Raw genomic sequence first — 72,089 nt, forward strand, 5'->3', positions numbered from 1 at the left:
CTACCTCTCATCCTTATCCTCTACCTATCCCACCCACAGCACCTGAGTCGTAGCCTAAGGCATCGACTGCATAGATAGAGTCTGAAGAAGGGTCTCAGCCCGCAACGTCACCCAATGCTTCCCTCCGGAGATGCTGCCTGAGTTACTCCAGCATTTTGTGTCTATCTTAGATAGACTGAAGTTGGAGAAAGGAAGTGGTGACATTTTTATTTTGTGCTTAATATGTGTCACAAAACCATGGAGATAACATCAATGGAGACATTTGCAGTCAGTTCGGATGAACGAAAAATAGTCCTCCTAATGCGAAGCTGAAATAACAGTAATTAATTGTGGTTGAAGTTGGTGACACCTTTGTTAATCTAGCAGGTACACCTTCCACAATGCACATCTGTTGAGCCTGACAATATATATCTGCTCTCGATGCGGTAGCATATTACTAAAAACCAGACAGTTTCTGCAGTTCACACCGAGGCAGTATCTCTGCTTCTCACTGACACTGGGAGCTGAAGAATGCTGGCAGACAGAATCCTTTCAATTTGACTTGTAAAAGTTGTCATCGCTCAGTTTCCTTTCATTAATACATAGTAACGTGGCAATGATCTTATGACTGTGAGGCAGAGGAGAGTGTTATCTGTATTGGGATCAGAAGGTCTCTGTGCTTACAATATGTTCAGAGTGCAGCTCTTCTCACCTCACTGACCTACTGGTAAGAAGACTAACATGCCGCCACCATTATGGCACAGGACTTGCTCTGAGCCTGTCTTCATCACTGCTACATTTAAAACATCAGTTGCAACAATAATGATCAATTTCACATCGTAACAGAATCCACACCAAACTCAGAGCAATGTTAGACAATAGACAATAGACAATAGGTGCAGGAGTAGGCCATGCGGCCCTTCGAGCCAGCACTGCCATTCAATGTGATCATGGCTGATCATTCACAATCAGTACCCCGTTCCTGCTTTCTCCCCATACCCCCTGACTCCGCTATCCTTAAGAGCTCTATCTAGCTCTCTCTTGAATGCATTCGGAGAACTGGCCCCCACTGCCTTCTGAGGCAGAGAATGTTTTCAGAATATAGGCATCACTGACAAGACGAGTCTTCATTGTCCATCTTTAGCAACCCTTGAGAAGGTGATGGCGTTGCCCCTTGTTCAACCACTGCAATCCTTTTGGTCAAGGTACTCCCACCATGTTTATGGGCTGGGAAATCCCTGCAATAATGCAAGAACACCAGAACCACTGCTGCTTTGACTCCCCGCCTGTTGGTGCTTGGAGCAGGGTCGGCACAGTGACGCAGCAGTAGAGTTGCTGCCTCACAGCGCCAGAGAAGCCAGGTACGATCCCGACTACCCAAACCACCCCACCCCCGGGTACGTTCCCCTGCAACCGCACCAGATGCAACACCTGTCCCTTTACCTCCCCCTCAACTCCATCCAAGGACCCAGACAGTCTTTCCAGGTGAGACAAAGGTTCACCTGCACCTCCTCCAACCTCATCTATTGCATCCGCTGCACGAGATGTCAACTTATTTACATCGTCGAAACCAAGCGCAGGCTCAGCGATCGCTTCACTCAACACCTGCGCTCGGTCCGCATTGACCAAACTGATCTCCCGGTGGCCGAGCACTTCAACTCCCCCTCCCATTCCCAGTCTGACCTTTCTGTCATGGGCCTCCTCCAGTGCCATAGCGAGGCCCACCGGAAATTGGAGGAACAGCACCTCATATTTCCTCATATACCTCATATAAGGGGGCGTGGCTGTGTTCTGCAGCTGCGGCTCACCGGCAGTCTCTCTGTTTTTTTTTGTTGTTTTTTGTCATTGTCGTCGTTAAATGTACGTTTTATTTTATTTTTAACTCTGTGTATGTGGGGGGGGGGGGGGGGGGGGGGGTGGTGGGGGGGTTGGGGGAAACCTTTTTTCAAATCTCCTCCTCAACGGAGATGCGACCTTTACCGTGTCGTATCTCCGTTCGCGCTACGGCCTAACATCGTGGAGTCGGCGGCCTCCAGCTGGGATCGACCTCAAAGACTCCGGTCGCAGGGCCTGGACTTACCATCTCGGAGGCTTCGGCCGTGGGCCCTGCAGACCGCAACATCGGGAGTTCGCAGGTCCCTGGCTGGCGACCGGCTTTTGGGAGCTCCAGCCGTAGCAGCTTCAACCGCCCCGAAGCGCGAGGTACGATCGACCCGCCCGCAGGCCCTTCATCGCCCTGCGTGGCTCGGCCGCAGCACTTTCCATCGCCCGGTGGGGGCTCAGGACCTTCATCGGCCTGCTCGGCTCGGCCCTGGGACTTTCCATCGCCCGGTGGGGGCTTCAAAAAGTTGGGAGCCTCGATCACCTCATGGCACCACGGGAAAAGAATGAGGAGGAGATTAGACTTTGCCTTCCATCACAGTGAGGGTATGCCTAGAGCAATCACTGTGATGGCTGTTTGTGTACAAAATTATATCTGTGTATCTTGTGCTTTTTAATGTCTACTGCCGGACCCTGACGTGAGAGGACGCTGGCGTTGTGTATTCGCCGCTTTTCCGCCAGGATAGTTTGTCTGTTTGTTTCTATGTTAATTGTTTTTGTAAAGCGCTTTGAGCATGCGATAAGGCGCTATATAAAATAAATGAATTATTATTATTATTATTTCGCCTGGGCAGCTTGCAGCCCAGTGGTACGAACATCAACTTCTCCAACTTTAGATAGTCCCTCTGTCCCTCTCTTCCCCTCCTCCTTCCCAGATCTCCCTCTATCTTCCAGTCTCCACCTATATCCTTCCTTTGTCCCGCCCCCCTGACATCAGTCTGAATAAGGGTCTCGACCCGAAACGTCACCCATTCCTTCTCTCCCGAGATGCTGCCTGACCTGCTGAGTTACTCCAGCATTTTGTGAATAAATACCTTCGATTTGTACCAGCATCTGCAGTTATTTTCTTATAATATCTGACTACAGGTGCTGTCTGTGTGGAGCTTGCACGTTGTCCCTGTGACCGCATGGGTTTTCTCCGTAGTCAGGATCGAACCCGGGCCTCTGGCGCTTAGTTGTTTTACAAAAAGAAAGAGATTAACTGGAACCCTCCGGTATTAATGTCTCGTTGTGGTGAAGAAAGTATATTAAAAATTTAGCGCAGAATCATTATTTTAGCTATGAGATTTGGATATATATAAAACATGATTCTGAAATATATGTGAATATTTAGGAAAAAATAATGTTAAATACTGAATGATATGAATTGTGGTGACAATACAAGCAGTCCTGTAGGATACATCGTCCAATGTGTGAATTTAAATTCAGGCCAAATGTACCGAAATGGACTACAATAATGAGAAATTGACAAGAATGATACTTTTACCAAGAGAACAGGGTGAGAGCAACATTGTTGGCACATGCTGTTGAAAAATAGGTCACACTTTATTTTAGATTAGGGCTGCCACAAAGTACTGTTTGTTCTACTTGTAATCTGATAAGTTTAAATAGTAGAATTAAATTGGGGAACCATTTAATTGCTATTGAGGGCGTGCAGCGTAGGTTTACTAGGTTAATTCCCGGAATGGCGGGACTATCATATGTTGAAAAACTGGAGCGACTAGGCTTGTATACACTGGAATTTAGAAGGATGAGAGGGGATCTTATCGAAACGTATAAGATTATTAAGGGGTTGGACACGTTAGAGGCAGGAAACATGTTCCCAATGTTGGGGGAGTCCAGAACAGGGGGTCACAGTTTAAGAATAAGGGGTAGGCCATTTAGAACTGAGATGAGGAAAATCTTTTTCAGTCAGAGAGTTGTGAATCTGTGGAATTCTCTGCCTCAGAAGGCAGTGGAGGCCAATTCTCTGAATGCATTCAAGAGAGAGCTGGATAGAGCTCTTAAGGATAGTGGAGTCAGGGTGTATGCGGAGAAAGTAGGAACGGGGTACTGATTGAGAATGATCAGCCATGATCACATTGAATGGCGGTGCTGGCTCGAAGGGCCGAATGGCCTCCTCCTGCACCTATTGTCTATTGTCCATCTCCATTGGGCAAAATACCAAGCATTTCAAACAATCAAGCATGGGCAAGACTCTGGAAAAAAATAGGCAAAGGTCGCAAGTACAATCTCAAAGACCTGGCTGCAGGCCCTGCACATAAACCGCGCTGCGTATTTGTGCAGGCAAAGATAAAGGTTCATCTTGTGCATGGCCTGAATGAGAAAGCAGCTTGTCGTGTTTGCTGGTGTTAATACTTGGCCTTCAGCAAGTTAAGGTGCACTGTGTCACTTTTAAGTGACTGACAGACAGAATGCAGTGGTGCCAGAATCATGCTGGAACTTGAGATCTAATTGCACCCGTGGTCATTAGAAATCGTACAAGTATATCTGTGTACCTATGTTTTGGAAATTAGATTTTATACAGTCACTTGACCAAGTGGAGTCGTTGGGCCCAAACCTCTCCTGCAATTGGTGCAGCAACCTCTCCTCCCCCTCCCCCCTTCCCTCTCCCCCATCCCCTCTCTCCCCCCTTCTCCCCCTCCACCCTGTGCCCCCCTCCCCCTTCCCCTGCCCCCTTCCCTTCTCCCCCCTCCCTCCCCCCTCCCGTTCCCTCCCCTTCCTCCAACCCCCCTCCACTCCCCCCTCCCCCTCCCCCCCACTCCATCCCCCTCAACCCCCCTTATCCTTCCTCCCACCCCTCCCTCCCTAGGAGATAGATTTAAACTTTAAAATGTGAATAACTTAAAAAATATAACACCTATTTCAATGAAACCTCTTCCATTAGCACCAAAGGGACGACGGTGAGTAAGGTGGGCCTAAAATTATCGCGCTATCGTGTACCGTTTTGGCTGTAGTTCAGGAACGAACTAACAAACAAACGAGAGTTTTAGTATATAGATACCAGACAGAAAACCCCTGCAAGATTATCCTGATTTATTCACAAAATGCTGGAGTAACTCAGCAGGTCAGGCAGCATCTCGGGAGAGAAGGAATGGGTGACGTTTCGGGTCGAGACCCTTCTTACTGGCTCTGATTCTGCAATAGAAATGCATGTTCATCAAACGCACACATAAAATGTACTTAACCAGTCATACTTTTGACCTTTGCCCAAATCCAAGTGGTTCAGGATTCTTAAACTCGTCAAGCTTTTTTAGGGAGCAATGGGCAGTAATAAATGACCTTGGGTATCAACAATGCATTCCGGTTTCCATTACGGTTACTCTCATGGACATCTCTCGCCGTTTTTTCCCCCATGCATATTGGATATTTTCAAGAACTTTGAAGCCCTTACTTGCTGATGTAAGTGCTAGATCAAAGCAACAGACAAAGGGGAGAACAAGGTCGATGCGAGAGCCATGAATAATTCACTCCATTCTGTCAGAGCTGGTCATTGATAAAATTACCATCATTCAGTTTGCTTATTTTGTACATTTCTTTGTCAAGTTTACTGACATATTTCTGTTCAAATTTGTCCGACTTTGGTATGCCAGATCTGGGTTTTTTTCACCTTTTTACACAAGGTGATAACAACCTGTCCCTAAATACCACCAAGACCAAGGAGCTGATCATCAACTTCCGTAGGTCACATAATGGGGACTACGCCCCGATCTTTATCAATGGGGACAGTGTGGAGAGAGTGTCCAGCTTCAAGTTTCTGTGCACTCACATTTCTGAGGACCTAACATGGTCCAATAACACTGCTGCGCTGGTCAAGAAGGCACAGCAACGACTGTTCTACCTAAGAACACTGAAAAAGTCTGGTCTACCCCAACAGCTGCTGACGACCTTCTACCGCTGCATCATGGAGAGCATCCTAACGCATGGCATCCCTTTGTGGTACCTCAGCTGCACGGAGGCAGAGAGGAAAGCTCTTCAGCGGGTAGTCCATAGAGCTCAGAGGACCCATCGGAACACAGCTACCAGCCTTGGAGGGCATCTACAACACACGATGCCTCAGGAAAGCCACCAGCATCCACAAAGACTCTTCACACCCCTGCAACAGTCTGTTCGAACTCCTTCCATCGGGCAGACGATACAAGGCCTTCTACGCCCGCACCTCCAGACTCAGGAACAGCTTCATCCCCAGGGCCATAGCTGCTATGAACCGGTCCTGCTGAGCCGGATGGTCACATCGCACAGTGATCCGGCACAGATCAACTTGTACTTTATTCTGTCTTAAAACTGTTACAATTTGTTTCGTTGGGTTGTTGTTGTTTAAATTAATACTGACTAGCTAATTAATTTATTACATCGTATGGGAGGCGCATTCCCAATCTTGTTGTACCCCTGTACAATGATAATAAAGATATATTGTATTGTATTGTATTGTAAGATATTTTTCTTGATGTGAACATCTCAAATCTCTCGCAGAATCTTACTCAACGTTGGAAGAATAAAATTATTTGCTACATCGTGAGCTGTAGCACTGAAAGCCAAATGACAAATGGCTGTGTTTGGATTAAAGTGGATCATGAATGGAGTCTGGCACAAGGACGCAGAATACTGTGTTGAGGTTCGCTGTTGGCTTCCTACAGAGCCTGTCTCACTGCTTACACTGCCCTGTTGTGTAGGAAAATAACTGCAGATGCTGGAACAAATCAAAGGTATCACAAAATGCTGGAGTAACTCAGCAGGTCAGGCAGCATCTCAGGAGAGAAGGAATGGGTGATGTTTCGGGTCGAGACCCTTCTTCAGACTGATGTCAGGAGAGGGGGCGGGACAAAGAAAGGATGTTGTTGGAGACAGGAAGACAGTGGGAGAACTGGGAAGGGGGAGGGGGAAAGAGAGGGACAGAGGAGCTATCTGAAGTTAGAGAAATCAATGTTCATACCGCTGGGGTGTAAGCTGCCCAAGCGAAATATGAGATGCTGTTCCTCCAATTTGCGGTAGGTCTCACTGTGACAATGGAGGAGGCCCATGACAGAAAGGTCAGACTGGGAGTGGGAGGGGGAGTTGAAGTGCTGAGCCACCGGGAGATCAGGTTGGTTAAGGCGGACTGAGCGAAGGTGTTGAGCGAAACAATTGCCGAGCCTGCGTTTGGTCTCGCCGATGTAGAGAAGTTGACATCTGGAACAGCGGATACAATAGATGAGGTTGGAGGAGGTGCAGGTGAACCTCTGCCTCACCTGGAAAGACTGTTTAGGTCAAACAGTCTCCATATACTGCCCTGATTATACTTATACTGCCCTGATGTTTCCAGTCGAGCCAGGGTCTTGTGGGCATAGAGTCATATGGCAGAGAAATAGACCCTTCTGGCCCAACTGGTCCATGCCAACCAAGATGCATTATCATCAGTCTGAAGAAGGGTCTCGTCCTGAAACGTCACCCATTCGTTTGCTCCAGAGATGCAGCCTGAGTCGCTGAGTTACTCCAGCTTTTTACGTCTATCTTTGGTTTGAACCAGCATCTGCAGTTTTTCCCTACACACACATTATCTAAGCTGGTCCCATTTGCCTGCGTTTGGCCCATATCCCTCTAAACCTTTTCGATCCACGTACTTGTTGTTATCAAGTGTTGTTATTGTACCTTCCTCAACTACTTCCACTGGCATGTGCAGCTGGTTCCATATACCCACCAGCGTCATCTGCAAACTCACTAATCGTACTTTGTACTTTCCCATCCAAATTGTTGATATAGATGACAAAGAGCAATGTGCCCAGCACCAAGGCCTGAGGCACACCACTAGATGCAGGGCTCCAGTCTGAAAACACTACCTACCACCACCAACCCCAGGCTAATTAATTGGAACAAAACTGCATGCGAAATATTTCACAAAATTTGTCTCTGATCAAAGAAAACGTAGATATGTGTCTCCTAAATTCAAGCAGAGCTGTCAATCTAATATATTAGTCTGAAGAAGGGTCTCGACCCGAAACGTCACCCAGTCCTCCTCTCCAGAGATGCTGCCTGTCCCGCTGAGTTACTCCAGCATTTTGTGTCTACCTTCGATTTAAACCAGCATCTGTAGTTCTTTCCTACACAAATTAATATATTACCGCGTTAAATAAATAACAGGACACAAAATGCTGGATTAGCTCAGCGGGTCAGGCAGTATCACTGGAGAGAAGGAACGGGTGACGTTTCGGGTCGAGACCCTTCTTCGTCTTTAGAGAACATGGATAAGATGCTTAGGAAAATAACTGCAGATGCTGGTACAAATCGAAGGTATCGCAAAATGCCGGAGTAACTCAGCGGGTCAGGCAGCATCTCAGGAGAGTGGGAATGGGGGACGTTTCGGGTCGAGACCCTTCTTCAGAGGATAAGATGCTTGTAATTATATGGAATAAGTTCAACTTTCCAATGTGGACGGGACAAAGTTTACCTTCTTCCTTCTCTCAGTTCACAACGATAAATACATTGGCGGACTCCTCCACACAGTTCCAGCAGAAGATCAGCTCTAGGCTTCGTTCTCGCAGAGACCAAGGGCATAATGACTGCAGTGGCCCACGATATCAGCTCCCCGTCACCTTCTGAAAAGCAAGAATGGATCAACGGGAAATACTGGCCTTGTTAGTGGTAACAGGCACAAAAGAATGTTGGATATGATAGACACATTTCTTGTCCAGTATCAGGTATGATAGGACATTCAGATTCAGATTAGTTTATGGTCATGTACGCCAGGGTTCCATGCAATTCTTTGTTGTGATCAAGCCCGCAGACTAGGATATACAGCATGCTTGCTGACGATACTGTAGATGCAACAATAACTACACCTATGGATGCACAACAGCAGGTGGGTGTAAAGATTACACTGCAAAGCAACTGCACTCAGTAAAGCAACATTTGGGAACGGGTCATTGGTAGTTTTTCAAGTTTTCAAGGTTTCAAGGTTTCAAGGTCAGTTTATTGTCGCATGTACCAATTAAGGTACAGTGAAATTTGAGTTACCATACTAAGTGAAAAGCAACAAGAATCACAGCCACATAAAATAAAAGTTAACATAAACATCCACCACAGCGGCTCCCCACATTCCTCACTGTGATGGAAGGTAATAAAGTCCAGTCTTCTTCCTCTTTATTCTCCCGTGGTTGGAGCTGTTGAACCATCCGCAGTCGGGGCGATCGAAGCTCCCGCAGCCGGCGATCCGAAGCCCTCGCCTCGGGGTGATCGAAACTCCCGCGTCGGGACAGTTGAAATTCGCCGCGCCTTGGAGCTCCCGAATCGGTCTCTCACCAGGGACCGCGGGCTCCACGATGTTACAGTCCACCGACCCACGGCTGGAGCTCTCCACAGTCGATCCCCGGCAAAGGGATCGCAAGCTCCACGATGGTAAGTCCGCGCCGCGCCCGCGGTTGAAGCGCCGGGCCGGCCTCCGTGAAAGGCCGCGCCACTCCACGATGTTAGCCGCAGTAGGGACGGAGATACAGTACAGAAAAATATTGCGTCTCCGTCGAAGTAACCGATGGAAAAAAGTTTCCCCAGCTCCCCTCCCCCCCCCCACCCCACCACCCCTCACTTAAAACAAACCAAGGAACACTAAAACATACTCTTTAACACATACTTAAAATAACAAAAACAGGACGGACTGTTGGCGAGGCAGCCACTTGCTGGCTCCACCCGGTAGTTTTACACAGTGACATAAGAAAAATGAAACTAGGAGCAGAAGTAGACAATAGACAATAGACAATAGGTGCAGGAGGAGGCCATTCGGCCCTTCGAGCCAGCACCACCATTCAATGTGATCATGGCTGATCATTCTCAATCAGTACCCTGTTCCTGCCTTCTCCCCGTACCCCCTGACTCCGCTATCCTTAAGAGCTCTATCTAGCTCTCTTTAATGCATTCAGAGAATTGGCCTCCACTGCCTTCTGAGGCAGAGAATTCCACAGATTCACAACTCTCTGACTGAAAAAGTTTTTCCTCATTTCAGTTCTAAATGGCCTACCCCTTATTCTTAAACTGTGGCCCTTGGTTCTGGACTCCCCCAACATTGGGAACATGTTTCCTGCCTCTAACGTGTCCAACCCCTTAATAATCTTATAAGTAAGGCTGTAAGTATCACGGAGTGAGACTTCCCGATCCACCACGGGCCCTCTCCACTATTGAAAGGATCTATCAGCCGGCATCATCATATGGACCCACAATAGCCTGCTCACGCTCTCATTCCCCTCCTGTCATCGGGAAGAAGGTATCGGAGTCTGAAAACTGCACACATTTCTCCCCCCTCCTCCCAACTCCATCACCTGATGCCTTCCCCTCTGCTGCCTCATCTACTTGCTCATCACCCACCTCTCCCTACTATGAGACCTGCATGTTTCCTGTCCAAGCCCCCACCATCCCTCCCCCTGGTTCGATATTTCACTCCCACCCTTTCCTTTCCATCAGATTCCACCATTTACACCCTTTTCCCTCCACTTATCACCTCCAGCCTTGATTACTGCCCCCACCCTTCTCTCCCCCATCTGACTCATCAGGCAACCAAACTTCCCACCTGGATTCAGCTATCACTTGCCAGCTCTTGCTCCACCCCCACCTTTCGCCTCCATTTTACCAGTATTCTTCCCTCTGCTCCATCAGTCCGGAGAAGGGTCCTGACGTGGAAAGTCGCCTGTCCATTTCGCCTCCTCAGACGTTGCCTGATCCACCGAGTTTCATCCAGCAGTTTGCTTTTTGCTGGAGATTCAAGCACCTGCGGTCTCTTGTGTCTCCAAACAATGTAAATGCCTCATTAAGCTTCTGTAAAATGGGTAATGAACCAAATATGAAGATAATTCCAGAAGTGAAGTGAAATCATTATTTCAAATCTCAGAACAGAGCATCGCATCAGAATAAAAATGAGGCAAAGCTACCGTGAAGTTGGGACTTCAGCACATCAACGGGAATAGGGTTGACTGGGCTTTGACATGGGAATAGCACTCCTGTGACTCCCAGTGCTTGACTATACTTGTATGGCACTGACGTTGAATTTTTCATTTTCAGGTAATCCGCACCTCTCCATTTTATCTCCCTCCCCATATGCATATATATGCATATATACAGTCAGCAATGACAACAGGCACTGTCTGGAAGGGGGGGAGGGGGGGAGGTGGGGGAGAGGGGAGGGGGGGGAGGAGGGGGGGTGACCGGCTGATGGTGTTCAAGATAAAGGCCAGAAATTAAAAGACAAAATGCTGTGAGATATGGAGATAAGAAGAAAAGAGGCAGAGGGAGGGATATAGGTGGATGGGGGAATGGGGGGAAAGGGCAATGGGGGGGGAAGGTGGGGGTGGGATTGTGGCAGAAATTAGTGTGCATCCAGGTTGGGCACAGGGAAAATATGGGGGGGGGGGGGGAGGGGGCGGTGGGGGGAGTGGGATTGGGTTGGGAGGGGCAGGTATTTCCAAAACCTGGAGAATTTAATGTATTCATACCACTGGGTTGTAAAGCAGCCCAGGCGGAACATGAGGTGCCGTTCTTCCAGTTTGCGCGTTTCCTCACTCTGGCAAGGGGGGGAGGTCCAGGACTGTACGGTCAGTATCGGAATGGGAATGGGAATGGGAATGGGAAGGAGAGTTAAAATGGTTAGCAACTGGGAGATCCAGCAGGTCTTTTGCGGTCATTTTTCATTACCAGTCTAAGCTAATTACTGAATGGAAAAAACAAAACAAAAAAAGGGAAAGCTCAGGCACCTGCTTGATAATTGACCGCTGTTGAGATGGGTGTGATAGCAGGAAACACTTCTGGTTGTGCAAACTTCCCATTTGTTGTTGCTGGTTGGGATGTTTTTTAAATTTTTAAAAAAAAAATTTAAAGCATATGTACAAAATAATGATGAAAAGAGACTGAAAAAAAAAAGACTATAAACTAATAGAGAGAAAGCAAAGAAAAAAGAGAATTACAAACATAAAGATTATGGGGATAGATCCGGGAGTTAGTGAGTATAGTTGTACATCCAACCCTAAACTCAAGTTTTAAATTTAGTTTTAAATTTTAGTTTTGTGACAAACCCATTTACTTTTTTAAAAATTCAATAAATGGAGACCATATTTAAAAAAATAGATCTGGTTTGTCAATTAAGGCAAACCTTATTTTTTCCAAATGCAAGGTCTCGGTCATTTCCGTAATCCACATTTTAGTTGTGGGGGTTACTGTTTTTTTCCAAAATTTAAGTATGAATATTTTCGCAGTTATTAAACTGTAGCCAAGAAAGCGTCTCTGACTTAACGTAAAGTTTGTAATGTGTTCTGATAATCCTAAAATTATTAATTTTGGATCTAAATCCAGTTGGTTATCGATAACTTTGGAAATTATGTTTAAAATATCGATCCAAATATCGATCCAGGAAACACTTCTGGTTGCGCAAACTTCCCATTTGTTGTTGCTGGTTGGGATGTTAAACGTACACTTGATTTTTGCAAATAAAAGGCATGGTGATTGCTAAGTAGTCAAATGGTGATTGCTCCATCCTTTGTTGTTGGCATATTTACTTAATCAATTTGTATCTGGCTCTTGAGAAGAAAAGTATCATGGTTCTAATTATCATGCACTGCAGAGGACAGGCTACCTCAGAGCATGCCAATGATAGTCAACAAATCACCGTACCTAATCAGCGATTTGTGGAGACATTAATCAGGGCCTGTTCGTGACTGAAGAGAGCTTGCTGCCAAAACCAATTTAATGTCACTTGGCAGATGTGGACCGATTGTTTCTGGATTGAGTTTCGCTCAGTCCTTTCGCTCAGCCCAAAGCTTCGTGCGGCACGGTGGCGCAGCGGTAGAGTTGCTGCCTTACAGCGAATGCAGCGCCTGAGACTCAGGTTCAATCCTGACCACGGGCGCCGTCTGTACGGAGTTTGTACGTTCTCCCCGTGACCTGCGTGGGTTTTCTCCGAGATCTTCGGTTTCCTCCCACACTCCAAAGACGTACAGGTATGTAGGTTCATTGACTGGGTAAAATGTAAAAATTGTCCTTAGTGTGTGTAGGATAGTGTTAATGTGGAGGATCGCTGGGCGGCGCGGACTCGGTGGGCCGAAGGGCCTGTTTCCGCGCTGTATCTCTAAAAAAAAAAAAATTCTGCCCACTCTCTGCCAATTCAGGCCAATCAGTTCACTTCAGTCCAGTTCAGTTTAATTTATTGTCACGTGTACCGAAAAGCCTTTGGTTGCATGCTAACCAGTCGGCGGAATGACAACACAAGATTGCAATCAATCCATTTACAGTGTATAGATACATGATAAGGGAATAACGTTTAGTGCAAGGTAAAGCCAGCAAAGTTCGGTCAAGGATCGTCCGGGGGTCATCAAAGAGGTAGATAGTACCTCTTTATGGGGGACCCCTGCCATCCCAGCAATGGACTGTTCCAGCTGCTACGGTCCGGCAAACGCCTCCGCTGTCACGCTGTGAAAACAGAGAGGATGAGACGGAGTTTCTTCCCACAGGCCATCAGGACTGTTAACTCTCATATCACCAGGGACTAATTTAATTTACTGTATTAATTTTTTTTTTGTGTTTAAATTTTTTTTTTCTATTCTGTTTTGTAGTTTAGCACAATCCGCAGGCGTTGCCACTTTCATTTCACTGCACATCTTGTATATGTATGTGACCAATAAACTTGACTTGACTAGTAGTTCATCAGTGCTCTCTGGTTGTGGTGGGGTGATTCAGTTGCCTGATAACAGCCAATTGAGCATCCCCGATTTCCATTGCTTCATCAACGGTGGTTGTGCCTCGAAATGCTTCTCCCTAGTTTGGAATCTCACTGTGAAAATCTGGGGCTCCCTCCACTTTTTTCTTCAGGTAAACTCTTATAAACATGCTTCTTTAATTGAGCTCTTGGCCTCCAGTTTCAAAATGTGTCTCAGCAGCATACGATGGCTGGTGTTATCCCTTTGAAGCACTTTTCACAATTCCTCTATGTTAAGTGGACTAGAGAAATCGAATGATCATCGTTGATGTACTCCTGTAATGGTCACAGTGTTCAATGGGCCAGATGGTGCGAAAGGCAAGCTGGCAACTTCATTGGCAACTGCCGACTGGCTACAATGGGCATTGGAGCACATTCCTTCTGCACTACGGCACAAAGCTCTGGAGAATCTGAAAGGAGTGGGAATGCAGACCAGGAAATTTACAAAGGAGCAGGGAGGAACAAGTTCAATCTAAGTTCAGCCGAAGTGGATAAGTGGGAGTCAGGGAGAACAGGGAGACCAATGGCCAAACACAACCTGTCCCTGGATCTCCGTGCCATGGTGTGACATCACAGGACAGGAGGTGGGTAACTTTGGGGTATTTCTTCCTGACCTATTTTATAAGAACACAAGCATTTAGGAGCAATAATAGGCCACTCAGTCCCTCAGATCTGCCCCATCAATATGATTGTTGCTGTTTTACCCTGGATATTAACTTTTTTGCTGTGCTGTCAATCCCTGATTTTTCAAGAATTATTCTACCTCCTCTTTAAATACTTCTAATGAGCTGGACTCTACAATTACAGGGCCATTCCTCAAATGTACAGAGAAATGTTGGGGTCCAAGCCCAGAGCTCCCAGAAAGTGGTGACACAACTAAATAGAGGTAAAGAAGGTGAATGAAATGCTTGCGTTAATTGGGGCATTGAGTTTAAGAGTGTGTAAGTTATGATACAGCTTTATAGGATGTTGGCTTGGCTAGATTTGGAATATTGCATGCAGTTCTGGTTGCCCCTTTACAGAAAAGACCTGGAGGTTTTGGAGCGAGTGCAGAAGAGGTTTACCAGAGTGGTTCAGCGATTCAATGATTCAACGATACTTTATGTAAGAAAATAACTGCAGATGCTGGTACAAGTCGAAGGTATTTATTTCACAAAATGCTGGAGTAACTCAGCGGGTCAGGCAGCATCTCAGGAGAGAAGGAATGGGTGGCGTTTCGGGTCGAGACCCTTCTTCAGACTGATGTCAGATGGGCGCCCACCCGACATCAGTCTGAAGAAGGGTCTCGACCCGGAACGTCACCCATTCCTTCTCTCCTGAGATGCTGCCTGACCTGCTGAGTTACTCCAGCATTTTGTGAAATAAATACCAACGATACTTTATTGTCACATGTACCAAGGTACAGTTAAATTCTTTGCTTTTTGTGTGCCATCCAGGGAAATCGTACAGGAGTCCTCACCTCGGCAGTACGCAAAGAGTCTGGTGATGACACGGGCGGCACGGTAGCGCAGCGGTAGAGTTGCTGCTTTACAGCGAATGCAGCGCCGGAGACTCAGGTTCGATCCTGACTACGGGTGCTGCACTGTAAGGAGTTTGTACGTTCTCCCCGTGACCTGCGTGGGTTTTCTCCGAGATCTTCGGTTTCCTCCCACACTCCAAAGACGTACAGGTATGTAGGTTAATTGGCTGGGTAAATGTAAAAATTGTCCCTAGTGGGTGTAGGATAGTGTTAATGTGCGGGGATCACTGGGCGGCACGGACTTGGAGGGCCGAAAAGGCCTGTTTCCGGCTGTATATATATGATATGATATGACAAAGGTGCAAAATATGCATCGAACAGTCTTATCAAACCAGGCCTGCTGCCGCAGTTACCTTCCCCCCTACCCCCCCCCCCCCCCCCCTATGGGTAACTGTGACAATAAGTTGAAATAAGTTGTCGTAATTCACATATTTTGGCCACATTGGTTTAAAAGATGAAAAAAGGTAGACAACCACATCTGCCATTGATCTACATTGATCAACATATATTGTTCTGTAAGCATTATATGGCTCTCTGACCGACAACTGAAGCCAACTGGGCAGAGCGATTTTTTGGCGGCTGTTCAATAATAACAGAATGGTACAGGAATACTTCATTAACTGATAACAGGGAACATTCACAGCCTGACACAGGGAACGTTCACATCCTGACAGGGAACGTTCACTCCTCGATTACTTCTTGATGCCGTGAACATTCACTCGCTGTAACAGGGATGATTCACTCCCTGATACAGGCAACATTCACAACTTGTTATCGGGAACATTCACTTGCTTACGCAACCTGATAGACAGAGCAATTACTGACTGGTACAGAGGACCTTTACGATCTGAAACAGTGAACATTTGCCTGACTGATAAGGGAGCATTCATTACCTGACGCAGGGAACATTTACACACTGACAGGTGAGCATCCACTCCCTGACACAGGGATCCTTTCATTAACAAAAGCAAATCATATTCACCACCTGATGAGGGAACGTATACCAACACACACAGGCAACTTCACTGCATGAGAAAGCAACATTAGCTATCTTTCACATGGGGAATTTTCACAAAATGTTGCACAGCGAATATTCACAGCAGATCTGGTAACATTCACAACAGATCAGGCAGTATTCTCAACTTGATGAAGGGAACATTCACAGTCTGTAGAAGAGTCTCGACCCGAAACGTCACCTATTCCTTTTCTCCAGAGATGCTGTCTGTCCCGTTGAGTTACTCCAGCTTTTTGTGCCTATCTTCGGTTTAAACCACCATCTGCAGTTTTTTCCTACGCACTCACAATTTGACAATGTGTTAGGGGAGTGTAGATTGCTGGATGCAGGGAATATTCAATGTCTGATAAAGGGAGCACACACTACCTGATGCTGGGTCTATTCAATGTCGGAAACAGAGAGCATTCAATACCTGATCCATGGAATATTTGCAAAATGACAGGAGAACACGTACATCCTGAAATGGGAAATATTCATCACCTGGTGCATTATTCATAACTTGATGAGTTGAGTTTGGTTTAGTTTAATTTATTATTGTCACTGGTACAGTGAAATTCTTTTGTTTGCATGCTATCCAGTCAAAGAAAAGACTGTACACGATTATAATCAAGCTGTCCACAGATACAGAACAAAGGGTACAACATTTAGTGCAAGATTAATAAGTCCGTTATAAGATTGTTCAAAGGTCTCCAATGAGGTAGATGGGAGGTCAGGAACACACTCTCGCTGATGAGAAGACTTCAGTTGCTGACAACAGCTGGGAAGAAACTGTCCCTAATATGGAGGTATGCATTTTCAAACTTCTGTACGTCTGGCCTGAATATTCACCAATCAGAGCCTTTAATAAGCTGATACTTTGGACATTTATTGTTCATAAAGGAAGATTTCACCGACTGATGAAGGAACATGAATTCACAGTACGGGAGTGTGATGTTTGATCGACTGTGTGGGGTGGGAGGACCCGTTGCTCCTCCTGTGCAGCAGGTGGCGCTGCACAGGATGAAGGGAGATGTTTTGTACATAGTTATCCTGGCTGTACACAGATTGCGTGGTTGCAGACATTTTAGTTGTCTTGCTGCCAGCATTGAGTTATTGTAATAAAGACTTCTGTTGTACCTTGAAGACTCGCAAAGTTTCATACAGGCATCGAACAAGAACACGAAAGGGAGAGCCTATACAGACACATGGAAGGTTCTTTATCTGGTGAGGTAACTTTTTCATCTGAAATAAAATCATTGATATCTGACAGAGCCACATGCAGATAGACACAAAATGTTGGAGTAACTCAACGGGACAGGCAGCATCTCTGGAGAGAAGGAATGGGTGGCGTTTTGGGTCGAGACCCTTCTGCAGACTGAAGAAGGGTCTCGACCCGAAACGTCACCCGAAACATCTGCAGAAGGGTCTCGACCCAAAACGCCACCCATCCCTTCTCTCCAGAGATGCTGCCTGTCCCGTTGAGTTACCCCAGCATTTTGTGTCTATCTTCGGTTTAAACCAGCACCTGCAGTTCCTTCCTGCATGGGGCAACATGCATATCCCTACACTCTGAAACTCTGTTCCTCCATGGCGCAACACGCAGCATGAAGACTAGGTAATCGGTGGACTGCAAGCCATTCTCTATTAGCGTGACTTGTATTTTAGTATTTTTGTGCAGTTATGAAAGTGCAGTAAACCTTTCACTCATCACAGGTACCGAGCCAAAGTTTGGTATTGAGTATTCCAGTTTGTCTTTGGGTTAGATTTAGGTCATCACTTCCCGATGCACGGAAGTCCACGACCTGGTGTCGGGAACATTCACCCCCTAACCCAAGGAACAGTCATTCCCTTTTACAAAGGAAAGTTACTGCCTGATGCGGGGAATGTTTACTACCTGACTGAGAGGATACTGACTCTCTGGAAGAGGGAACAGTCACTCACTGACACAGGGGGCCAGTCATTCCACCACACATTCATGCCCCGACAACAGGGAACATTCACAGAATGACACAGGGAGCTGTCATCACCCTGGTACAGGGAGCCTCTGCAATCACTGCAGATAAGGAAAGAAACATTGTGCGATGCACCCAGCCGATTATGAGAGCAATTGCTATCTGATCCAGGGAGCATTTACAGTGTAACTTAATACAGGGCAAATCACTGCTGGTTATTGGAGCATTCTTTACCTGATACGGGGAATATTTGCCACCTAATATAGGGGACATCCATGACCCGAGAAACGATCAGATATTGTCTGATTCAGAGAACAATGAGTACTTGACACAAGGAGCATTCCCAACCTGATACATGGAAAACGCACTGTCTGATGTAGGCATGGTAGCTAGTAGCTATGGAGAAAATTTACTGCCTGATATTAACAGTAGATAGATGGGACACTCATGACCAAATTCAGAAAACATTCGCCACTTAATTCACCACCCTTATCAGGGAGCATTGACTACTTGATAGTTGGAACTGTCAATACTTGATCCAGGGGATGTTTATTCCCTGGTACAATGGACATTTTCACCATCTGATCCAGGGGACATTCTCACGGCCAGATACAGGGACATTCGCTGCCAGATTCAGGGGACAAATGACACTGGGAGCTAGACTACCTGGAATTGGAAGCACTAAATATACAGTGACCACTAACAATCAGAGACATGGAACCTTATTAGGTAAACAGAGAACCTTGATACATGGAACATCAGCTACCTGAGAGAGGGAGTTTAGATTATCAGATAGTAGGAAGTTTAATGACTTGTCAATGGCAGATTGATGCAGAATTTAGGGAGCCTTGATTATTTGACCGAGGGCGCATTAACTAACTCAAAAATCCATGTTCATATGTTCATAAGTTATAGGAGCAGAATTAGACCATCAAGTCTACTCTGCCATTGAATAATGGCTGATCTATCGATTTATTCACAAAAAGCTGGAGTAACCCAGCAGGTCAGGCAGCATCTCGGGAGAGAAGGAATGGGTGACGTTTCGGGTCGAGACCCTTCTTCGACCCGAAACGTCACCCATTTCTTCTCTCCCGAGATGCCGCCTGACCTGCTGAGTTACTCCAGCATTTTGTGAATGAATCGATTTGTACCAGCATCTGCAGTTATTTTCTTACATGGCTGATCTATCTCTCCCTCTCAACCCCATTCTCCTGCCTTCTCCCCATAACCCCTGACATTTGTACTAATCAAGAATCTATCAAGCTCTGCCTTAAAAATATCAATTGACCTGAGCTCCTCATCCGTTTGTGGTAATGATTTCCACAGATTCACCACCTTACCACGAAATAAATTCCTCCTCATCTCCTTTCTAGAGGTGCATCCTTTTGTCCTGAGGCTATTGCCTCTGGCCTTAGACTCTCACACTTGTGGAAACATCCTCTCCACATCTACTCTATCCAGATCCCATCCTGGGAATAAAAGCTGGGGAACTGGGAGCCTGACTGCATAGCACAAAGCAACGGGCACTGACTATCTTCCACATGGAGAATGGACAACTTCATTCGGGGAACGTCAAATGCCAGATATAGAAAGCCTTGCTTGTCAGAAATAGGAAGCAATGACAACACGCACAGAGAACAGTGGCTACCCAATAGGGGATGCAGCAAGCCAATGTCTCAACACAAAACGCAAGAACTTCTTTTTGTTGAAGAACTGACACATCGTGCATTGACAACTTATCACAGGACACACTGACAGCACAAAGCATGGAGAATTTACTGTGAGATACAGATGGAAACAACTAGATGCACTAACATGCTGAACAAAGGGAGTGTTATCCATGTGGTGGGGATGTATTGACTTCCTTGCAGAGAGCACAACAGCTACTTGATGCTGGAGACATTAACACGCAGACACAAAGAGATCATTGGCAATCTGACTCTGGGTTCCTTTCATTCCTTATGCTTTGTGCGCTGACCACCTGATACAAGGAACATTGATCACTAGACACAAGGAATATTGACTTTCCATTACCCGATGCATTGCTTACCAGACATAAGGAGCAAAATGTACCTGATACTGGGAGCATTGCCCACTTGACACAGGGAGTTGAGTTGGATGAAAATGGTAACACCTACAACATGACACGGGAACATCAAACATGGAAACATAGAAACATAGGAAATAGGTGCAGGAGTAGGACATTCGGCCCTTCGAGCCTGCACCGTCATTCAATATGATCATGGCTGATCATCCAGCTCAATAACCTGTACCTACCTTCTCTCCATTACCCCTGATCCCTTTAGCCACAAGGGCCACATCTAACTCCCTTTTAAATATAGCCAATGAACTGGCCTCAACTACCTTCTGTGGCAGAGAATTCCACAGACTCACCACTCTCTGTGTGAAATAAAACTTTCTCATCTCGGTCCTAAAAGACCTCCCCTTATCCTTAAGCTGTGACCCCTGGTTCTGGACTTCCCCAACATCAGGAACAATCTTCCCGTGTCTAGCCTCTCCAACCCCTTAAGAATTTTATATGTTTCTATAAGATTCTAAATAAGAATCTAAATTCCAGCGAGTACAAGCCCAGTCTATCCAGTCTTTCTTCATATGAAAGTCCTGCCATCCCAGGGATCAATCTGGTGAACCTTCTCTGTACTCCCTCTAAGGCTAAGGCTTCTTGCTTGTATCACCCATAATCTGATTCCCTGCCTCCTTCTGTTCACCTAACTATCATTCCCTAGCTCCCACACCCTTTACTCCACCCATTAATCTTGGCTTCACACCATGTGCATGTCCCATGGTGCAAGGTACTCACAAGCCTTTAATGTTCTGCGCTGTCTCTGTGTCCATGGCTCCCCTGTCTCCTGCACTGCCCCCCAAAACCAAAGGGCCAATGATAAACATAGAGGCCCAAACCGATGTGCCCAAGTAGGAATGCATGCATGATAGCTGGTGGATTGTTCGAATCACGATGAGCACAGAACAGAGCTCACACTGGAGTGCTTTAGTACGAATGCCCAAACAAGAGGGCCTCAGCAGGAGTGGGTAAGCAACTATGCCTAAACAAGGATGGTCTTGCAGAAGGGACCTAGTAGAAGCATCCGAACAGGATTGTGCAAACAGAGATAACTAAACAGTTGCCCAAACAGGAGTACTCGTAGGAGCACCCAAGATGGAGTACCCAAACAGGAATACACAAGTTGGAGTACCTGAGTTGGAGTACCCAAGTTGGAGTACTCAAATACGAGTGTCCAAGTAGGAGTTCCCAAGTTGGAGCACTACGTAGTACCCAAGTTGATGTGCCCAAGTTGATGTGCCCAAGTTGGAGTGCCCAAGTTGGAGTACCCAAGTTGAAATGCCCAAGTAGGAGTACCCAAGTTGGAGTGCCCAAGTTGAAGTGCCCAAGTAGGAGTGCCCACGTTGGAGTGCCCACGTTGGAGTGCCCATGTTGGAGTGCCCACGTTGGAGTGCCCAAGTTGGAGTGCCCAAGTTGAAGTGCCCAAGTTGAAGTGCCCAAGTAGGAGTGCCCATGTTGGAGTGTCCACGTTGGAGTGCCCACGTTGGAGTGCCCATGTTGGAGTGCCCACGTTGAAGTGCCCAAGTAGGAGTGCCCATGTTGGAGTGCCCATGTTGGAGTGCCCACGTTGGAGTGCCCAAGTTGATATGCCCACGTTGGAGTGCCCAAGTAGGAGTGCCCAAGTAGGAGTGCCCATATGGGGAATGCTTAACCAAAGTACCCAAACAGAAATACCCCAACAGAATTGCTTAATCAGGTGCCCACGCAAGAGTACACCAGCAAGAATGCCTAAAGAGAGGTGCTTTGATAGGAGTGTCCAAACAACTGTGGCGTTCCGAGGCCCAATGGGGAATGATGTCTAACTGTCACAAGGCTAACTGATAGCAGGATCATCGTCTCCCTGGCATAGAGCCATCGAATCATACAACATGGAAACAGGCCATTTGGCCCTACTAGTCCATGCCGACCAAGTGCCCATTAAAGCTAGTCACATTTGCCTGCCTTTCATCTGTATTCCTCTAAACCTTTCCTATCAATGTGCGTTAAACATGCAACGACAGCAGCACCAACTACCTTGACAACCTGAGACAGAGCATTGATTATCTGTAAATGGGAAAAGCAACTATCTGAATCTGGGCAATAAATATCTGACAGAGGGCGTTATGGCTTCATCATGATACAGGAAGAAGCAAGTGTTGACACTTGGTGCATTGATTATCTGATAGAGGAGCATTGACTACTTGACATATGGAGCAACATCCACCTAATAATGGGACCATTGAGTACCTGTTCAATGAAGGCTTGACTACCTGAAGCAGGTGGAATAACCTGAGTGATACTGAGAGCATTGACGACCTGTAAATGAAACAGCAACTATTCCAGACAAGAAATGGTCATTATTTGATTCTTGGAGCATTGACTACCTGACAAAGGGATTATTTGTTGACTTTTTGTCGATATGTTTTGTACCTGATACAGGGAAGATTCACTTCCTGTTACTGGATGTCCTAACACCTTTACGCAGGGAGGATTGACAACCTGGGATCTCTGACTATCTGTGCCAACTACATGATACAAAGAACTGCCCGATATTGGGAGCATTGACAATCTGGAACAGTGAGCATTGAGTGAGTATTAAATATCTAACACAAGAAACCATGACAATCACCTCAATACACCTCAATAACTACCTGGAGAGGGCATTGGACATCTAATACTGGAGTACCATGATGCACAGGGAATGTTGCACCCTGCCATTGGGAGCATTCTCTCCCTGCCACAAGGAGCCTTGACACCTGGAATTGGGCAGCTGGCACCCACTTGGACAATTTGCTGCCTGACCCCCAGTGTCAGTGACTGTACGATGAGGGAACAGTGTCTGTCCAGCACCAGGAGCTGTGGCTACTTGGTTCCAAAATCAATGCCTACCTTATACTACAGAGAGCATAGTCTACCTGAGAGTGTTGGCATCGAAGGTAGACACAAAAAGCTGCAGCAAATCGGCGGGTCAGGCAGCATCTCTGGAGAAAAGGAACAGGTAACGTTTTGGGTCGAGACCCTTCTTCGCACTCTGGCAGAGCTGGCATCAATAGATTCACACGCGGCACCCTGGATGATTCAACATAGGGTGGATTTACAGCCTGAGACAAAATGCCTTGAATCACTGGTTCAGCGAGCATTGATAAATAACGGTCTGCTTAATATCATGAATTCTGTGCGCTGCCCGATGAGATTTCCACCTTTCCGATTGAGTGGCTTTAACTGAAAATATTGTAAGTGTCACTTGTCAAATATCAGCAGATCCAGACTGCAATTCCAGGGAGCGTTAACTGTCAAAAGATTACCGAACTATTAAAGATAGCATTTCTGGGCACGTACTGAGATCATCATATGACAAAGGCACAGAATGCTGGCAGACAAAATGGGATTTGAATGCTACATGTCTGAATTAGTATATCATCGTTGGGCGAGTGGGAAGTTGGTAAACAGGCAGTCCAGGAATTAGAGTAATCAGATGAGGTGTCCTTGGAAGATCCAGAGGGAATGTGTAAGCAGCAGCTTGAGTAGCGTAGAGTTGAGCAGAGGTGGACCTCATGAGTAAGGAAGAAATCGGATAGTGCTGAGTGACATTTACAGACCGCACCTGGAGTACTGTGTGCAGTTTTGGTCTCCAAATTTGAGGAAGGATATTCTTGCTATTGAGGGCGTGCAGCGTAGGTTTACTAGGTTAATTCCCGGAATGGTGGGACTATCATATGTTGAAAGACTGGAGCGACTAGGCTTGTATACACTGGAATTTAGAAGGATGAGAGGAGATCTTATCGAAACGTATAAGATTATTAGGGGGTTGGACACGTTAGAGGCAGGAAACATGTTCCCAAATGTTGGGGGAGTCCAGAACAAGGGGCCACAGTTTAAGAATAAGGGGTAGGCCATTTAGAACTGAGATGAGGAAAAACTTTTTCAGTCAGAGAGTTGTGAATCTGTGGAATTCTCTGCCTCAGAAGGCAGTGGAGGCCAATTCTCTGAATGCATTCAAGAGGGAGCTGGATAGATATCTTAAGGATAGCAGAGTCAGGGGGTATGGGGAGAAGGCAGGAACGGGGTACTGATTGAGAATGATCAGCCATGATCACATTGAATGGCGGTGCTGGCTTGAAGGGCCGAATGGCCTCCTCCTGCACCTATTGTCTATTGTCTATTTATCAGGAGGAGAGGGCCTGGTTGCAGGAATAGTGGGATAAATAGGCCAACTGTTAAGCCAAGGAAAGGTAATCCTATTATTCCTACCCACAAGCAGTGCAGGAAAAAACATTTACCTCATTCATACAAATTCCTTTTCTCATTTTAGTCGCAATGTTTAACCTACCATGCAACAAACAGCCTCATTGCATGAATGGGGTTTCCGCCTGCTCTGTGAATTGTATAAAAACCACCCCGATTAAAATCAGAAGTGGGCAGATCTGAGGGACACAAGAATTACTTTCGGATTTTTTTAAACCTCTCAATGTCATGCGTAATTTTTTTTTTAAAGCACCCATTTTGGAAAGATAATGTTGCCCTCACAAACTCAATGTTAGTTGCGTAAATTTGGCAATGAAATATAAGGGAGAATGTTACAGCCAAAAACACAGAGTGCTGTATGTAAGATACAAAGACTACTCATCCCAAATCAGGCAGTTGTGACTTCCAAACACAGGGAGTATTCATGGCTAAATACAGGGATTACTGACTGCCAAGTAAACTGCACTCTTTGCCAAATTGTATGGGCACTGATGCTCAATGGAGCGATGGAAATGGTAGGTGGATTTTCCGATTTGTGCTGATTCCCTTCCAGCTTTCTGTGTGAATCAGGAGCCCATTTTTTCACACTGCATAGCAAATTGATAGCAGAGCGTGTTCAGATGCAAGGGTTGTGCGGCTTCCGAATGTTTCATCAACCATGGCATGTCACCCTGCTTTGCAAATTGGGTCATGATGATCCAGGTATCGCCATACCTTTACCACATAGAGAAGTCCAATGTTTCACACCAGGAGGGTTTAGATTTTTATTTTATTTTTTAGATTTAGAGATACAGCGCGGAAACAGGCCCTTCGGCGCACCGAGTCCGCGCCGCCCAGCGATCTCCGCACATTAATACTATCCTACACACACTAGGGACAATTAAAAAAAACAACATTTACCCAGTCAATTAACCTACATACCTGTACGTCTTTGGAGTGTGGGAGGAAACGGAAGATCTCGGAGAAAACCCACGCAGGTCACACGAAGAACGTACAAACTCCGTACAGACGGCGCCCTTAGTCAGGATCGAACCTGAGTCTCCGGCGCTGCATTCGCTGTAAGGCAGCAACTCTACCGCTGCGCCACCGTGCCGCCGTTGTTCACCTAGCACTCACCTGCTCTATTCTTCCACCCTCTCTGTCTTATTTCAATGGAAGGTAATGACTGTTTGAAGGACCGAAACGTCACCTATTCCCTTTCTCCAGAGATGCTGCCTGACCCGCTGACTTACACCAGCTTTTTGTGTCTATCTTCGATAATGACTTGCTGGTTTGATCCCGAGATGCTGCCTGACCTGCTGAGTTACTCCAGCATTTTGTGAATATATACCTTCAATTCTCTTTTTTAAGATAGACACAAAAGGCTGCAGTAACTCAGCGGGACGGGCAGCATCTCTGGAGAGAAGAAATGGGTGATGTTTCGGGTAGCGAACCTTCGTCTGAAGAAGGGTCTCGACCCAAAATGTCACCCATTCCTTCTCTCCCGAGATGCTGCCAGACCTGCTGAGTTACTCCAGCATTTTGTGAATAAATTGATCGGAAGTAGGCTTGAATGTGATGCTTTTTGCTGCTGGACAATTACAGACATTTTGGAAACTGGTACTGTTGAAGCTCGTGCAAGATTTCAGCTCCATTAAGGAGTCCGGTACCTTGGTGGAAAATTGAGATGTAGAAATAAGGAGCTGAATATAGTGGTTTACCAAGGAAAGACCCAAAATGCTGGAGTAATTTCAGCATTCTGGGCCTTACCTTGGTAAATCACCATCTGCAGGAGAACATGAATCCATGTCAGGTCAGGCAGTAACCCTGGAGACCATGGATTCATGTCCTCCAGACGCAATGGAGATGTTCTGTGTCAGCCCGGTTTAGCATATTCTCTGAAAGCTTTGTAATCACACGCAGAAACTGCTTGAGGCAGTGAACAGATCCCCTTTAAGAGGTGTCAGTTTGGTTTCAATCAGCAGTGACTGTTTTCAACTCATGCTAGTCACTCATGAAATTGCAATCCCAGGATAAATCGTAATGGAAAGAACCACACAATTGCTGCTGGCTGGATGCTGTAGGGTGTTTATTTGTCATCTGCACCAAATAAGATTGGGAGCAATGTAATTCTTACCTGCCACAGCTTTACAGGCACATTAGACGCAGTAACAACAACAGTAAGTGTACAATGAATGGTCAGTTATTCTAAAGTAAATCATGTGAATGAAGTACGAGCATCATTTTTATCAGGTCAAACTAGGAAGAATTTAGTTGCATCTTGCAATTGCAGGGCATGTTTTCCAGTGCTACCCGATTTTGATAGCATTCAATTTTCAGAGGCAGAGTAAAGCAAACAGCCTCTACTATATAGCATGTTCAGCACTGTTAGTAACTGGCTGTTAGATACACTGAGTAATGACTGTTAAATGGCAAGTACGTTGTCAAGATGCACTGATTTGTAAATACATGGAACACCAGCTGCAAACTATATGCAGTAACTGTGCCAAATATAGGGAACCTACCCTGTCAAAGGCAAAGTATCTGGACTATGAACAGGAGGGTCACTTTCTGCTGAGAAGATCAAGCATAAGCAGCAATAAACAGAAAATAGATTATCAACTGTGGATTTTATGTGCTTCTAATATGACGAGCTCTGCTGGAAAATAGTACTAATGGGCAAGCGCGATTGTGAATGAAGCCGTCAATGGTGACTGTGCTTGCATCTTTTGAAGACGGGTACTGTGGAGAAAGGCTGCTACAACTGATAGGAAAGTCATGGAAACAAGGGCATTATAATTTTTTACCAAGCAACATGTCATTTTGCTGAAAATTGAATCTCTCTTAGTACTTGGGTGAAGATTTTGACTGCAGCCTCCAACATTCTCCTATTGTTGACAAGACCTAACTGCAGGGTTTGTTTTAATTGGTTTGTTTGAGTCTCCAGCATGTTGGTTCCAGCGAAGTTGCTGACAAAATGTTCGTGGCTCCGAACCAATCTTCCGCTGGATGTGGATGAAAGGAAAATAACTGATGAAGTTTAAGTACTGACCTCAATTTTAAGCCCATATGAGTCAAATAAGTCATTTTGTAAAATTGCCTTTCGTGGGTGAATTCAGTAGCACCAACAAAAGGACACAGAGAAGAACTTCCTTCAACGGAAAACCATATATTGCCAGCCTGGGAAAATAATGAGAGGGACGTAGTTATGCCCCATAACCTCTTAATATAACAACAAGGGGAAAATGAATGCATTCGTAGAACAAGATGAAAAAGAAAAACATATGAGAAGAACTCTAAAAGACTGAGAGATGTGTTGCAATGTAGTCCAGTTTGGGGGTCAAAGAGCAAAATGAGGGTGAAAGTCACTTTGTTTTTATTGGATAAATGGAATCCTGGTGCTGGACCGTGTTGTGAGGCTAAAAATGTGAGGTGTATTCAGGTGGGAAAGACAGACTGGGCAGACAGCAGTCCTGATGCTAAACAATACTGAAGTGCTATGACTAAAGAACAAGACTTGTATTTACAAAATGGCTTTAAAGATGTCCCAACATTTTTTTTTCAGCAGGGGCAGAGATAAGGGAGGTACTTTTTTAAGATCTATTTTAAAAATCTATTTATTTATTTATTTATTTGTTTATTTTTAGAGATACAGCGCGGAAACAGGCCCTTCGGCCCACCGAGTCCGCGCCGCCCAGCGATCCCCGCACATTAACACTGTCCTACACACACTAGGAGTGTGGGAGGAAACCGAAGATCTCGGAGAAAACCCACGCAGGTCACGGGGAGAACGTACAAACTCCGTACGTTTTGAGGTGCATGCAAGCATAACAACCAAGCTGTATACGGTGAGCTCCCACGTCTGTGATGTGATGCTCTATTTATAATAACGAATGCCAAAGATGTTGGAAACACCCAGTAGCTGAGGCCACAAAGGGTGCAGAGAAGGTTAGTCGAGAATGTTGCCAGGACTTGGGGGCCTGAGCTACAGGGTGACTTTGAGCAGGGTGGGACTTCATTCCTTGGAGTGCACAAGGCTAATGGGATGATTTTTTTAGAGGTGTATCATATCATATCATATCATATATATACAGCCGGAAACAGGCCTTTTCGGCCCTCCAAGTCCGTGCCCGCCCAGCGATCCCCGTACATTAACACTATCCTACACCCACTAGGGACAATTTTTACATTTACCCAGCCAATTAACCTACATACCTGTACGTCTTTGGAGTGTGGGAGGAAACCGAAGATCTCGGAGAAAACCCACGCAGGTCACGGGGAGAACGTACAAACTCCTTACAGTGCAGCACCCGTAGTCAGGATCGAACCTGAGTCTCCGGCGCTGCATTCGCTGTAAAGCAGCAACTCTACCGCTGCGCTACCGTGCCATATAAGATCATGAAAGGAATAGATCGGGTAAACACACAGAGTCTCCTGCATAGAGTAGGGGAATCAAGAACCAGAGGACATAAAATTTAAGGTGAGGGAGGAAAGGTTCAATAGGAACGTGAGGGGTAACCTTTTTACATGATGCATGGAAGGTATATGGAACAAGCTGCCAAGGAGGTATTTGTGACAGGTACTATCATAACATTTAAAAAGCATTTGGACAGGTACATGGATTGGATAGGCTTAGAGGGAAATGGGCCAAACACAGCCAGTTAGAACTAATGACAGGTTGGCTGGCACGAACAAGATGTTACCACGTTGTATGACTATGACTCTAATTTTCTGTTTTTATTTCAGGATTCCAGTATATGAAGTGTTAGCATTAAAGTATAAAGTATTATGCTTTTGGGTGACAGTTATTAATGATATTGGTTGAGAGACAAATAAAAGCCTGGATTCCAGAGAGAAGTTCCTTGTGATTCTTCATGAGATAATTTCATCTTTATTCCCACTTGGGGGAGCAGACAGATTCCGCTTTAATGCATCATGCGAAGGATAAACATCTTATAACTATCATGCATTCCCTTGTTACCACACTGCATGAATCAACCTGGATTTTAGAATCCACTGCCCACCGATTCATAAGGGGGAAATGACACCGACTAATGCGGATAAACTAAGTATGATTTCCGTGGCACTTAAACAATTATTTTTCAAACACCGTTAGGATTTAAATGCTTACCTATTTACGTTGACTGAGTTTGTTAAAGGAGGTCTTGGACAGTCTTTGCCGTTTATAGCAGGGTATGATTTACTCGAGATATAATATATCTGTAGCAGTACTCTAACATGACCAGAATATCATCACGGGAAATTAGAAAGGAAACGATTCTCGTTAACGATGGATTAAATGCTACAGCTTTCCCCTCTTTTCAGAAGGTGACTTGGGAATCAAGATGTATTTCCAATACCTTGCAGTCACTGCACCCCCATCAGCTGCACCCCCGTCAATATTTAACATCTGCAAGGCGATGGAAACTATTGGCTGTGTTGCGCCTTAGCTAGTAAAGAGGATAGGATCCCATTGATGTTCACAAGCTAGTCACTGGTGGAAGTGGACATTGGGAAGGGAAACGTTCAAGCTGTGTTTAGACATCCATAGAATGGATGGCATTAACATCCACCTTTAATGTCTCTGACCTGAGAAACTGGGACTGCACTGCAGAGACAAATGGAGATTCATTATCGTTCATTTCTTTCTTCATCAATGGAAATGGGGAATTCCATTCCAGGAAGGATGTTGGAGAGGGCGCATCAGAGGTTTACCGGAATGCTGCCTGAATTACAGAGCATTGGTTATAAGGAGAGTTTGGACAAGCGTGGATTGTTTCCTCTGTCGTGTCGGAGGTTGAGAGGAGACCTGATACAAGTGTATAAGATTATGAGAGGCATAGATAGGTAGGGTAGAAAATCAGAACCTTTTTTCCAGGGTGATAATGCCTGACACTGAAGAGCCTGGCTGTCAGGTGAGAAAGGCAAAGTTTATCTCCTGTGCCGATACATGATCTTTATGTGTGGGGCAAGTCTTTTATACAGAGAATGGTGGGTACTTAGAATACACTGTCAGGGTTGGCAGATACAATAGTGGCATTTAACAGGCTTTTAGAAAGGTACTAGACCAAGTGGACCCGTTGGGCCCAAACCTCCCCTGCATTGGTGTAGCACCTTCTCCTCCCCCTCCCCTCTCTCCCCCTCCCTCCACCCCCCTCCACCTTCCTCTCCCCTTCCCTCCCCCCACTGCATCCTCCTCCACCCTCCTCCCTCCCCTCCCCCTTCCCCTCCCCCTCAATCCATCCCCCTCAACCCCCCTTATCCCCCGCCCTCCTCCCCTCCTCCTCCCCTCCCTCCTCCCCTCCCTCCCCCCACCCACCCTCCCCCCCTCCATCCCTAGGAGGTAGATTTAAACTTTAAAATGTGAATAACTTACAAAATATAACACCGATTTCAATAAAACTACCATTTTTACCATTAAAGTGATGACAGTGAGTAAGGTGGGCCTAAAATTGTTACGCTACCTTGTACTGTTTTTGCTGAAGTTCGATCACAAACAAACAAACAAACGAGAGTTTAAGTATATAGATGTGGATTTGCCGGTCAATGCAGGGATATAGATCATGTATCGGCGGGGGAGATTAGTTTAACCTGACATCAGGATGAGAACAAATATTGTGGGCTGAAGGGCCTGTTCCTGTGCTGGGCTCTATATGTTATATGTCCTAGGCTCTATATTCTCAAAAAGTGATTTGTCTTAATAAACTGAAAAGGGAAATAATTTTCTTCTACATCCCACAGCCGAGGACTTCAGCAGTTTAATATTACCCGCGTGGATGTGGAGAGAATGATTAGAAAGAATATGTTATTAGAAGACCCTGTCACCACTTTTAAGAGAGATCTGGGACTGCATTTAAATCATCCGAATATCAGAGCTGGCAAACTGAGGAAAAGGGAAGATTTGTTCATAGTGTCTTTGGTCTGAGCTTGCCTGTTCTTTTTTTGTTGAGGAACTCATGTTAAGTATTAAATGTTTAGGCAATTGGTGTGATTCAAACAGTGAAGAATAATTGTTGTTCTAAAAATAAAAACAATTCCAGGAATATTCCTTTTGTTTACCTCGCTTAATAGTAAAGCCTTGTTTAATCTTCTTTAAATTCTTAAGTTTCCATAACATAGAAACATAGATACATAGACAATAGGTGCAGGAGGAGGCCATTCGGCACTTCAAGCCAGCACAGCCATTCAATGTGATCATGGCTGATCATCCACAATTAGTATCCCATTCATGCCTTCTCCCCATTTCCCTTGATTTCGCTAGTCTGAAGAGCTCTATCTAACTCTCTTTTGAATGCATCCAGTGAATCGGCCTCCATTGCCTTCTGAGGCAGAGAATTCCACAAATTCACAACTCTCTGTGTGAAAATGTTTTTCCTCATCTCAGTTCTAAATGGCCTACCCCTTATTCTTAAACTGTGGCCCCTGGTTCTGGACTCCCCCAACATCGGGAACATGTTTCCTGCATCTAGCGTGTCCAATCCCTTAATAATTGTATATGTTTCTATAAGATCCCCTCTCATCCTTCTAAATTCCAGTGAATACAAGCCCAGTCGCTCCATTCTTTCATCATATGACAGTCCCGCCATCCCGGGAATTAACCTCGTGAACCTAAGCTGCACTCCCTCAATAGCAAGAATGTCCTTCCTCAAATAACCTCTGCCTTCAGATTCAGTATGCTCCACAGAAAGGTTATAAAGGTTATAAATGGAGTGGACTTGCAAAGGTGCAGATGCACATAAATATCTGGATACAAACCTTTAATGAATTGCCAACCAGGTGACCCAAGATTGCATGCATACTAAACAACAAAACATCATTGCAATGGATGTGTAAGTCATATCAGATTAATGTCCTACACTCCTGCCACAATAAGGCATGAATGAATGAATGAATGAATGAATGAATGAATGAATAAATTTATTGGCCAAGTATGTGCATATAAAAGGAATGTTCCGCTCACAAATGACAACACAAACATACAGTTAACAATAAAGAATAAAGCATAAACACATCAAAACAATAAGGATACAACATTACGGTCTAAACATGTGGGTGAAAATAAACCAGAGCAAAAAAGAGACTACAGACTTTGGTTACTGAGTAGAACTATCACTCGTGGAAAAAAAACTGTTTTTATGTCTGGCTGTGGCTGCTTTGACAGTCCGGAGTCGCCTTCCAGAGGGAAGTGCTTCAAATAGTTTGTGGCCAGGGTGAGAGGGGTCAGAGATGATCTTGCACGGTTGCTTGACAATCAATAGCCAGTAGGCGGAGAATTTCCAAAAATATATATCCTCATGCCCAAAGGCGGTGGGCACGGAATTTGTGAGCTGAAAATAAACTTGAAGCAATCATAGCAATTCACCCAGAGATGCAGAATAAATCATCAACCTTAGCTCTGGATGTCCATCATCACAGAAGGTGGTCTCCGGCCAATTCAGCTCACTCCACGTGACGTGAAGAAATGACCGAGGGAACAGAATGCAGTTAAGGCTGTGGAACCAAACAACATCCTGGATGCTGAAAACCGTAGATCTGCATTCCTGAGCCAGAGGAACCTCTTAGTGCAGTTGTTGCGGTGAAGTTATGATGATATCACCCAACAATATTGATAATTGACACAAAATGCTGGAGTAACTCAGCGGGTCAGGCAGCATCTCTGGAGAAAAGGAACAGGTGACGTTCCGGGTCGAGACCCTTCTTCAGACCAAGAGTCGGGGGGAGAGGGCAACTAGAGGTTTGAAAATGTACAAAGAACAAAAGAATGAAAGGTGTGAAAAGAACATAGGAGAAAGGTGGAGCCCATAATGCTCCATTGTTAGCAGTGAAAAAGGTGATAATGAGCACCTTTAGTGAAACTATGCAGGATGACAGGATGGATGGAGGGATGGAGAGAGAAGGAATCCAGGGGTTACTTGAAATTAGAGCAATCAATATTCATGTCGCTGGGTTGTAAGATGCCCAGGCAAAATATGGGGTGCTGTTCCTCCAATTTGTGTTCGGCCTCACGCTGACAGTGGAGGAGGCCCTGGACAGAAAGGCCAGTATGGGGATAAGAAGTGGAGTTAAAGTGTTTAGCAACCGCGTTAGCCCAGGGTTTGCCCGGGTGACACACTGTGCAGACAAACAGGAAAGGTTCAGTATTGCTATTTACTGTCCAGTCTACTCTCAATCAAGAGCAGATTGAAGATGGTGTTATTGACAATGCAATCAAGTAACACTCACCCACCAATGTCCACTTTCACTTCAGCCTGGACTACTTTAATTTGAATTTGAATTTGTGGATCCACCCTGCCTCTATCCTATCTATCTCTATCGGGGCTTGGGTCGGCCCGCTGCGGACCGTCCGGCGCGGCCTGGAACCACAACAGCCTGACCGCGGGAGAAGACGGCAGGGGAAGGGAAAAGACATTTGTGACCTTCCATCACAGTGAGGAGAGGACTGGAGGAGACTCACTGTGATGGATGTTTCTTTTTTTGTGTGTTTTTGGGGTTGTGTCATTTGCCTATTTTAATGCTTTATTGTGTAATCTGCCTATTTTAGTGCTTTTATTGTTGGACTGTGGGTGACTGAATTTCGTCCAAAAAACTTTTTTGGATGACAAATAAAACTATCTTGAATCTTGAATCTTGAATCTTGAATCCATAACTGTCTTAAACCTACTAGAACAGTGGTCGCTGGTCTCAAATGGCCCATTAGGTCATAATTGAAAGGAGCAGACTCTGGCCCATCAAGTCTATTTCGCCATCAATCATGGCTGATCTATCTCTCCCTCCTAGCCCCATTCTCCTGCCTTCTCCCCATAACCCCTGACACCCGTACTAATCAAGAGTCTATCTATCTCTGTTTAAAAAATATCCATTGACTTGGCCTCCTCAGCTTCCTGTGGCAAAGAATTCCAGAGATTCACCACCCTCTGACTAAAGAAATTCCTCCTCATCTCCTTCCTAAAGGAACATCCTTTAATTCTGTGTCCTCTAGTCTTGGACTCTCCCACTAGTGGAAACATCCTCTCCACATCCACTCTGTCCAAGCCTTTCACTATTCTGTACGTTTCAATGAGGTCCCCCCTCATCCTTCAAAACTCCAGAAAGTACAGGCCCAGTGCCGACAAACGCTCATCATATGTTAACCCACTCGTTCCTGGGATCATTCTTGTAATCCACTTCTGGACCCTCTCCAGAGCCAGCACATCCTTCCTCAGATATGGTGCCCAAAATTGTTCACAATACTCCAAATGCGGCTTGACCAGTGCCTTATAAAGCCTTGTCATTACATCCCGGTCTTTGTATTCTAGCCCTCTTGAAATAAATGCTAGCATTGCGTTTGCTTTCTCAGGTGCTCATCCACAAACACTTCATCAACTTGCCCCTCTCAATAGGGGCTACGGACTAGATCAAGCTTGTGGGGCCCTCTACATATTGCCTGAGGAAACCTTCCTGCCATTCCCAGTCATTATTGGTAAAGTTAAAACCCCCTATTATCACAACCTTATTTGTACTGGGATGCTGAGAATTCAATCTGATGTGCCTATTTCGATTGATACTCTTCAGTTATTTGAACGACTAAATTCTGCTCATTATCTTTTGCACTCTGCAGCAAGAACACAGATTCCCCACGCTGATTCTAACATGAGAACATACCCAGGGAATCCAGAACCTGGATTATTTAGGTAATATGTAAAATTTCAATTTTAAATAATGACCTAAAATGGGAACTGATCCTGACCTTTCTGCCCACTGGATGAAGCAAAACCAAGGACTTCTACTGATATCTCTGCTGCCAATCCCATGAGAATGAAGGAGTGGGATGGGCAGTTTGTCTTATCTGTGTTATTCGTGTGCACTGAAGGCCAGAGGTAGGCATTTTAAATGTTGCCAAGTAGGGCATGTTGCAATTCATCATGATGTAGCATTATTATCACATGTAGAATCATAGGATCACGTATGAAGGAGACTATTCAGCCCATTGCTTCATATGCTAGCTCTCAGTGGAGTAATCCAGCCCATTCCATTCCTCCATTATTTCTCCACAATCCTGAAAATTAATTCATTGCATACACCAGTTCAATGCCATTCTGATAACCACAACACTTGAGTGCATTGAGCTCCAGATTATAACAACCTTTGCTGCAAAATGCTTTTGCTCACATCTCCCTTGCAGCTTTTGCCCATTACTGTGTGCCTTGGTGATTGAATCGTTTAGTTAACAGGAAAAGCTTCTCTCTTTCTAAACCGGTCATAATCTGTATACCTTTATCAACTTTCGTTCAATCTTTGCTCCAGCGAGAAAAACTCCAGATTCGCCAGTGTGACTTGAAACTGAAATCCCCCGACCATGGAAATACTCCAGTAAATCTTTTCTGCAGTCTTTCCAGTGGCCAGAATTTTTTTTTATTCGTGTCATCACACAGCTGTTTGCCAATAGCGAGCAAATTTTAGTACCACGTCATTGTCCTCTGCAAGATCCTTTACAGTGCGTGTGTCATGCAGCACGTCCCAGCTCAGGAGATGTTCCACAGTCTTGAGGCCCCGTCCACACTCGCAGTCTGCCGCATCTTCAGTACATCCCCACTTCAGTATGTTCGATTTGCCCCTCCCCATGCCTGTCCCCAGTCTGTTGAGACTGCGCCAGGTTATCCACGGTCGGTCGGAACCTGGTGGGAGTTTCTCAGAGGGATCGGTTGCCATGTGAGTGTCTTCCAGAGATTTCTCTAGTCTCTCTTCCCAGAGTTTGACCCTTCTGGACGATGCACTGCGGTCCAGGGGATGGACAGAAGAGAGGAAACTTCTGCGTGATTTCAAACGCTGAGGCAGCAAAGGGTGGTCATGTAGGGGGTGTCTTCCATCCTCTGATTGTCTGAGGCGTTCTTTTTGACTGGCTACAGCTGTTCTGATTCCAGGAGGTGCAATGCCAGAGAGTGGGTAGATGTTGTCAGTCTTGGTAGGTTTCATGCATCCACTGATGCAGCGACGGCTTGTGTTTAGCACAGGATCAATCTTCCTTGCATGAGCTGAGCGCTCCCATACTGCGCAGGCAGACTCGGCAGTGGAGAAGCAGAGAGCCGGAGCTGTTGATCAAATGGTTTTAGAATTTGCTCCCCATTTTGAGGTACTCAGCTTGCTGAGAAGATCATTTGTGGAACTGACTTTTCCTTTAGGCTTGGTGATATGTGCTTTGTAGGTCAGAGATCGATCAAGAGTCACACCGAGATAGACTGGACTGTCACAGTGCTCCAATCTGACTCTATTCGATATGATCTTCAACCTTCGATTTGCATTCTTGTTCTTCAAGTGGAAGGTGAGGACTTGGGTTTTAGATGGATTGGCTCTCAGGTGATCATTCTCTATGTAGTATGAGGACAGGTTGACTAAAGCCTCACACAGAGTAGCTTCTGAATGCAATACTCTGTTTATGACCTGGTCAATGTTTTATAGGGTTTCAATGTAATCTCCTTACTTTTGCAATCAATGCTTCTGTTTAGGAGCCTAACATCTTTTCTACTTTACTAAATGCACTTCACCATGTCTGGCCACATAAAAATAACAGATTTTTTTTTTCCAGACACTCAAAATGAACAATTCAAAAATACATATTCCACTTGGCCACCATTGTCCAAGGGCTGCAGATGTCTGATGAAATGATAGATGAAATTTGATTTGGAAAAATCTAAGGAACCATAGGTATATTGTATTATACATTCAAGTCTGGCTCAGCCAGCGGCACTCTAGGAATAGACTGGGTGACAACCGAGAATAGTTTGGTGACTACTGGAGAGACAGTTGAAGGCACGGAAAGATGGCACCCGGGACAGGATGGGTTGGCAGCCCCAGTCTGTGCCTTTCGTGAGAAAGCAACCCAATAAGCTACGGAAAGGCCTTATGCCATCAGGCAAGAATGAAATGCTCGAAGAAGGAGAAAGAGGTGCAGTGCACAGGCCTTGAACCTGGTGAGACGCAGGGGGAGCCTGGCCAGGACTCACCCCACAGAGCCCAGTCCCTCCACGCACCAGGGTCTCCAAACCCCTGCAGAGTAGTTGTTAAGAGGGCTGATCCGTGGGCGGTTGCTGCTGGGATGCAAGTTGGGGTCTGGTCAACCACGGCTGGGTCGCCTGGGCGAGGGTGTCTGATGTTGTGAGACCCGAAACACTTTTTATATCAAAAAATACTTTATTCAAGTAATAAATATTTACAAAACATCTTCTTTTCAACAACCCCATCCGACATTCCCGGAGGTTACACGTTCAATACAGGTATTAATTTCCGAATTTACATCGAAATTTACACAGTGTCCCTTATTTGGAGGGGCGTCTCTCTCCACCACACCCTTCCCCCCATGTCCAGCAGCGGAAGGACCCCAGACTGTGGTCGTCCCCCACAGGGCCTTGGCGTTGGCTGCACCGAGCTTCAGTGCGTCCCTCAGCACGTACTCCTGCAGTCTGCAGCGGGCCAGTCGGCAACATTCCCCGACGGACAGCTCGCTCCGCCGGGAGGTCAACAAAGCTCGGGCAGACCAACGAGCGTCTTTCACCGAGTTGATGACCTTCCAGCAGCACTCGATGTCAGTCTCCGAATGCGTCCCTGGGAACAGTCCGTAGATCACAGAGTCCTCTGTGACGGAGCTGCTCGGAATAAATCGTGACAGGGACCCCTGCAGACCTCTCCAGACTCTCTTGGCAAATCCACACTCTGTGAAGAGGTGGGCCACCGTCTCCTCTCCATAGCAGCCGTCCCGAGGGCAGCGTGCGCTGGTAGTGAGATTCCGGTGGTGCAGGAAGGATCTGACCCGAAACACCCCGTGACCCCAGGTCACATCACTGAGGATGGGTCCCAGCGCATCCAGAAGATGCATCTTTCACGTCACAAAAGGCCACACTGGGTACAACCGGACTGAAACAAACATGTTTAAAATGTGTATTTTATTTTCCTGTTGTTATGAATGCTTATGAAACCCAGCAGTAGAATCCTAATTTAAAATGTGTAAAGGACTGAGCATAATGGTGTTGGTAATAAAAAGAAACCAAGGCAAACCGGAGAACAAACTGATGGGAAAAGGATGCAGGGATGCCCATTGGGCCCATCACTGGCTAAAATGAGTAGGTTATTGCGTGTAAAAGAGATCGTATCACTGGATGTTCCATTAGTAAGATAGCACTAAATTACCTCTCAGAAACATCAAAGTGGGTAGGTACACCAATAGTATCAAATGTGTTGTTATGACTACGGAATGTTGTCACCTTCTGGCACCATCAGATCGCAGGAAAAATAAATCAATTCTAACGGACAGAGTAAAGATTCACTCTGGCAATGTGATGAGGAGACCAGGGATTAGTGCAGGAGTTGCCAGCTTTTAAAATTTAATGTCGATCTCCCATGATTTTCTTTTGTTACCTATTTACTTATTCAGATTCATACTTTGATTTTGAATTATGCTCCTCATTTTTGGCACACAGCTACAGGAACACAGATTGTTTATTTATCATCCTGATCCCAATTATAACATCCCCAGAGAAATTAGAACATCTGTAAATATAACTAAAATGCATTTCAATGGACTGAGTTAATTAAGGGTGTATCAGTTATGAAAAGCATTTAAGATGTGAAACAAAAATCCCATAACAAATTCACAGTTTGTATCTTGGATCTGATTGATCCAAATTGAGTGTTATTGGATATTTTCGCCATAGAAAAAACAGTAAAAGCATCAGACTAATAAAGAATGGAATTAGAACCAATCATGCATTCATTATAATGCAAACCAATAATGTATTTATTAAATGAATGGGCATTTTTTTCTGTATAGAACAAAACAATTTTGTAATTGAAAATTATATTTTAATTCTTAATGTCTTTGATTTTAACAAAGTTGCTTTTAAAGGAAAATCCATTTCCTGAACTTTTTTATACAAATGATTTAAAAAAAATCTTTCACAAACTATGTAACTCTAAATTATGCTCCATTTTGCCTACATTTGTGCCAGTCTTCTGGGCAATATGAGCCCTTGCAATTTACATAGAGGAAAAATAGGTTTACAGAAGATGCCAACTCCCATATAAGATAATTAGGGGATTGGACACATTAGAGGCAGGAAACATGTTCCCAATGTTGGGGGAGTCCAGAACAAGGGGCCACAGTTTAAGAATAAGGGGTAGGCCATTTAGAACGGAGATGAGGAAGAACTTTTTCAGTCAGAGAGTGGTGAAGGTGTGGAATTCTCTGCCTCAGAAGGCAGTGGAGGCCAGTTCGTTGAATGCTTTCAAGAGAGAGCTGGATAGAGCTCTTAAGGATAGCGGAGTGAGGGGGTATGGGGAGAAGGCAGGAACGGGGTACTGATTGAGAGTGATCAGCCATGATCGCATTGAATGGCGGTGCTGGCTCGAAGGGCTGAATGGCCTACTACTGCACCTATTGTCTATTGTCTATTGTCTATTGTCTTACGCTAAATTCAGCTTAGGATCACCTTGGCAATGTGATGTCAGAATGCTGGTTTCTGAACAAGTACAATCCCGACTCGATTTTTTAAATTTGCCAATTATTTCACTCTTTTCAACCGGATCAACAACAGTAAATAGACAAAGTACAGGAAAGAGACTGAGAACCTTGTATCACGGTGTCAGGAAGGTAACCTAACCCTTGACATCAGCCAGACAGAAGAGTTAGTTGTTGACCTGAGGAAGTGAGGGGGGAATACACCACTATCCTCATCATTGGACCTGCCGCAGAGATGGTCGACAGCTCCAAGGCCAACCTCATTCCTTCACACTGATGCAGTGCTCAAGAAAATGCATCAGCGTGTTCATTTTCTTTGGCATTTGTGAAGATTTGGCACGTCGGTGGTGATTCTCTTGATCGTCTACAGATGGGCTATGGAAAGTCTTCTGACGGGATGCATTGCTGCCTGGTTTGGCAACTGCTATCCCGTCGACCACCTGAAACTGCAGAAAATGGTGATCGCAGACTTGTCACTTTTTTCCATCCCATCCATCTTCATGGTATGTTGATATCAGGAAGACAATAGACAATAGACAATAGGTGCAGGAGTAGGCCATTCAGCCCTTCGAGCCAGCACCGCCATTCAATGCGATCATGGCTGATCACTCTCAATCAGTACCCCGTTCCTGCCTTCTCCCCATACCCCCTCACTCCGCTATCCTTAAGAGCTCTATCCAGCTCTCTCTTGAAAGCATCCAACGAACTGGCCTCCACTGCCTTCTGAGGCAGAGAATTCCACACCTTCACCACTCTCTGACTGAAAAAGTTCTTCCTCATCTCTGTTCTAAATGGCCTACCCCTTATTCTTAAACTGTGGCCCCTTGTTCTGGAAGTTCTGGAAGTTTCGTCAGGGATGCCTGCTACCCTGGCCATTTTTATTTTTCTCTCCTCTGCCTTCTGGGAAAAGATACAGGAGCTTGAAAGCACAAAAAAATCCAGACTGAAGAACAGCTTCTTTTCCATTCCTCTCCGACTCCTGAACCAATCACCTTTTTCACACTTCTTTCAGTCTGAAGAAGGGTCTCAACTCGAAACGTCACCCACTCTTTCTCTCCAGAGATGCTGCCTGTCCCGCTGAGTTGCTCCAGCATTTCGTGTCTCCCTCTTTCACACCCCCTTTTCTGGAGAATCCACTACAGACATTTCAGCTTAATTTAATCTCGTCCACTTGTTCCGTTATTGCATTCTAATAATATTTTTGCATTGCTTTGGATCTTTTGCAGCAGAATCTTCTACGTTTTGCACTTGGCTTTGTATTTACTGTTGTATTTACCATTACTGTGTGTACACTATTTACTCTGGGAGTTTCATGTAAACAAGGAATTGTTCTTCAATGTACCCTGCTGCAAATCACTGATCCATGTCTGAATCTGAAGTTATATTCATGATAGAAATCAGTCCCTCTGCATTAATTAGAATACATGGATATGAATAACATTTAAAATGTAAAGTGAAAGTGCAAGGAAAATCAAAGTTGACAGATACCTGCGGGGAGGCTTTGATATGTCACTGATACTGTTATATAACATTTATGATGGTGAAACACTCTGACAGGCGGAACCACCTGAAAGCCTGTAGAAAATGTGAAAGAAACATTTCATATTTATAATGGTTAATTGAGGAGGTTATTTTCGGTTGCACTTTTATCTTCTCTGCGAAACAAAAAAGCCAGTTTTGCTTCAATATTTTAAAATGGCTCTTCAGCAAATTGCAACCTCTTGTTGGAGAACATCCAGTGCTCCACTGAATCCAAAGTGTATCTTAGCTGGGACTAAGTTTTAAAGAAAGTAGCTCGTCTCACCTATCGTCGTAGGACTGCAAGGGCCCTGTTTCTTCTCACCTTCCGTGTCTGTGGCGGAACCCAGAGCAATTGTTCTCAGCACTTGAGGATCTGAGACACAGCACTCTCACTCAGCCTGCCGGACAATCTTCATCCTTCGTTACATCGTAGAGAACCACTTCACTCCGCTCTAATTCACTTCTAGCCTGGAAGGGGAGCAGCAGATACAGTCTAGTGGATAACTGCATGTTTGTTTTTTTCCTGTATTGGCCCGGGCTCAGTTTCAGCATCTGTAGCAAAGCAATAATTAATAATAAATGAAAAAGATGCAGATTTCAAATGGAAACAATCACATTTCTAATGAAAAATCTGCCGAGAAGTGCCGTGTTTGTCTTTAGAAAGTGGTTGTTGTTGCTGAAATGTTCTACTCTGCACTGATAAAGTCTTTTTTAAACAGTTATCATCTTCGGTTTTGTGCCAACTGTTTAATATTGTATGGCAAGGCTAGGTTGTCATTGTCACCAGTGGTTGAAGCCAGGTTATTAAAGGCTGTTTGCTCTGTTTCATCAGTGCATTCAAATGTAAAATCTACCATATGGCTGGATCCTCATCCATAATTTCATGCTTCCTAAATATAGCAGCGTCTTTTTAGAAATGAGATTCTGCAATGTCTGTGTTCAATATTAGTTTGAAAATGTTGTAGGTACTTGCATGAAGGTTTTCATATTGCCTCTAAAATATGTTGTCACAGTGTCCAACTAAACAGTGCCCATCTGTTGGTTTTATTGAATTCAGTACACATAAGTACACACATTCTGAGAGGGACTGATCGGCTCGAATCCGTAAAGTTATTCCCTTAAGATAGACAATAGACAATAGACAATAGACAATAAGAGCAGGAGTAGGCCATTCGGCCCTTTGAGCCAACACCGCCATTCAATGTGATCATGGCTGATCATTCTCAATCAGTACCCCGTGGGAACACTGGGGCCATAGTTTCAGAATGAGGAGAGCATTTTCCAGTTTGAAGAATGCAAATCTTTGGGAATTCACAAATTGACAGCAGCACTTGCTCCTCAATAACCATCGGCACAGGATCAACTCAAGGGTGTGAGTGGGAGAGACATTAGAGTACATTCAAATTTCTGGAAAAACCGTACACATTCGTTAATAATATTCAAAGTCATGCTCAGGAATGCATAGTGGTTGATGCCGGGCATCAGTGGTAGGGAAAAACAGATGATAGAGGCCTGACAGCTCCAAGTCAACTCAACCTGACACTTGTAGTCATATGTGTAGGAAAGAACTGCAGATGCTGGTTTAAATCGAAGATAGACACAAAATGCTGGAGTAACTCAACGGGACAGGCAGCATCTCTGGAGAGAAGGAATGGGTGACGTTTCTGGTCGAGACCCTTCTTCAGACTTGTTGTCATGTCATGAGTCATGAGTCATGTCAGCAAAACTTGACAAGAGTCATAAAAGATAGGCCCAATCAGTGTAGATGTTTTATTTTCTATATTACATTTTAAATATATATTTATTTCATGCAAATCAGAATACTCCAAGTTCTTCAAAGTACAAGTCAAGTTGAAATCTGGTTGCAAAGTTGCAAGAGGTTTTTGACATGGGATTTCTTAGAGTCATGATTTTCAGCATCGGTTTCAGAAAGAAATAGGCTGATAACAATACGGCCATGACAATGCTCCTCTGCTGCTGCTTGAACAGCTCATGAACCATTTATCCAGTGAAGCCATTGGAAAGTTGAGGAACTGGGTTCTCAAGTGCACAATTGCCATAGAAACTGGTTCAATGTCAACAGAGAGAAATAAAAATTCTCAACCAATCTGTTTGCATTCAGGTGAATTTGACTGTAGACCTTGCCAAAGGTAACTTTTTTTTAGCTTAGGAATTTGGTGTTGAAATAAGCAAAGGAGAAGACAAATATGGGACTGTGCGACAGAAACTGCATGTCAAATGCTAAGAGGACTTGGGAGGGAATGTGTAATACATTGCATAATTAAAGATGAGTCAAATATTAGTTTCTGCTAACTGTATGGGATATGGCTGGACAAGAAGGATTGCAATAATTATTTTTAAAATGTGTAAAATTACTCTACTGACACTCATACTTATGTTAATCTGTGCAAAAATGATAATAGGAATTCAGAAGTGAAAATGACAGGGTTATGCAAATGATATTTATAATATCTTTATAGGCCAGAGAATTTAAGTTTGGTGTGGGCAAGAATCCTTTAGATTGTCCACGAATGTCCCACAGTGACGGCACGGTGTCGCAGCGGTAGAGTTGCTGCTTTACAGCGAATGCAGCGCTGGAGACTCAGGTTCGATCCTGACTACGGGTGCTGCACTGTACGGAGTTTGTACGTTCTCCCCGTGACCTGCGTGGGTTTTCTCCGAGATCTTCGGTTTCCTCCCACACTCCAAAGACGTACAGGTATGTAGGTTAATTGGCTGGGTAAATGTAAAAATTGTAACAATTGTCCCTAGTGGGTGTAGGATAGTGTTAATGTACGGGGATCACTGGGCGGCACGGACTTGGTGGGCCGATAAAGGCCTGTTTCCGGCTGTATATATATGATGATATGATATGATAGTGACTCTGGTAGAAAGCAAGAACAACTGCTGGGAGTTTCTCCAAGCCAGGATAACCTGCTCCTCGAGTTGGAATGGGAGATCTTGGATACTTGGGCAGGATGGAAGTGTGAAAACGCACACCTCCCAATTCAGGGACCGTTTCTTCCCAGCTGTTATCAGGCAACTGAACCATCCTACCACAAGCAGAGAGCAGTCCTGAACTATTACCTATCTCATTGGTGATCCTTGGACTATCTTAGATCGGACCTTACTGGCTTTACCTTGCACTAGACGTTATTCCATTTATCATGTATCTGTACACTGCGGAATGGCTCGATTGTAATCATGTATTGTCTTTCCGCTGGCAACAAAAGCTTCTCACTGTGCCTCAGTGGATGTGACAATAAACTAAACTAAACTAAACTAAACTAATCTAACAAAACCAGGCAGTGGCCGATGGCCGTCAGATGGATACAAAGTGCCCCACCACCCCTTTGCTTCATGAAGTAAGACCCTGACAATGTAGACTCATACATGGGTAGAACATACGGCATGTATAAACATCATGATCATTAGAAATACAGATAGATTCGTCCGAGAATTAAGGAGATTTATTCCACAATTCATGTGAAATTAAGTCTGTGGAGGCCATGTCAGTGGATATTTTTAAGGCAGAGATGGATAGATTCTCTATTAGTATGGGTGTCAGAGGTTATGGGGAGAAGGCAGGAAAATGGGGTTGAGGGGGAGAGTTAGATCACCCATGATTGAATGGTGGAGTAGACTTGAAGCGCCGAATGGCCTAATTCTTCTCCTCTCACTACCTGTGACCTTATGAACAATGTTCCACCTGATTTTGTATTGATTAAGAAAGCCTTCTTTGAATTGATTACCGTGCATTAGCATCCTTCCTTACATAATGAAACCGATACCAAGAAGATTGTAATATCCTGTAAATTTTAAGTGAGATCTGAAGAGTCACAGAGCTGCACTGGAAAACTTGGACTAAACCGAGGAGCATGAATCTGGTCTGATTTTGGATCTTGATGCTCATTACCATTCCACCCTGCTGTCACATTTGCATAAACAACCCAGACATTGGAAAGAATTCATTTCATGCCTCCAGCTGCCTCGGTTTGTGCATTGAGTTGATCTGGCAACAAAGGGGGCTGTTTAATTGATTGGCGAGACCAAGCGCTGACTAGGCAACTGCTTTGCTGAGCACCTGTACTCCATCCACGGCGGCCATCTTGAGCTCCTGGTTGCACGCCATTCACGCACGGATCTGTCCATGTTCTGCCTTTAGCATTGCCAAAGTAAGGCCATACCTGGGTAGTCTGCCACCCAATGATAAAAATATTGAATTTTCCAGTTTGCGGTAAACTGTTCCATTGTCCTTCTTTCTGATGCACCCAGGTTCTCTCCACCTTCTTTCCAACCTGCTTCCATCTGCACATCACGCACACACTGAACGCACCGGGTGTTTTATCCCCACCATCATTGGGTCAATCTGTCCACCATCCTGATTCCCTGAGCATCCTCCTTATTGATCAGATTTCAGGATCAGTAGCCCTTTGTTGTCTCCACTTATCACTTTTCACAATCTCTGACTCTACCTTCACTCTCCCCTCCCCCTGTCCGGCTCCAAGTGCCATCACCCCTTCCCCATCCCATCCCTCCTCATGACCTGCTTCCACCTCTCGCCTACCAGCCCCTGCCTGCCTCACCATCACTCTCCCCTCTTTATACTGCCTGTCTTTGCTCCACGTTATCAGTCCTGGTGCCAGGTCCCGAATGGAACTGTCAACTATCTCTCTGCCTGCACAGATACTGTCTGGCCCATTGAATTCTTCCAGCTATTTGTCTTTTTGCTGGGATTTTTTTCCATTGATGATCACACAGTTGGGGAAACGACGCAGCTCATTCCAGCTCAACAGAAAAGACATGAACATACCTGGTATTTACCAAAGGTGGTAAGAATAGGAAGGCAGATTATTATCAAGTTAGGAAAAGGGGACGTACAATGAGATATGGTTGTCCTCGTGCATCAGTCACTGAAAGGAAGCATGCAGGTACAGCAGGCAGTGAAGAAAGCCAATGGAATGTTGGCCTTCATAACAAGAGGAGTTGAGTATAGGAGCAAAGAGGTCCTTCTGCAGTTGTACAGGGCCCTAGTGAGACCGCACCTGGAGTACTGTGTGCAGTTTTGGTCTCCAAATTTGAGGAAGGATATTCTTGCTATTGAGGGCGTGCAGCGTAGGTTCACTAGGTTAATTCCCGGAATGGCGGGACTGTCATAGGTTGAAAGACAGGAGTGACTAGGCTTGTATACACTGGAATTTAGAAGGATGAGAGGGGATCGTATCGAAACATGTAAGATTATTAAGGGGTTGGACACGTTAGAGGCAGGAAACATGTTCCCAATGTTGGGGAAGTCCAGAACCAGGGGCCACAGTTTAAGAATAAGGGGTAGGCCATTTAGAACGGAGGTGAGGAAAAACCTTTTCAGTCAGAGCGTTATAAATCTGTGGAATTCTCTGCCTCAGAGGGCAGTGGAGGCCAGTTCTCTGAATGCATTCAAGAGAGAGCTAGATAGAGCTCTTAAGGATAGTGGAGTCAGGGGGTATGGGGAGAAGGCAGGAACGGGGTACTGATTGAGAAAGATCAGCCATGATCACATTGAATGGTGGTGCTGGCTCGAAGGGCCGAATGGCCCCCTCCTGCACCTATTGTCTATTGTCTATTGTCTTGTTGCTGGCTGTGACATCTGTTAGGGAATTCTACGGTTAATCTGCTTATCATTGATTAATTTCTGCAAGGGATGTAAAAAGGATCACCAGCCACTGACCATTTTTGGTGACCCCCTATGTCCCAATCCCATTTTGGGGCATACAGTAATTCATTCACGCATTCTTGAAGTACAGAATATTGGTCCATAAGATAGGGTCTGATTTTGCCCCTGACTCCAATGCAGTAAGGTCCAATTTCTACCATTGTCCGTTGCTTATGCTTGGGTCCCATGCCCTGCAAGATGATACCGTGGGGTGACGAGTAGATTTACTGCCTCACCGTTCTAATGATCAGAGTTCGATTCTGATTTTTAGTTTAGTTTAGTTTATTTTAGAGATACAGATTGGAAGCAGGCCCTTTGGCCCACCGAGTCCGCGCCGACCAGCGATCCCCGCACATTAACACTATCCTACACATACTCTGGACAATTTACAATGATACCAACCCAATTAACCTACATACATACCTGTAGGTCTTTGGAGTGTGGGAGGAAACGGAAGATCTCGGAGAAAACCCACGTGGTCACGGGGAGAACGTACAAACTCCGTACAGACAGCACCCACAGTCGGGATCGAACCCGAGTCCTGGGTCTCTGGCGCTGTAAGCAGTGTAAGGCAGCAGCTCTACCGCTGCGCCACCGTGCCGCCCGACAAACCTGCTATGTCTCTGTGGAGTTTGCACACTCTCCCTGCTACCAAACTGGGTTCCCCTCAATGCTCCAGCTCAGAAACCTTCTCATAGGTCCACATCACCCCTGAGCTACTTTCTCCACCATCTCTATTCCCTATATGACCAAGTCATATACATATATGAATTATATATATATATATATATGCAGGACCTATACATCAGGAGGTGTAGATCGAGAGCAAGCAAGATTAAGGGGGACCCCTGCCACCCCAGTAACTGACTGTTCCAGCTGCTACGGTCAGGCAAACGCCTCCGCTGTCACGCTGTGAAAACGGAGAGGATGAGACGGAGTTTCTTCCCACAGGCCATCAGGACTGTTAACTATTATAACTCCAGGGACTAAATTTTGTCTTCTCTGTATTAACTCTAATTTATATGCCGTAACTGTAATTCTTTTTTCTTGCACAATCCGCAGGCATTGCCACTTTCATTTCACTGCACATCGTGTATGTGTATGTGACAAATAAACTTGACTTGACTTGACTTCGCTCCTCAGAGCTGGGAATCGTGTGAGAAATAGCCAAGCTGACCAGTTGTTGGTGTGGGATACAAATCCTCAAAACTAGCTGGGTCAGACATTTAGTCTGAGCTCCCATATGGTGATACTGTGGAAAAAAATAAATTGTAACGATCTTAATGCAGGTCCATCGATTGGTGATTGAATATTTAATGCAGCAGCCCAGGAGAGAAACAATAGCAATGCAAACTGCATAGAGCCTGGATTTCCTGACCCTACTTCATTTGTAGGAGTGGACTTCAAAGCTTCCCCCACACGCATTACCTTTTGAAGTGACTTGTAGTGGCCCTTCCACCTTGTACCCAATCGGTCGAGCGAAGAGAAGTTTCTGGAAGGTTACAGCAGGGGAACAATTATCCAGCGCCCATCAGCAAGCTGGAGGAGCAATAACGTCACCCTGGTGGACAGCAGAGAAGATCCTTCACAGCAACCAGTGAGGACCAAAGCCATCGAAAGCCTTTTGAGAGCCCCAACCAAGATGGCAGCACCACCTAGGAGCCAAAACTTCATTGAGAGAAGAGAATCCTGGATTCCACGAGTCCAATGGTTGCCTGAAATGTATAAAGCACCTCGTTAAAACACTGAATGAGATATTGGTCGGAGTGCTCAGAGGTTGCAGGGGCAACACTTCACACATCTCTTCACAGCCATTTGTTGTTTTATGAGATTAAAAGGCAATTAAAAGTCACCGCACCGCACAAATTATTTCTGACATGACAGGACAGAGGCTCAAGGTGAACGTACGCACCAGCCCAGTCTGCAGAAGGGTTCCGATCCCAAACATCACCCATCCTTTTTCTCCAGAGATGCTGCCTGATCATTATGTTCACTGATTATTGAGTCGTAGAGAAATGCAGCACCTAAATAAATGCTTCGGCCCACCGAGTTCATGCTTACTCAGCACTCTGTGTCTATCACCAGCATAGACTAGCTGGGCTAAATGGTTTGTTTCTCTGCTTTAATTTGTACGTAATCCTATCTAACAAAACAAAATCTATGATCTAATTACTTAAACAATAATTACTTAAATAATGATACTTCAAGAGCTTCATTTTGTTAAACAGATTGGACCTGTAAATGTTTTAGCCGTGACCCCAGCAGCTATTTGTGAACATGTTTAGCACAGATTATTTATGGCTAGTAGGTATTTTACATGCATTCCACAATCCCTTATCCCACACCTAAGCCTTTTGAGCACTTACCTACGTCCATCAGTTCTCCATCTGTTCATGATGAAAGTAGAGACAAGTTTGTGGAGCAGTATTTGTGGAGCACCAGGGGAAAGACATGCACTATGCCGGATGAAAGGCCCAATTCTGACTAGAATCCCGCAACCCTAATAATTTTGGACATGATTGCCTTATGTGGGACATGGATGAACTAGGAAAGCCAGAAGTCCACATTCAATCCACTCAATATCCCTGGCCTAGACCCTCACAGTCTCGACATTCAAGGAGTAGACAAAACACCTTACAGGATCAGGTAGATCTCCATTTCTGCTTGGGAACCTGATGAAAACACAGTGGATAGTATTGGAGGAAATTTACTTTCCCTCTCATAGAGGATACTGAAGAGGATAGAAGATCATTATGTTCACTGATTTAAAAAATTTTTTTTTTAGAGATACAGCACGGAAACAGGCCCTTCGGCCCACCGAGTCCGTGCCGCCCAGCGATCCCCGCACATTAACACTATCCTACACACACTAGGGACAATTTTTACATTTACCCAGCCAATTAACCTACATACCTGTACGTCTTTGGAGTGTGGTTGGAAACCGAAGATCTCGGAGGAAACCCACGCAGGTCACGGGGAGAACGTACAAACTCCGTACAGACGGCGCCCGTAGTCAGGATCGAACCTGAGTCTCCGGCGCTGCATTCGCTGTAAGGCAGCAACTCTACCACTGTGCCACCGTGCCGCCCTGATTATAGAGTCGTAGCAAAATGCAGCATAGAGACAGATCCATAGACCCTCCAAGTCCATGCTGACCATTGGCCACCCAATTACACTAGTCCTGCATTAATCTTATTTTTTAAAATTTTCCCCACACTCTCATCAGTTCCCAACAGGTTCTCCCACTCATTCACAAGTACAAGGCAATTTACAGTATCCTGGTAATTTACCAATTTGAATGTTTTGTGATGTGGATAGAAATTGGAATGCCAAAAAATGACCACATATTTACAAGGAGAACATGCAAACTCCACACAGATAGCACACACGGTCAGGATGAACTCGGGTCCGTGACGCCTTGAGGCAGTGGCTCTCCAAATGGCTCCACCGTTGTCAAGTGTTCCAATTGATAGTACAGTTTAGCTTCTTAGTAATATAAGAAAATAACTGCAGATGCTGGTACAAATCGAAGGTATTTATTCACAAAATGCTGGAGTAACTCAGCAGGTCAGGCAGCATCTCAGGAGAGAAGGAATGGGTGATGTTTTGGGTCGAGACCCATCTTCAGACTGAATGATCTGTAACTCAACAAGAACTCACCCTGACTCACGCTAATGCTGATGAATCCATTTTTGGGCTTGTTGTTTCTCAAAAATGAACTAATAGTCCTCGGTCTTTTGATCCACATTGACATTATTCGTGAATGGAACTTTGCTAAAATAAATGGGGTGAAATAAGGGGAGTCAGGAGGTATGGGGAGAAGGCAGGAACAGGGTACTGATTGAGAATGATCAGCCATGATCACATTGAATGGTGGTGCTGGCTCGAAGGGCCGAATGGCCTACTCCTGCACCTATTGTCTATTGTCTATTGTCTATTGTCTATTGAAGAACATGATGGCATGCTGGCTGATCAATTAAGGAGACTATTATGAAAATAAATTACATGAATGTACATTTTGAAACACATGAGATTAAAATCAAAATGGCTTTAGCAAAAGACAATTATATCTTGCAGCTTCACTGGGTTATTTGTGAAAGTGGTGCAGATATGATCAATGAAACAAGAAATTTAAAAAAAAATCACTTCACAGGAATCCACTCAAGCAACGTGTAGTAAAAGGCTGTGGCGTGTGGAATTCAAGGGAAAATAGTAAATTGTTTATGTGAGTGAACTGAAGCATGGAATAGGAATAAATGCGAAATTTATTTCACTGGAATGCACAAGCTGGAGAAATCCACCTGAGATTTATTTTCCCCCTCCCCCATTTTTTTAACAGTCATTGTCGACAATCTAAATCAGAGTGAGTGTGATCTGGTTTTTATGCTCAATGCTGACAGTCATTTGTTGGAGACACAGGTTGCCAAAATCAATTAGACATGCCTAGTTGTCAGGTTGTGATTGAAAAATGTCACTTAATGTCCATAATTATAAATTAATGTGTATTGATCTGAATGTTATTAGATGATGTATGTTGCTTTGATAGGTTTAATGCAGAGAAGGAATTTAAGGATGCAGAATAGCAAATTGCATGCAGCAAAATTGTGAAATCCAGCTGGTCAGTAATAACGTAGCAATAACTTAGCAATAAGCAAATGGGTAAATTGTATGTACATTTATGAACTGAGCTTTAGACAGAGTATAGAATTGGAAAGTAAGATGGTAAAAAAGACACAAAGTGCTGTGGTAACTCAATGGGCCAGGCAGTATCTCTGGAGGACATGGGTAGGTGATGTCCCCTGATCCATGGATCCTCCTGGACCCTCTGGAAGGTCCTGACCTGAATCATCACCTTTCCATGTCCTGAGATGCTGCCTGACACGTTGAGTTATGCCGGCACTTTGTGTTTTTTTGTTTGCAAACCAGAATCTGTAGTTTGTATGACTATAAGACATAGGAGCAGAATTAGGCCATTCGGCCCATTGAGTCGACCCCACCATTCATTCATGTCTGATCTATTTTTCCCTCTCAACTCCATTCTCCTGCCTTCTCCATGTATCCTTTGGTGTTTTCACTAATCAGAACCTATCAATCTCCACTTTAAAAATTCTTTGGCAATGAATTTCACAGATTCACCACTGTGGTCTCAGTGTTGTCTACTCCTGTACCTGTTGAGCAGAGAGGAAATCTTTCATTATGACGTGAGACAGTCATTTGATTTGATGTGCAGATCATAATCTGTTGAAATCGCATCGGAATGCAAGGTGTATCATTCACTTCCAGCAGTTCTTAAAGGATTCGTGCTGGGTCTAAACATTATCCTGCATTTCAGAGAAGCAACAAAAAGAAATAGTTACAGTAAAAGATGTCTCAGAACAGCTCCATCTAATGAGGTGTCTTTGGAGATACTGCTGGCAAAGTCCATTCTAAGGCAATAGGCTTTCCAGGAGCTAAGACTTACCACCAATTAAAAGCTGCAACCGTGCAGATCTGCTGGAGATAGAAATAAAATTGTGAAGCAATGGCTCATCCTCACGATAAAATTTACACGAATGGGAGACTTTTCATAGATTGTTATCATACATTTTGTGTATATTTGGCATTTTTGGTGGTATTGTAGACTGTTTAGATGGTTATCAAAAATTAGAGCAGCTGTGCAAATGGGTTTAGGGATGGTTCATGGAGTTTAATGCAGATGGGTGCTCGGTGTTGTATTTTGGGATGTCAAACCATGACAGGACCTTCACAGTGAATGGCAGGATCCTGTAGAGCAGAAGAATCCAAGTGGCATCACAGGTAGAGAGGTTGGTAAAGAAAGCTTTAGGTATATTGGCCTTCATCAGTCAGGCTTTTGAGTGTAGAAGTTGGGACATTATGTGCAGTTACACAGTTGTATAAATGTTGGCATGGCCACATTTGGAATACTGTGTCAGTTTTGGTCACCCAGCTGCAGGAAGGACGTTATTAAGCTGGAAAGCGCACAGGGAAGGTTTATGAGGGTATTGCCAGGATTTTTGAGGGGCTAATGTTTTTGGTCAGGCGAGGACTTTATTCGTTGGTGGGGTGATCTTATAGAGGTGCAGAAAATCATGAGGGTAATAGATAGGGTGAATGCACAATCTTTTACCCAAGGTAAGGGAATCAAAAACCCAAAGATATACAATAGGTTTAAGGTGAGAGAGGCGATATTTAATAAGAACCTGAGGGACAAATTTTTCACACAGAGGGTGGTGGGAAAATGGAACAAGCTGCCAGTGGAGGTAATTGAGGCAGGCACTATAACAACATTTGAAAGACACTTGAACAGATGTACGGATCAAAACGTTTTCGAGGGATATGGGCCAAATGAAGGCAAATGGGACTAACTTAGGCATCATGGTTCATCTTGGGGCATCTTGTCAGCATGGATGAATTGGGCCAAAGGGCCTATTTCTGCACTCTATGACTATGACTCTATGACCATGACTTTAGTTTTGCAATGATTGTTAATAAGGTCACGGAATAACATTTCCGCACGAGTCTGGGACAACAACGCACAAGTTAAACTACTATTAAAACACAAAGTACTTTTGCTATAATGCCAGGAGAAGTGCTCAACCAAGAAAACCAAACCCAGAGCCAATGTAGTATCTAAACTGCTTATACACACTTATTCTATAGGACAATAACTAACTCCATCTATATACTACAACTCTTGTTTGTTTGTTTGTTCCTGAACTACAGCCAAATCGCAGCAATTTTAGGCCTACCTTACTCACCGTCGTTCCTGTGGTGCTGATGGAAGAGGTTTCATTGAAATCGGTGTTATATTTTTTAAGTTATTCACATTTTAAAGTTTAAATCTATCTCCTGGGGAGGGAGGGGGGAGGGATGGGGGGAGGGGGGAGGGGAGGGGGAGGGGGAGGGGGAGGGGGTTGGGGAGGGGGAGAGGGGGGAGGGGGAAGGGGGGAGAGAGGAGGGGGGAGGGGGAGGAGGGAAGATAAGGGGGGTTGAGGGGGATGGAGTGGGGAGGAGGGGAAGGGGAGGGGAAGGGGAGGGGAAGGGGAGGGGAGAGGGAGGGGGAGGGGAGGGAGAGGGGGAGGGGGAGGGGGAGGGGAGGGGGAGAGGGGGGAGGGGGAGGTTAGTGGGGAGGAGAGGGTGCTGCACCAATGCAGGAGAGGCTTGGACCCAACAGGTCCACTTGGTCTAGTATGCAATAATAAGCTATCTACATGTTAACAAGCACATTCAAACTGTGCTGATGGCAGTATATCATTGGGGTTATCAAATGGGCACCTCCCTTCACTGGTGTTTCGTTGAGTTAGGCCCATAGCACCTCAGGAAGACTCAACAATTAGTTCTGGTGTCCCAGAAACACCCCTCTCAATACCTGCTCTCACCACCTATGCAACCAGTATCTAAATTGGAGAATACTTAATACTCAGGCAATTGTAATACATTCAAAAGAAATTTGGAAGAATGCTTCATTTTTGGAGGTCTATCTCTCCCTCCTAACCCCATTCTCCTGCCTTCTCCCCATAACCCCTGACACTCCTGACAGGTTCAGATTCCTGGGTGTGCACATCCCTGATGATCTGTTGTGGGCCCAACAAACAGTAACCCTCCAACCCTCTCAAACCCCATCTCCTGACAAAAACAGATACCAAACCAGCCTTCACCGCCTGCCTGCAATCACATCGAAAGCTCACCAACTCGTCTATTTCCTCAGAAATCTGGGAAGATTCAGCATTTGGCTGAATCCTTTATTGAACCTCCATAAATGGAAAACAAAGAGCGTAGGCAGCATCTTGGGCTGCTTCAGTAACTCAAACACCCGACAGCAAAGGAGGCTGCAGAAAGTAGTAGAGATTGCCTGGCCCATCATGGATATTGTGTAAGAAGGAACTGCAGATGCTGGTTTAAACTGAAGATAGACACAAAAAGCTGGACTAACAGTGGGTCAGAGGAAGGAACTGCAGGTGCTGGTTAAGGGCCTTGACAGGAAATGCCACATATGATGTGCGCTTGTAATGCATATGATGAGCGTTCGACAACACTGGGCCTGTACTCGCTGGAGTTTGGAAGGTTACGGGAGAACCTCATTGAAACTTACTGAATAATGAAAGGCATAGATAGAGTGGATGTGGAAAGGATGTTTCCAATGGTGGGAGAGTCTAGGACCAGAGGTCATAGCCTCAGAATTAAAGGACGCTCTTTTAGAAAGGTAGTGAGAAGGAACCTCTTTAGTCAGAAGGTAGATAATCTGTGGAACTCATTGCCACAGAGCGCTGTGGAGGTCAAGTCAATGGATAATTTTAAGGCAGAGATAGACAAATTCTTGATTAGAACGGGTGTCAAGGGTTGTGAGGAGTAGGCAGGAAAATGGGATTAGGAGGCAGAGATCAGCCATGATTGAATGGTGGAGTAGACTCGATGGGCCGAATAGCCACATTTAACCCTTATAACTTGGGAACTTGGTGAGCTTGTCATGTATTCCTTTTCTCCAGAGAAGCTGTCTGACCCGCTGAGTTACTCCAGCTTTTTGTGTATACCATCAAGGGGTGTACAGAAAACACTGCCTCAAGCAGGCAGCTAATATCATTAAAGACCTGAAGATCTGAAGAAGGGTCTCGACCCGAAACCTCGCCCATTCCTTCTCTCCTGAGATGCTGCCTGACCTGCTGAGTTACTCCAGCATTTTGTGAATAAATACCTTCGATTTGTACCAGCATCTGCAGTTATTTTCTTTCATTAAAGACCCACATCATCCTAGTCACACTCATATTTCAATGCTACCATCGGGAAGAAGTAACAGGAGCCTGAGAACAAATACCTCCAGGTCCAGGAGCATCTTCTTCCCCTCAACCATTAGGTCCTTAAACCACAATGCCCTACCTCAGCACCAAACGGCCAACAACTCTGTGTAGGTGTGGCACTACATTTTTTTTTTACTTGCACTATTGTGGTCTGGTTACCTGTAAACTGATAATTTAGGATATTATTGTTTATTCTATATTGATTTTATGTGTTGTTGCATTAAAAAGCTTGCAACAGCGGCTTGTACTCGCTGGAATTTAGAAGATTGAGGGGGGATCTTATAGAAACATATAAAATTCTTAAGGGGTTGGACAGGCTAGATGCAGGAAGATTGTTCCCGATGTTGGGGAAGTCCAGAACAAGGGGTCACAGTTTAAGGATAAGGGGGAAGTCTTTTAGGACCGAGATGAGAAAGTTTTTTTTCACACAGAGAGTGGTGAATCTGTGGAATTCTGCCACAGAATGTAGTTGAGGCCAGTTCATTGGCTATATTTAAGAAGGAGTTAGATGTGGCCCTTGTGGCTAAAGGGATCAGGGGGTATGGAGAGAAGCCAGGTACGGGATACTGAGTTGGATGATCAGCCATGATCATATTGAATGGCGGTGCAGGCTCGAAGGGCCGAATGGCCTACTCCTGCACCTATATTCTATGTTTCTATGTTTCTAACAACTGAACAGGTCAAAGTTTCTCCAAGAATATGGTGGGTGCTGTAAAGGCTATGTGTTCCATCTAGTGTAACAAACATGTCAGTAGGACATCCCCCCCCTCATAAACAACATGTCTGCCATGACTTTATATAGACCATTAACCAAAGTGGACAGATATCTTGGACCATTTACATTTATTCTGCCTGCAAAGTCCATTGTGATTAATGAACCTTTAAAATCAAGACATATATGATGGATTGCTTTTTGTTTAACTTAATATCAATAGCTTATTGTATTTTCATCACTGCTGTTACTTCAGTAATGTGGGCACAGGTTAAGGCTAAACACAATTCCAAGCTTAATATGGTCTACTGTTTCACATAGCGAAAGTGATTCTGCGGCAATATTGAACAATATTCCAACAAAGCCAGTGGTATATGGCACGGCACTGTGCCGATCAGCATACTAAACCTTCATTACATGGTAGCTGTAAGACCAGCTGGAAACCAAGAGCAACAACTGCGATTTGATCCCCCCATCTGTGTTTGCGTCGATAAAATTAATTTGTAAATTCCCAAAGAGAGGGAGAGAGATAGAATTTGGAACATGTTGTTGGAATTAACAAAGTGCAGGCCAGAGCACAACATTGGACGACCAAGCCCCGATGAAGGATCTTCCGCCTGAAATGTTGACTCTGTTTCTCTTCCCACACCTGTGGCCTGACTTGCTGAGTATTTCCAGCATTTTCTACTTTTATATTTGTTTAGTTTTAGCTTAGTTTAGAGAGACTGCGCGGGAACAGGCCCTTCGGCCCACCGGGTCGACGTCGACCAGTGACCTCTGCACGCTAACACTATCCTGCACACCAGGGGCAATTTACTATTTTACCAAAGCCAGTTAACTGACAAACCTGTACGTCTTTGGAGTGTTGGAGGAAACTGGAGCACTCAGAGAAAACCCACCCAGGTCCACTCTTGCATGGCTCCGCAGCGCTTGACGGGAGCTTCCCTTCGTTAGCAGGGAAAGGTTTTGCCTGCAAAACATTTCCATCTCAAGAATTTTTATAAATTAGAGCCTAATCCTATTTCTTTCAGGATTCTTTTCCATAGAAACAGTGCACTGAGTCCAAAGGCAATAGTCGCCAGGTTTTGGCACATTTTGGCACAAAGTTCCAGCTGCTGCTCGCCATTAAGGTAGCCGTTGCCTTCATCCATGTGGCAGGAGAATGGGTGATGGCAGGTTTTGACTCAGCTTGTGGTCTGTTTTGTCAGGAGACAGGATTGGGAAGGGTTGGGAAGGGTTATTGTTTGTTGGTGGGGGTCTGGAAGGGTGAAGCAGGTGAGGCTGACGAGCAGGGATGATTTGCCCTGTCTCCTACTGTCCATCGACGGTGCTGGAAATCCATTTGCCCGTTCCCCCAGCAGCCTAGTCACCTGTTAGCTGCTGGGCTCCTGACACATGGGTAACCCAACTCACCGGAACTAAAGTTGGATGACAGATAAACAATGAGGCTCACTCCTTGAAGATCCGTCTCCAAAAGGTTAATGGGAATGCTGCTCACCATTTCAACTCTTTAAATGGTGGCGGCACAGTGGCACAGCAATAGAGTTGCTGCCTTACGGCGCCAGATACCCAGGTTCGATCCTCACTATTGTTGCTGTCTGTATGCAGTTTGTACATTCTCCCTGTGATCGCGTACTTTTCTCCAGTTGATCCGGTTTCCTCCCACACTCCAAAGACGTACAGGTTTGTAGGTTAATTGTTTTCAGTAAAAATTACAAATGACCCCGAGTGTGTAGGATAGTGCTTGTGTTTGGGGTGATCATTGGTCGGCGCGGACTCGGTGGGCCGAAGGGCCTGTTTCCATGTTGTATCCCTCTGAAGCCTAAAGTCTAAATAGGGAACTGGAATGGGCATGGGGTAGTGAATAAGATTTGCTGAAAAGTTTTGGTGACAAACTGAAGGATTGAAGCTTCCTTATGCATTTAAGTCACTTTATACAATTGCACAAAAGGTGGCATTTAGCACGGTTTCCATTAACTGTGCCAGTCTACAAATAAAAATCCAAGCTTCACCTTTAATGCCACAAATAGCACCACTCTTGAAGCTGGGCTAAATGGATGTGGACGTCAGTAAGTGGAGTACTGCTCGCGCGTGATTACAGGGCAAACTGTGCAGGGATTCATTATCTGCTGGATGCCACAAGAGATTGGATCGTGCACCTCCAACTGAAATCAGTCAAACCAATAGGGAAATACAGGCGTTGGGATTTGTGTGAAAAAAATAGCAGTTGATTCTTCCAAAGTTATAAAGTGAATAGTGGTGTTTGTTTCTGTTTCTGTTTCAGTTTTCTGCTGCACAACCGCCAACGGCTGGGCTATCTCGTGCAGGTTTCGCTCGCGTGGGTACCGGTTGCAAAAAGGTCATTTAGATTTTTATGTGGGCAAGTTTGGTGAGATGGATCCATGTCCAAGCTGTCGAGCTGTGACTTGAAGAGTGACAAGGTTGGTGCACATCTGGTGGTGTCGGGAAGGATGTTCCACTCTGGGATAGTCCATGGATACAGTGACTGTAGGCATCTATTTTTGTTTGCTCTAATTCTAGTATAAATGAAGTGACCTGAGGACTGTCTTGTAAATTTCTGGGTATTGGATTGAATGAAGTGAGATATGTTACTGGGGATGATGCCATGAGTCTCTTTGTAGACAGCACATAAGCAAGCTTTGGTGCGTCTTGACTCCAGCGACTCCCAGCCAAGGCCATTTAACATATCGGCCAAACTCCAAAAGAAGAAGAAAATAGTCATTTCCACTGTTACCCATGATATTAAAACAAACAATATGGATGTGTGGAGTCCATCTGGACCAGAAGCGTCCCAACCCGAAACATCACCCTTCGCAGATTTCCACCTATCCTTTTTCTCCAGAGATGCTTCCTGACCTGCTGAGTTACTCCCGTGTCTATCTATCTCCAGAGATGCTTCCTGACCTGCTGAGTTACTCCCGTGTCTATCTATCTCCAGAGATGCTTCCTGACCTGCTGAGTTACTCCCGTGTCTACCTCCAGTCAACAGTCTGTCTGTCCTTTCTTCTTCTTTTTGTTATTTTTAGTATGTGTTAAAAAGTAAGTTTTAATGTTCCTCGGTTTATTTCATGTGGGGGGTTGGGGAAACATTTTTTCAACCTCTTACCTCGACAGAGATGTGATTTTTCCCCCGTATTGTATCTCCGTCCCCACTGCGGCCTAACACCGCGGAGTTGGCGGCCTTTCCTGGAGATCGACCCGGCGCTCCAAGCCGCGGGAGTCTGCTGGACTTTAACATCGCGGAGCTTGCGATCCCTTTGTCGGGGATCGAAGCTCCAACCGCGGGGCCTGTGGACTTTAACATTGTGAAGCCTGCGGTCTCTGGTAAGACAAGGCCGACTCGGGAGCTCCAAGCCTCAGAGGGAGTTTCAACTGCCCCGACACGGGAGTTTCGATCACCCCGACAGGGGCTTCAATCATCGGCTGATGGCCTTGACTGCAGTTGGTTTGACTAGATAGAGCTCTTAAAGATAGCGGAGTCAGGGGGTATGGGTAGAAGGCAGGAATGGGGTAATGATTGAGAATGATCAGCCATAATCACATTGAATGGCGGTGCTGGCTCAAGATTCAAGATTCAAGATTCAAGATTCAAGATAGCTTTATTTGTCATCCAATATTGGACGAAATTCAGTCACCCACAGTCCAACAATAAAAGCATTAAATAAGCATTAAAATTACACAACCCCCCAAAAAACCCAAAACACAGTCCAACAATAAAAGCATTAAATAGGCATTCAAATTACACAACCCCAAAAACCCCCAAAACACAGTCCAACAATAAAAGCATTAAATAGGCATTCAAATTACACAACCCCAAAACCCCCAAAAACACAGTCCAACAATAAAAGCATTAAATAGGCATTCAAATTACCCAACCCCAAAAACACACAAAAAAGAAACATCCATCAAAGAAACATCCATCACAGTGAGTCTCCTCCAGTCCTCTCTCTCCTCACTGTGATGGAAGGCCACAATGTCTTTCCCTTCTCCTGCTGTCCTCGCCCGCAGCCAGGTTGTTGTGGTTGCAGGCCGCACCGGACGGTCCACAGCGGGCCAAGCCCAAGGCGCGTCGCGTCGCAGCCGCTCCCGCAGCCTCCGAAGACGGCCGGCTCCGCCGATGATAAGTCCGATCCGGGGCGGGCGAACACGCTGCTGCTGCCGCTGTTGCTGCACGTCGGGCGGTCGTGGCTCCCGACATTGAAGCCCCCGCCCAGCAGAGAAATATCCCGCGGCCATCTTAGGCCGCGCCGGACGGTGAAAGGGCCGAATGGCCTCCTCCTGCATCTATTGTCTATTGTCCATTGACTGCCCCGATTGCAGGAGAACAAGAGGAAGCAGATTGAACTTTGTTGCCTTCCATCACAGTGAGGAATGTAGAATCCACTGTGTTGGATGTTTATGTTAACCTTTATGTGGTTGTGTGTCTTGTTGCTTTTCACTTAGTATGGCTGTATGGTAATTCAAATCTCACTGTACCTTAATTGGTACATGTGACAATAAACTGACCCTGCCCTTAACCTTGAAACCTTGGATATGTCTAATCTGTCCAACCTTTCTGCAGAAGCCAACCATGCATTCTGCCCATCAATTCCGTAAACATTTCTCCAAACCGCTTCAAATCCATTAACATCCTCACATGAGGAGACCAATATTGTAACGTACACTCTAGATGTGTCTCACCAATCCCCTACATAACCTCAGCATAACTTGTCTACTGGAGGAACCTCAGCGGATCAGGCAGCACCTACGGAGGGAATGGACTATCAGTCTGAAGATTGGTCCTGACCTTAAATGTCATCTGTCTATTCTCTCCAGAGATGCAAGCTGATCCACCAAGTGACTCCAGCATTTTGTGCTTTGCTCAAGATTCCAGTTTCTTGTGTCTCCATAACCTCTCTTCTATTACACTCAATGTCCCTCGCAATAATTGATAACAGTCTGTTTGCTCTTTGCCTATCATCATCCAGCCTTTTGCAAATCATGTACTAGAAAAGCCAGACCTCTTCCTTCCAACTTCCAATTGATAGCTATTTCTTGGATGTTATTTGTATCCTCTGTAGTGAGTTCCAGTTAAATCAGTTGTGGATAATGACTTTGAGTTTCATTCATTTCAGCAGTTTATGAAACAAAATTATATTAAGTGCATGTTTACTTCATCATGCCATCCAGTGTTGAATAGTGCAGCTGTGAGATCAGTTAGAATTGTCACAGGAGCTCTGAAAAACAGGTATTCCGATGGATCTCAAGTTGAACATTGATTAGCTAACCATTGAAAGACATCACGATCCATAATGTGCAAAGGCAGGATTCGTGTATTTCCTGCCTTTCAGTGATACATTGTTCTCCCGATACAACATCTAGTTATCATTTTTTAAAACCCACACATTCATTACGATGACATTAGAACTGATATTCTATCAGTGTTTAGTGGATTCAAAGCAAATAAGTCACGTTCACCGGTGTTAAGGCAAAATGAATAACTTTTTTAATATCAGAATGACTTTTCAAATGTCCAGCACTGGAAATTAAATCAACAACCCATAATCCACTGAAGTGCTTATTTATGTGGCAAGATCATGTTCTAGCCATTAATGATCATGCTTTCATTAATTTTTATATGACAAGGACAGTTTATTTTTCTTATTTTACATGCAGCATTAATATAGCAATGTGTAAATATTGTTCATCGAATGTAAAAACCTTAATGACTAACTTATTTACAAATTATCTCAAAGTCTCACATGATACATGTTCCCCCTTAACTCTGAAAACCTGCTGTTTCTGTTCCTGCATCCACACAATTTAAATAATTATGGGCTTGGTATTCATATAATCGTGGCATCGTGACATGCTTTTCTCCATGCTTTAATGTTTCATTTTTTGTTGAGCTCGATGCCTGCAGTGATGGGAAAAATACAATGGTGACAATTTTGATATACGGACCTTGCTTCTGTAACAAAACGGTTCCATTTTTACAGACGCCCGTAAGTTGATTTTGGCTCTACATCGGAAAATATCCAATAATCATTATCTACCTCCACAGGATTGCAATGAAAGGCATCTAAAGCACATAAGGATGACAACAAAGAACCGGTGAGGGAGAGAGGAAGATAGCTCTGATATTTGTAGGAACAAGCCAATTACAAGCATGATGGACTTTTAAATTTTATAACATTTCGGTAGCTTATTCATATGTAGGAATGTCTATAAGTCAGTATAAGAAAATGACTGCAGATGCTGGTACAAATCGAAGGTATTTATTCACAAAATGCTGGAGTAACTCAGCAGGTCAGGCAGCATCTCAGGAGAGAAGGTATGGGTGACATTTCGGGTCGAGACCCTTCTTCAGACTGATACAAACTGAAGGGGGGGGGGGGTTGGGGGAGAAATTCAGTTCAATACTACTTGTTTATCTGGCACTTTGCATCCATAGATCATATCTCTCTCTAGCTACATAAGCCACAGCAGGAGGTCATCAGATAACAATAGTTAGCCTACAATGCTCATCTGGGATTTATTCACAAAATGCTGGAGTAACTCACTTCTTCAGACTGAAGAAGGGTCTCGACCCGAAACGTCACCCATTCCTTCTCTCCTGAGATGCTGCCTGACCTGCTGAGTTACTTCAGCATTTTGTAAATAAGTGTCTATAAGTCAGATGTTCATATCTCTGACACAGTTTGTATAGAAAGCTGATTTGCATTTGCAGCAGTAATATAAGAATCTGTAATTATTGTTAATCTAATATAAAAATTACTAACTAATTTCTCACATGATACATGTTCCCTCTTAACTCTGAGAAGCCACTGTTTCTGTTCCTGCATGAAAAAATTGGCAAAACCAAATAATAGCAAATATTAATTGGACCCCGGGATGTTTTTGCAAATAGATACGTCAAATGATTATGACGTGCAACATCATGAACAACATCAAAGCTTGAATTTAACTTGATTGTTGACGCATTAATTCAAAATGGCTACATGAAACATTGCAGCTCTCCCCAGATTAAATAAAAAAATAAAATGGTCAACTGCCAAAGATGTTGAACAATTCTACTGTTGTCAGAGTAGCAACGTCCTAACTAAATAGGTACAGTTCTCTTCACCATAAAGCTTGGGGTGGGAGCTGCTTTACGTACACCCTGGGTAATTCTACAGAACTGGCAACATTTGCAGCAAAGCATCAACTATGGTACTCTGAAGCACCAATTGCCACTTTTGATTGTTTTTTTTAATTTTAAATAAAATATATTTATTTAAATATTAAAATAATATATACAATACAATAAAACCAAAACAGAACCCACCACCAGAATACTATACAAACAAATATACCAATGGAAACTATTATACAATTATATTACAATCCCCATCCAGGATACATCCAATCCCCCGCGGTGCCCAGCGGTCCCGGAAATCCCCCAGGGTGCCCGTGGACAGCGCGCGGTCCCTCTCCAACACCACCCGGGCGCGGATGTAACTCCGGAAAAGGGGTAGGCAGCTGACTCGGGCAGAGCCCTCTTCCGCCTGGCACCGTGAGTCGCGGATGGCCAGTTTGGCCAGGCCCAGGAGCAACCTAACCAGGACATCTTCGGCCCTACCCTCTCCCCTACGCACAGGGTGTCCAAAGATGACGATGGTGGGTGAAAAATGCAGCCAGAAGGCAAGGAGCAGCCCCTTTAGATATTGGAACAGGGGCTGCAACCTCACACACTCCATGTACACGTGGAACACAGACTCTTCCAACCCGCAAAAGCGGCAGGCGGCTGGCGAGTCTATGAACCACGCGAGGAACAGGTTTGTAGGGTACTCCTCAGTGCAATACCTTCCACCCCAGGTCCCCGATGGAGAGGGGCAGAATCCCTGCATAGAGGGACCCCCACCGCGGGGCCCCACTTTTGATTGTTGTAGTTGGCATATCAAAGAAGAAGCATAATGCTTCAAGGTAGGATTTTTGAGAAAATAAATATTCTAAAAGCAACAGGTAATAGTTTGGTCATTTCTCCCACATCATTTGCTCTGTCCTCTCACTCTTGAGAGGACAGAGCATCTGAACCTAAAGACAATATTTCCTTCAGACATCTCAAAATGGACTGACAACATTTTCTGTGTAGGATTCGACCCGAAACGTCACCCATTCCTTCTCTCCAGAGATGCTGCCTGACCCGCTGAGTTACTCCAACACTTTGTGTCTACCTTCAGTGATAAGATTTTCTCTTTGCCTTAGAACTCAGCTGAAAGGCTCTTCTTGGACATTAACACATAACAATCTATTTGTGAGGTCAACAACATGCCACTATATTTGTCCCTTCACTGCAACAAAAATTGACAAAAACCAAATAACAGCAAATATTAATTGGACCCTGGGATGCTTTTGACATACAGAAAGTTTTGTTTTAATTAAAAATCTACTTTCAAAGGTTTTAAATCTATCCGGTAAATTGATTAAATGTTTCTTCTGCCTATTGTGAAAAAATTCTGAATAAGTTATGAACCTGCTTTGTTCTTAATTAATTGCAATCTAACTTTTTCCCAATGTGGAAAATTAAATAAACATTATTTAGCTGGGGATTTTTATGACCTTTCTATTTGAGTTTAGAACTGATTCTCAGTAGTACCATCTGAACGACACAAAATTTGAAGGCAATGGCTTGATTACCACTGTTGTGCTGCAGTCAATATTTACAAATCAGGACTCATTTAAAAAAAAAGGGGGGTGGGGGGGGGGGGGTTGGGGAGAAATTCAGTTCAATACTACTTGTTTATCTGGCACTTTGCATCTATAGATCATATCTCTCTCTAGCTACATAAGCCACAGCAGGAGGTCATCAGATAACAATAGCTAGCCTACAATGCTCATCTGGGATTTATTCACAAAATGCTGGAGTAACTCAGCAGGTCAGGCAGCATCTCGGGAGAGAAGGAATGGGTGACGTTTCGGGTCGAGACCCTTCTTCAGACTGATGTCAGGGGGCGGGACAAAGGAAGGATATAGGTGGAGACAGGTAGATAGAGGGAGATCTGGGAAGGAGGAGAGGACGGGAGGGACAGAGGAACTATCTAAAGTTGGAGAAGTCGATGTTCATACCACTGGGCTGCAAACTGCCCAGGCGAAATATGAGGTGCTGTTCCTCCAATTTCCGGTGGGCCTCTTTAGATGGTTCCTCTGTCCCTCCCGTCCCCTCCTCCTTCCCAGATCTCCCTCTATCTTCCTGTCTCCACCTATATCCTTCCTTTGTCCCGCCCCCCTGACATCAGTCTGAAGAAGGGTCTCGACCCGAAACGTCACCCATTCCTTCTCTCCCGAGATGCTGCCTGACCTGCTGAGTTACTCCAGCATTTTGTGAATGAATACCTTCGATTTGTACCAGCATCTGCAGTTATTTTCTTATACTACTTGATGCTCATCTGGGAAGTGTGCAAACCAAAAATCCTCAAAGGGAATTTCATTTTAAGAGTGAAATTTCTCTGGCCTTTTGCCAGGATACAGAGGGACACTTCTCCCACTTCTCACCTTTCATACCAGCTCCATGGGGGAACAAGCTAAAAAATGCAAGAAACAGCCTTTTGATATTTGAAACTTCGCATCTGAATTTAAATTAGGTTTAGTTTAGAGATACAGTGTGGGAACAGGCTCTTTGGTCTACCAAGTCCATGCCAATCTATATTCTGTCAGTTCTGTGCGATCCCACTGTACCCATCCTACACACTCGGGGCAATTTACAAAAGCCAATTAACCTACAAACCTGGATGCCTTTGGAATTTGGGAGGGAACCGGAGCACCCGGAGAAAAACCATGTGTCACAGGGAGAACATACAAACTCCGCACAGCCAGCCCCTATTGTCAGGATTAAACCAAGGTCTCTGACACTGTGAGGCAGCAGCTCTAACGCTGCGCCACTGTGCTGCACTTGGCTCAATCTGACACAGATCAGAACACATAGTGCGTAGGAAAATAACTGCAGATGCTGGTACAAATCGAAGGTATCACAAAATGCTGGAGCAACTTAGCAGGTCAGGCAGCATCTAGGAGACAGGGAATGGGTGACGTGTCGGGTCGAGACCCTTCTTCAGACTGATGAAAGTACACATAGTGCCCTCTCTGTCCCAAATGGGTACAAACCTCTGCTCTCTTTATGGGTTAGAAAACATTACAAGAACATAGGTCAGTAGTTCAGATATCATGTTCAAAAACACATTTTAATTTTGCCCCTGAAAAGCTTTAAATCCTGTCTCCTTTCTAATGTTATATCATGCAGCATGCTGTTAATTTCTTTATTCTTTTCCAGGAAAGGTTTGGATGGGGTTTTTTAAATGGAAATGTTGGACAAATAATGGACCTGTTTGATATCGAAATAAGGTAAATTCAGATCTCCCATTTATTTTTTACCATATTAAGTTGACAGTGGAAATATTAACGTATGATATATTTATGAATTCATACTGGGAATGTACAATGTTAAACAACATAACATAATTTAATTCTTGCTTTTGCATTTGCTTTACCTTTAGATGTGCAAAAATACAATTACTCATTCCAATTATTATAAAACTAGCTGTGAAGATATAAATATATTTTAATAGTACTATGAATGGCATTTTTTCTCAATGCCATGATGTTAGGAGCCTATTAATATTCCAATAACCTTTAATTTAAATAAATTGGGCTACCTTCCATCTTAATCACATTAAAATTTCATGGTTAAATGAAATAGTTGGCGTATGAGCATTAGTGCAGATATTAATCTTATCATTATCGTAATATGATAGTGAGAATGGAAATGGTACAAATACAATAGTGGCAGATAACTGAAAAGCCAGTGTAAAAAGAACCATTGGGTGCCTTTCCAGGAAATAGTTGGAGAGAAATCCATTAGTATGAATCTGAGAAACAGGACTTTTATAAAAGAGGGTTATCCATTTAATAAAATTTTCATTTCAAACCTGTACTTTGCAGAGTATCAAATGGATACTTCCTCTTGGTTCTGTTAAAGATTTTTTACTGTGCCTAGGGAGACAGGCTAAGTACTGTATTGAATAATTTGCTGGCTTTTAAGTGTAGAAGGAAAAGTTGTCATTAATGGAATTGTCAAGATGGTCAGGATCTTGATTCATCAAAAAGAAATCATGCTTGCACTATTTCAATAATACTGACAATGCAATAATTGTGACACGTTCTGTCCTGCCATTTAAAAATGTATATAATGAATAGATGAATGAGAGAGTGCAAAGCTACATCTGTTGTGACCTTGTGTGGCGATTCTTGCACATTAGTATAAGAAAATAACTGCAGATGCTGGTACAAATCGAAGGTATTTATTCACAAAATGCTGGAGTAACTCAGCAGGTCAGGCAGCATCTCAGGAGAGAAGGAATTGGTGATGTTTCGGGTCGAGACCCTTCTTCAGACTGATGTCAGGGGGGCGGGACAAAGGAAGGATTATAGGCGGAGACAGGAAGATAGAGGGAGATCTGGGAAGGGGGAGGGGAAGAGAGGGACAGAGAAACTATCTAAAGTTGGAGAAGTCGATGTTCATACCACTGCAAGCTGCCCAGGCGAAATATGAGGTGCTGTTCCTCCAATTTCCGGTGGGCCTCACTATGGCACTGGAGGAGGCCCATGACAGAAAGGACAGACTGGGAGTGGGAGAGGGAGTTGAAGTGCTTGGCCATCTGGAGATCAATTTGGCCAAAGTGGACTGAGCGCAGGTGTTGAGCGAAGCGATCGCCGAGGCTGCGTTTGGTTTCGCCGTTGTAAATAAGTTGACATCTGGAGCAGCGGATACAATAGATGAGGTTGGACGAGGTGCAGATGAACCACATTAGCTAATTCTTTTAAGAATCTTAAAAAATAACTTTTCTAAATTCTCACTTGGAGATCTGTAGTGACAAACTTCAAATTTTAAGCTAAAGATTATAGTTTTTTAAAAATATTTATTCTTTGCAAAGGCATAGATATTAATGCAAGCACAAACATATATTGTCCTTCCCTATTTCCCCTTGGACCTTTCAGACAGACATTAGGAGTTGACACGTCATAGGGTCTGGAGTCACATATTTAGATTTAGATTTAGATTTAGATTTAGAGATACAGCGCGGAAACAGGCCCTTCGGCCCACCGGCTCCACGTCGCCCAGCGATCCCCGCACATTAACACTATCCTACACACACTAGGGACATTTTTTACATTTGCCCAGCCAATTAAACTACATACCTGTACGTCTTTGGAGTGTGGGAGGAAACCGAAGATCTCGGAGAAAATCCACGTAGGTCACGGGGAGAACGTACAAACTCTGTACGGACGGCGCCCGTAGTCAGGATCGAACCTGAGTCTCCGGCGCTGCATTCGCTGTAAGGCAGCAACTCTACCGCTGCGCCACCGTGCCGCCCCCATATAATCCAGGTATGGATGGTAGATTCCTCCCTGAAGTACATTCATGAAATACGTAGGAGATAGCTGAGTTGAGATTTACAATTCAGATTGGCCATTATCTTATTGAATGGTGCACCAGATTTGAAGTGACTACCTCCTGTTCTTAACCCTGTATCTTTGTAATCATTCCGAGAATAGTTTGTGTGACAAGAACTTGAATTGTAGACAATTAAAAACCTTCAAATGCCAAAGGGGCCCATCGTCGTTAAAAGTAAGCAACAAAAAAAAGTAATAGAACATTTGAGAAATAATATATGATCTATTCATCATCGTCTTGATAAGCATTGAACATATCAACTCTGCTCACAGGATAGCCTTATTTTCAGTTTGCATGTAGATTTTGCGAATAAAAACTGTTAATTGTTTGGTGAGACGTTGCATGAAGTATAGTTAGTCTGGGACTGGCATAGTTCTGTGTCTCTTCACTGTTGATGTTCCTTGAAAATCCAGGCTGCTATTTTGATCATTCAGTCAAGGGCTGGTAACGATGAGTTTTTTTAAGGAAAAAAAAGAGACATTCAAAGATCAGGTGATGGATGGTGTAGATTTAATGGGGGAAATATTGGCTTGTTATCGCTGTCTGCTGTCATTATCCTGTGGAACTGACACCGACTTCAGTAATCATATGCAGATCAAAGCAAACGTTTGGAAGTTGCTGTCGGCAATGTTCCACTTGCCACTGAAGAGCAGTCCAATGTCGGAATCCTTTCGGGAATGATTGCAAACATTCACATATGTACATTCCAGATTCACCAAAGATTCATGCACCATGCCAGATCTTCTCTCCCCCCTTTAAAAGAAGGGAAATAAAAGCAACAGGCACAGGTAACAGTTAAAAAGACCGTTATATGTTTTAAATGATAGTGCACTGCTAGATTCAAGAAGAACCTGTTGAAATTTTCCTTATGATGTCTCTTAAGCAGCTGGTTGATTGTAACATTCTTTTCATGTATTTTGAAGTGCTGATGTGACATTGAATGTGTTAAATTGCCTCATTCTCTTGTGATTTAATTTCCCATTTTCTGTACCTACCACTGTTAGTAAAGACAGATTGTGTTAATACTGAGTTGTAACCTTTTCTCTGTTTTCCTTTTCCTTTACCCTCTTCAATTCTGCCGTAGTATTTCACTTCCTGACAAGGGTAGTTTTCCATGTTGACAGAACATTGCTGTGCTACAATTTGAGTGTTCTCAATAGGAGCAATGATTTAAAATTTGATTTTCAATCAATAAGTCTGCAGAGAATGGAGTTATTAATACAATATATCCAGGAATAAAAACATGGTTGAATGTATCGATTGATTGTTATATATGATCTCTATATAATTAATAGTTCAAGATTCTATTGGTCATTTCCATCTGAGCTTAATCCTTGATCAATGTTTTGATGAGAACCAATGACTAAACTGTTGTATGAAGTAATTATTACCTAAGGTTTATCGAGTTTTACCGCAAATATAATGATGCACTTTATACCTAGGGGGATTGCTTTGCTGAGCTTATTCATTCAGTTTGCATTTAAGATTCAGAACTTCCATTTATTTACCATTTTAAATTTATACCTTGCTCCCTGTGTGTCCTTCCTGGATAGGAGAAAATACATTCACTTTTGTCTACCCTGAGAAATGTCACCGCTGTGAAATGCCAAATATGTTTCTCTCTCCACAGTTGCTACCAAACCTCCAGGGTTTTTCCCGAGATTATCTGCTATTTTCTAACATTTCGAGCTCCCAGAGCAATTTCTCTTCATATTTCTCTGAATTCATTGCTGTTCCTTTCATGCTAAGCCATCGTATTTCAACTCTGTGTTTAATTCCTGGCGTAATCCATTTTTAAACATGATTTCCAACAACTGGTATGTTTGCTAAGCAGAGCAATACTCCATCTCAAGCGGGTGGGAGGAGAGTTAAATGTCAACCTTTACTTCAAACTGGCATATCTGTTGGACATACAGTGAATGGAATCTGAAATGATGACTGAAGGAAAGTTCTTAGCTCTAACCCAGCTCACCCTCTAGGTGGGAGTGGATTGTATGACAATAATAGGTAGAAATGTGAATTTAATAAAACTATAATAATACACAGAATTGAGGTTCAATATGTGCTGGCTTACAATCAAGTGATGGGTTCAGATTGTCTAGACTAATTTTACTTTGAATGCAGAACTGTGATCCCATGATCATTTTTATAGGGTCCACAAATCCTACCGTTTGATAGGAAAATATTATTGGTTAAATCCCCAAGCACACAAAATCAAATATTGAAAGCATTGTTGCACCTTTTTAAAAACGTACGAGCAAACACATTCACAGTTATGTTCATCAATGCTATTTGGAAATCTGTGTTTCAGATATGAGGAACTTCAGAGAGCACTGTCAGATGAGGTGGCGAGAGACGGGAGGGACAATAGACAATAGGTGCAGGAGGAGGCCATTCGGCCCTTCGAGCCAGCACCGCCATTCAATGTGATCATGGCTGACCATTCTCAATCAGTATCCCGTTCCTGCCTTCTCCCCATACCCCCTGACTCCGCTATCCTTAAGAGCTCTATCTAGCTCTCTCTTGAATGCAAGGGAGTGTTGATTAAGAATTTTATAAAAACATCGATGTTTGCGAGAAGTGGCCATTCAGACCTCTGTGCCTGTGCCATTTAGTAATTTAAGCAAATCTATTCCCGTTTATTCTTGCTAAGATGTAAAGACATTCTGGGACACAGTGCTGGTAGAGTTGCTGCCTCACAGCGCCAGAGACCCGGGATTCGATCTTGACCATGTGTGCTCTGTGTGTGGAGTGTGCACCTACTACCTGTGACTGCGTGTGTTTCCTCTGGGTTATGCGGTTTCCTCCCACATCCCAAAGATGTGCGAGTCTGTAGGTTAATTTGCCTCTGTAAATAGCCCCGAGTGTGTTGGAGTGGATGCGAAAGTGGGATAATGTAGAAGTAGAGAGAACGGCTGATGGATGATCAGCACGGACTCAATGGGCTGAAGGGCCTGTTTCCAAGCTGTATCTCTAGACTTAACTAAACATCACATGAAGATTGATCTGAAATCAGAACCACCTTCTGCACGATTTGATGGAATGCAACAATATAGTTGTCTGCCAGGCCAGGTTTC

This window comes from Rhinoraja longicauda, chromosome 8, assembly GCF_053455715.1.
Source record: "Rhinoraja longicauda isolate Sanriku21f chromosome 8, sRhiLon1.1, whole genome shotgun sequence".
NCBI lineage: Eukaryota > Metazoa > Chordata > Chondrichthyes > Rajiformes > Arhynchobatidae > Rhinoraja > Rhinoraja longicauda.